The sequence below is a fragment of the Lissotriton vulgaris genome, chromosome 10 (assembly GCF_964263255.1).
Source record: "Lissotriton vulgaris chromosome 10, aLisVul1.2, whole genome shotgun sequence".
NCBI classification, from domain to species: Eukaryota; Metazoa; Chordata; class Amphibia; order Caudata; family Salamandridae; genus Lissotriton; species Lissotriton vulgaris.
Genome location: NC_141698.1, coordinates 445416880 through 445488968, shown reverse-complemented (window position 1 = coordinate 445488968; position 72089 = coordinate 445416880).

The following is a 72089-nucleotide window of genomic DNA, read 5'->3' as shown; positions in this document are numbered from 1 at the left end:
GATGTCAGCCCATCGGTGTGTCGCTTTATCGTAGGTGCGCCGGACCCTCGACTCCCTGTGCATGGCCCGGCACACTTTACCCCAACGCTGGCGACGCTCCCGGAGGCCATACCCTTGACCGGGCCTGCCCCCTGCTGCCACGGTCTTAGGGAGGTGGCGCAGAACAAAGAATATCAATGCGGCCACCCCCACAGCAGAGAAGATACCCCTGGGCGTCACATCCTCCCCCCTCAAACGGCCGCAAGGGAGCCGGCTACGGGGTGCTGGCCCCTTCCCCTTGTCCTTGCCGACTCCCTTTGCCATGGTCCTGGGCACAAGAGAAGAAGGAAAGAAATAGGTGTGAAAAAATGGAGAGAAAAAAGTAACAGAGAGGTAAACAAATAAAGTAGGTAAAAAAGTAACAAAAAGTTAACAAAAAACACAAAATATAGATGTAGGAAAATAGAAAGATAGCTAAAAAGCAAAAAAGAGCAAAAAAAGTTCAGAAAAACAAAGGATTGCAAAGATTCAAGACAGATTGAAAGTATAGCATGCCCAAAGCCATAGCAATGACTGAAAAACAAGATGGCCGCGCCCATAGAGGACCGCATGGGTAAGTTTGCGTGATATTTCCCCCGCGAGCACGCACAAACGCAAGCGTACACGTAATCGCGGAACGCGCACAACGCGACCATGCACCTCGCGCCCGGAACCGGAAATACGCAACGCGCACAAGTTGGCCGCGCCCATGTACGACCGCATGGGTAACTTCGCGGTCAGTGTGCTGCAAGCGGCTTGCGAAGATGCAAAAAACCCCGCGAACACGCAAAAAAAAATCTCCTATTTTGCACGAATTTGCGGATTGCGAGTTCGATTTAGCGCGAATTTGCGCCCCGTGAATCTCGCGAAATTGCAGAAAAATGAATTTTGCAAAACTGAAAGCACTTAGCAGGTGCAAAAGTTCAAGCTAATTTGTAACCATTCCCTGTAGTGCTTCCTGAGGGGCCCCTCCAAAGTTCAGTTGTCTACTTGCAACTATTCTCTGACCCTCAAAGCAGGGTCAGAGAATAGTTACAAGTATGGCACAATGCTCCTGTAAAAAAACATTAAACTGCAACATTAAGCACTTACAGCTAAGGAAGCAGGTGCCAGACTTGAAGCTCAAATTCAGTGACACATTAACCATCCCCAAATGAATTCATCTCAGTTGAGGCTGGGAAGGTGTGCTTTGCTTTCCCCCCATAATCTACAGTGGTGAACAAGAGGGTGGTAGTGGTGAACTAGAGGGTGCTGTGATAAACCAAAGGGGGACAGTGGCAAACCAGAGGGTGGCAGTGATGAACCAGAGGGTGGCAGGGATGAACCAGAGGATGGCAGTGATCAACCAGAGGTTGGCAGTGATGAACCAGAGGGTGCTGTGATAAACCAGAGGGGGACAATGATGATCCAGAGGGTGGCAGTGGCAAACCAGAGAGTGGCAGTGATGATCCAGAGGGTGGCAGTGGCAAACCAGAGGGAGGCACTGGTGAACCAGAGGGTGGCAGTAATGAACCAGAGGGTGGCAGTGATGAACCAGAGGGTGGCAGTGGTGAACCGTAAAGTGATGAACCAGAGGATAGCAGTGATTAACCAGAGGGTGGCAGTGGTGAACCAGAGGGTGGCAGTGATGATCCAGAGGGTGGCAGTGGCAAACCAGAGGGTGGCATTGGTGAACCAGAGGGTGGCAGTGATGAACCGGAGGGTGGCCGCGATGAACCACAGGGTAGCAAACAGGCTGGACACGTATAAACAACATGGTCGCGACCGTTGCGACCACACAAGTAAGTTTGCGTTCCCGAACTTGTACAAAACCTTCGCGAACTGGTAAAAACTGCAAATTCGCACAAATTCGTGAATTTTGCGAATTGCGAGTTCGGTTTCGCACCAATTCGCGGAACGCAAATTCGCAAATTTCGCCCATACTTAGTTAATTGGCTGGCAACACTCCAAACCAAGAAGTGTTGGCAGCCATCAAGAAATTAGGAATACAAGTGCGCAAAACGCAAAAGGGGGGTAGGGTAGAAATACCCTGACCCCCTAGGCCTGCTTATGGTGTTCCACAAGGACCCCCAGGGCCCAAACAATGTTTTTTTTAAAAGTGACAAAATCCGCTCAGGGTGTGTGGATCCTGCCAAGAAAAAACAAAAAGTGCGGGCTCCCGCGCATCGTTTATTTAAAGCCCCCTGGTGGGTCAGGTCCCGGGCGCATTTGAAAAAATTTGTAGGGGGCCCAATCCCCCCCACACTGCCCCGGGGCTTTTATTTTAAATAGGTGGGGGGCCGCCACCCAGAGGCTTAATTTACATATTCGCGGGGAGCTCACAGCCCCCCCCCCCGCAGCCCAGGGGACATCCAACCCCTGGGGCTTGTTTTTTTAAATATACACTACCAGTGTGGGGGGCTCGAGCCCTCCCACATGCCCCGGGACCGCCACCTCCCGGGGGTACAAAATATTTAAAGTAGGGGGTCCGTTACCGATCCCCTAGCCCCGGGGCTTTGTATTAAGTGGGAGGGGGGCCATGAGGCCCCCCCCCTTCTGGAGCCAATGATGGCCCTGAGGACCGCCACCCCCCAGGGCCAACTCCTGCAGTTTGCTACTTAGGATGGTGAAATCTTTGCCTTCCCAGTTCCCCTTGTGCCTGCCATTTAAAAAAGGAGACTCTTCCTGCAACGCGTCTGGTATTTGAAAGGCAAACAAACTCTGAAATCACGGGAGCAGCCGTTTTGCTGATAGCATGGTGCCAATAAAGAAACATATGAAGCACCGATCGTGAGGCTTTCCAATTTTTGGCTCTCGCATATGGATATATTTGTGGCCTGCCACGGTCACGGAAAGCCCCATCGCTATCCATGCGAGTCCTGAGCGCCGTTGAAAGTAGGTGGCGCTTAGGAGCTGCGTGTGACTATTGACACCAATACAGAAGGCTGGATGCTTACACGGCAAGTTACCTTAGATCCCACTTTGGGTGCATATCAACGGAGGAACAGAAAATGAAGGCACCTACTTAGGATGGTGAATTGTGACTTCGACAACCAGACTGCACTTAAGCCACGCCCACTGTGTAAACACTTTAAAACTACGCAGGAAGTGCAGTGAAATCTTTGCCCTCCGAGTTCCCCCTGTGCCTACCATTGAAAAAAGGAGACTCTTCCTGAAACACGTCTGGTATTTGAAAGGCAAACAAACTATGAAATCACGGGTGCTGCCGTTTTGCTGATAGCATGGTGCCAATAAAGAAACATATGAGGCACGCATCGTGAGGCTTTCCAATTTTTGGCTCTTGCATATGGATATATATATTTATATTTACATATTACGGACTGGCAGTCATCAGTAGATAGTTGTAATTAGGTCCTAGCTTCCGTAGGAAAATCGTTTTTTGTTTTGCTAATAAATTTGGCACAGTTTGACGAATCTTTAAAAAAATGTAAAAACTAGTTTGCTACTCACTTCAGCTGCTGCTCAGAAAGGTTTGAGGTAATTCAACATTCGGTGGCCAGGTAAAAGCAGGGTCCTAAAACATGTGTTCCCAATGCAATTTTCCATAGGAATTTTAGACACGAACACAGCCCAAACTGCTGAACGAAATTACAACAAATTTGGTAGAAAGAGCCCTTTTTGTAATTTGATGTAAATCCATTCAGTTGTTTGGGAGTTATTAAAGAAGATACATTTATAGAAATCTAGGGATCTGAATCCTCCACAGGTCCAACAGATCTCTTTGTGAGATCTGATTGGCTACCAACACTTTAACCAGGAAGTGTTGCCAGCCAGCTTGGTACTCTGACTTACCTGCGTCCCAAGAAAAAAGTAAAACAAAATACATATAGGGCAGGGTAGAGATACCCTGACCTTCTTGGCCTAGTGGTGGGGTCTCACAGGGACCCCGCCTGGGGCCACAACCATTTTTCTTTTTAATTTTACAATGAATAAAATGTAAAAAAGCAAGCTTGGGCCCCTGCATCTGGTCTGGGGGGGGGGGATTTATTCATGTATAATTGGAGGGAGGGAGCATGACCGGCTCTCCAGGCTGATTTTGGCCCTGGGGATCCCATCTCCCAGGCCCAGTCTTATAGTTAACTGGGAGGGAGGGGCCCTCCTGCCGGGTCAATTTCAGTCCTGGGGACTTCAAGCTCTGGGGCCCTGCTGGGCAAACAAATGGGAGAGAGGCTGCTTGGGCCCCTCCCAGAGCCATTATTGGCCCTGGGGACCCCGTTCTCGAGGGTCAGTTCCAGGTATTTACCTGGGTGCCCTGTGTTCGCTGTTGCTTGGCGGTAGCAATTTTGAAGCTCCTGCCAAGCGAGAGCAAACGCTAAGTCCACTCCTAGTGGGTGGGAGAATCAAAAATCACTGTTCCCCTGCCTGCTGTGAAGAGGGCAGGGAAACAGATGAAAATATTTGTTCCCACCTACAGAGAGCAGAATTTTCAGCTTCTGCCTGCAGGCAGGAAAAATGCCAGCTCCCACTGAGTGTAGGTAGCTGGTTGGGGATGTTGGGACATTGAGCCCTCAATAATAATGCAGTGGGATCCAGGGCACCCATCCTTAATTGTCTGAGCAGAATAAAGCAAAACACAGGGCAGAAAAATGAGTGAGCACAAAAGGCAAAACAGAGTAGAAGAGAGCAAAACAGTGAGCCAAACAATGAGCAGAAAGGGACAAACAGAGGCCAGAAAAACGAGCATAAAAGGCAAAACAGAGGGTAGAAGAACAAAAAGAAAAAGACAAAACAGAGGGCAGAAAAGTTTGCAGAAAAGGCAAAAGAGAGCAAGAAATGAGCAGAGGAGGCACAAACACAGGGCAGCAGATATACAGGCAGGAGAGGGTAGCAGACTGCATGCAAGCTGGACAGGAGAACTGTCGGAGGCGGACCTGGCACGAGGATCTGCTCAATGGGTCATGGTGGGGCATCCATTAAGTGGGGGGGCAGGAAAAGGGAAACAGCAGGAGGAGGGAATTGGCAGGAAGAGGGAAGAAACAAGCAGAAAAAAGGCAAAACAGCATGCAGACAAATTAACAGGAAGGTCAAAACAGAGAGTAGAAAAATGAGCAGGAATGGTAAAACAGATCAGGAGAGGGCAAAACAGAGGGCAGAAAAACAAGCAAAAAAGGCAAAACAGAGGACAGAAAAATTTGCAGAAATGGCAAAACACATGGCAGAAACACGAGCAAGAAAGGCAAAAACAGAGCAGAAGAGATCAAAACAGATGCCATAAAAACAAGCAGAAATGGTAAAAACAGAGTAGAAGAGGTCAAAACAGAGGACAGTAAAATGAGCAGAAATGGCAAAACAGAGGGCAGAAAAAGGTGCGGATAGGGCAAAATAGAGAGCAGAACAACAGGCAGAAAAGGCAAAACTCAGCAAGAAAGGAGCAGCGAAGGCACTTACAAAGGGCAAGCTGGACAGGAGAACTGTCGCAGTGGGAGCTGTCACAAGGACCTGCTCTCCCTTAGACTCACTCCATGCATTTGAACTTCTGCACAGAATGTGATAAATCTCATATCACTCATGTATTGAGGGCAATACCTAAGAAATTGATCTAGAACTGGGTCCTTTTATTCTGACTTTTATGGTGAGAAAAAAAATCAAATCATCACTAATAGCATCATTACATACAGACATATTATTTTTAAAAAAACAAACAAACACTATTTAAGCACATTTAAAAGCAAATAATCCCATAAAGAATGTGTTCGCATTGCCACTGTTCAGTTGTAGGGAAGACATGTTTAATAAACTGACACAAATAGGAAGAGGTTTTCGATTGTCACAGCAGCTTTGAAATATGTGCTGTGCAATTGGATACACTGACTCACTAGGAACAAATAAATTATAATTTTGGTAACATTAAGCTCTACCTTCCGGGAATATCATAACCACCTCTCAGGCACTTTCCGGCTCCCACTTACTTGGGATATAGCGGTACTGTGCCTATTTAGGTTTGGCTTAATGACATGTGTTTTAGTGGCATTTGTAAGTTATGACAGGTTAACAAACCTACCTAGGCGCGCACTGTGCACTTGGTGTGTCTTCACTTTAACCACTTCAAAAATAAATTTCTTTCATTTTCATAATCAATCTTCAGTTGTTACTTTTAATTCTTATTTTGCATTATCTCTTATACATTTGTTTAACACTATATCGATTATTGCTTCATATCGACATTTACAATAACATTATGGATTCATGTCAAATCATACATCTATTACATTTATATTTATGTTCCTTCAATCATTTTGCGATCATTGCAGTTTCCTTATTCGGCCCTATGCATTTCGGTACGCATAGGTACCTTCATCAGGGGCCAATTTCTGTGTGATCTGATTGGTGTACTCAAAATCGTTTTACATCACAGGTTAGCTTTTGAGAAACTGAACGTTGATCAATTTGTAAATGATCCTCACTTTGCTAGACAAACGATCGAATAAGGAAACTGCAATGATCGCAAAATGATTGAAGGAACATAAATATAAATGTAATAGATGTATGATTTGACATGAATCCATAATGTTATTGTAAATGCCGATATGAAGCAATAATCGATATAAAGTTAAACAAATGTACAAGAGATAATGCAAAATAAGAATTAAAAGTTACAACTGAAGATTGATTATGAAAATGAAAGAAATGTATTTTTGAAGTGGTTAAAGTGAAGACACACCAAGTGCACAGTGCGCGCCTAGGTAGGTTTGTTAACCTGCCATAACTTACCATTTGAACAAGGAGTGACTACCCTTATTAGGCGCAGCACCTTTACATTAAAGTGTTGAACAAGCTTATTAGGAGTGCTCCTCACGCACCCACATAACTCTTAGTGCCATTTGTAACACATTTTCCACATATGCGAAGAAGATGATGATGTCACCTTAGAGGCGCTGAGGCGTGTGCGTTAGAAACAGAATGTAAATATCATGCTTGAGGAGCGGAGTTTCATTTATATGCCAAGGTAACTAAGCTTTTGCGGTTTTCATCGGTGCCACGATTAAAAGCTGCTTGTTATCATCAATTGATCGAATTGGGACCCCACATCCCATGTAAAATGTACAAAATTATTCTTTTGGGGGGCACACAGGAGTCAACAGTGGGAGTCCCACAGGAGCCAATGTGGCCCCTGGCTCTCACGGGACTCCAGCGGGATCAGGATTTTTTTTTAAAAGAGTGTGGGGTGTGGGGCTGAAAATGGTTGACTGCTAATTGGGACTTGCGGCAACCTGGCACTGTGGCCAACCCCATAATGCACACAGCCACAGGCCATATGTGGTGGAGGTTCGGCCATCCTCGGCAGGTTGACTGGAGACATTCCCTAATACAACTTTACCTATAATAAAAAAGAAATTCACTTTAAAAAACCCACAAAAGGGGGCGTGGCTTGGAGCGTCAATATGGCAGTGATTTTCTGTTTCTATATAACACAATTTCCCCACTGGCCCTGTGTCCATCACACTGAAGGCAGTCAGCCCCAACTACGCATGGCCATCAGCTGTTCGCAGTAAAAATTGGCATTGGACCTGGCCTGCAGTCAGGCTGGACACCCAACCTGCTAAAGGAAGCAAACCCTTCTTTTTTATTAACCCTTTGCAGAAGCCACAAATCCCAATTCACAATTTTTCCATAACTAGGGGACAAATTCACTACTTAAATTGGTGGCTCGTACAATTACGTTTTGAGTCCTGACTCACCTGCTACCATCTGCCTCTGGGTACTCCCCAGCACTATCTTGGGGTGAGACACCTTTAATCGTGCTCTTCCTCATAGCTACAGGAAATATTTTTACACAGTGCGAAAGTCCCAAACCAGAACCAATTCATTATCTTCAAGGTGGAGGAAAAATATTTCTACAAAGCTCTTTTCCAGCCAATCACATTTCCCAAAAAATTTACATTTGATTGACAGAACTCGCAAATGAATGAATTGTAATTTCAAACAGCAGAGAAATGCAAAAGTGTTAACTATTTCAAACCAACCCAGCAACTTTTGTAAACACTTAAATCTCAAAAACTGCTTAACGAATTTACACCAACTCAATGAAAGCACTTTCCTGCCAAGCTTGGCGATATCCGGTTCTGTTGTTTTGGCTGTCGGGACAAACACAATTTCCCAAGGAAGCTAAAATGGGAAAACACATCTTCTTTCAGTCCCCCTCCCACTTACAGAGCAAAGCTGCACAACAATTAGCATTCCAGACCTTAAATGACTACTCTAAGAGATTACAAAACCTGCTAATATGTCAATTGGGTGCTTCACAGTACAAGGCATACCCTTGGATCACCATGGACCTGGAGTGTCAATCTAGTATCAAAATCAATGGTCCTTATTAAAAAAACACAATATCAATTCAGTAAAGAAATATTTCTTCAGATTTAATAATCCATCATACCAAGTGAATATCAACAAACAAAAAATAGCAAGCTGCGGCAAATATGATACATGTGGAATTTACAGAATCATATGTGTATCATAATCCTCGTAGAAGTATGGCCAGCAAAACATGAATTGAAAATAAATGGATCTGTGTTGTTAGTAGATTCTGGGATCTCAGAGGGACCCCACATCCCATGTAAAATGTAAAAGAGAATTACTTTTTGGGCCACCACGATCCTATGGGAGTCACACAGGAGCCAGCACCCCCTGAGTGCTCCTGTGGGAGTCCCACAGGAGGCAGTTTGGCCCCTGGCTCTCATGGGAATCCAGCGGGATCAGGTTTTTTTTTTAAAGAGTGTGGGGTGGGGGTCCGAAAATGGTTGACTGCTATTGGGGACTTGTGGCAGCCAGGGACTGCGGCCAACCCCACATTGCACACCGCCACAGGTCATATGTGTTGGAGGTTTGGCCATCCTCGGCAGGTTGGCTTCAGACATTCCCTAATATTACTTTACCTAAAATAACTTAGAAATTCACTTTAAAAAACCCACAAAAGGAGGAATGGCTTGGAGTGTCAAGATGGGAGTTGCACTCTAAGAATGCTCCGGGCCCTTCCATCATCCGCCCAAGTTTCATGACCCATCGGTGCAAAAACCTCAGCCCTTCAGTGAGCTACCATCCCACTGGTGCCTGTGGCGGGCTCCGGTGCAGTGCGAGATTGACTGATGACGCCCACGCCCATACTCAGCCTGCTTTGGTGTGGCGTACTCCACCAAGATGGTGGTTTGACCTGATGCCTGACGCCGCAGGGTGCCTTGGACCGGCCCTCGCCTGCGGCACCCCTGGTGTGAATGATACTTATGCCCCTGATACCCCGGTGGTCCCGGGGCACAGCTGGACAGGGGGCGAGGTCTCTGGCTCGCAAGGAGAAGGCCCGGGGTCGTGCACCACAGAGCTGAAACTCTGGGCCATACGGCCCTGGCTGGAGTCAGGTGCTGTCGGCCCGGTGCAGCGCTTTCCAGGTGGACCGGTGAGCGGCGGAGACCAAGATTCGGGGCAGGCATGACTCCATTGGCTCTGGCCCACAAACAGAGGGGCAATGCACAAAGAGGCCCCTCCCAAGGGGGAGACAGAGCCCAAATCACAGCCCGGAACGCGATAGCAGGATGCGGGCAGAACCCCCCTTGCCAGCAGCGGATCGGGGGTACTGCTTGGCTCTGATGCTTCCCCTGGGTGCGGTGCAATTCCTGCAGGCTTCCTGGCGGTCGCCCCTTGGCCGTAAGGAGAACGGGGCCTCCTGACTGCATCGGACCCTGCATAACTTATTCTCCTCCAAGATGAGACTCCTGGATCCTGATGCGTCACTGGTGTCCTCTGCAGAAAGCAGAGGCCCCGACGGACAACCGGGCAAAAGGCGAGGTCACTGGTCTGAGGAGGGCAGGCCCGGGCCGCTGAGGCATGGCGGAGGCGGTTGATGCCCTTGACCCAGCTTAGAGTAGCTGCTTCCGACCCTGCACAGCCTGGGGACCGAGAGTAGTGCATTTGCAGGGGCCTCGGCCCAAAAAGATTCATACACTCCACTCTGAGTTGGCCCCGTCCGAGGGTCAGAGAGACGGAATTGCGGTCTAAGCAGTGCACTGGGACGCGGTCTGGGGCCCGCTTCGACGGCAACGGATCCGAGTGGGTCGCTGCTGGACTTCCATGCTCCCTCTGTCGGTGGTGGCAGCTGACTCCAGTGGTGCTGTCTCCAGATGTTCTCTGGGCCTGGGGAAGTGAAATGCAAGGTGGGATGGGGGCACCCTAGTCCTGAAGTGTGCACCCTGCTGAAGGGGGACTGAAACCACTGAACTGAATCGTCACACGCCATCAGTCCCTTGCTACACACAGGCATGGGCTGGGCCTGACAACCCGATGTAGAGGGTCCCACCGGCTTCCTTGCCTCTCCTGCCGATTATAACTATAGAGTGCGTGCCCCCCCCCGGGCCCCAATCGAATGGATCGTGTGAGACCCAGAGTTGTGATTACCCCCCAGAAAGTGCTTCCGTCCCAATCACATACCAACCAACCAGCACGCGATGACACCAGCCCGGAGGCCAGTGGAACGTGCTGTCTTGACCTGGGATGCACAGGCAATGTGCCCCACCCCACAAAGGCCCCTGAATAACCTCCAAGCACCCGCCAAGGGGTTGGGCAGAGGCAGATCTAACCCCCCACAAACAAGCATCACTACCCCGGCCTGGTCCGAGCCTGAGGCGAACCCACCAATTACCACCATGGGAAGGACCGAGGGCCCTAGCTGCCCCAAACGCAATCAATCATCAATCAATCATTACCATTTGTAAAGCGCGCTACATACCCGTGAGGGTCTCAAGGCACTGGAGGTGAGGAGGGGTAGCTACTAATCGAAAAGCCAGGTCTTGAGAAGTCTTCTGAAGGCCAGCAGGTCCTGCGTCTGACGTAGGTTGGTAGGAAGGGTGTTCCAGGTCTTGGCGGCGAAGTAGGAGAAGGACCTGCCCACGGCGGTGGTTTTCTGGACGCGTGGAACAGTGGTGAGGGCGAACTTGGCAAAGTGGAGGCTGCGGTTGGGTGTGTGGAAGCTGAGTCGGTTGTTGAGGTATGATGGTCCAGCGTTGTGTAGGGCTTTGTGTGCATGGATGAGGAGTTTGAAGGTGATCCTGTTGTTGATGGTGAGCTAATGCAGGCCTCTCAGGTGCGGTGTTATATGGCTGCGTCGGGGGACATCGAGGATCAGTCGTGCCAAGGCGTTCTGGATGCGTTGCAGCCATCTCAGGAGCTTGGTTGTTGTTCCTGCATAGAGGGCGTTCCCGTAGTCCAGTCTGCTGGTGACCAGGGCCTGGGTGACGGTTCTTCTTGTGTCGGGGGGGATCCATTTGAAGATCCTGCGGAGCATTCAGAGGGTGTTGAAGCAGGTGGCGGAGACGGCGTTGACCTGCCTGGTCATGGAGAGGGTGGAGTCGAGGATGACCCCCAGGTTGCGTGCGTGGTTGGTTGGTTCTGGGGCCGTTCCTAGTGCTGTTGGCCACCAGGAGTCGTCCCAGGCTGAGAGGGTGGGGCCGAGGATGAGGACCTCTGTCTTGTCTGAGTTCAGCTTCACCCTGCTGTCCTTCATCCATTCGGTGACAGCCTTCATTCCTCTGTGGAGGTTGTCTTTGGCGGTGTGGGGGTCTTCGATGAGGGATATGATCAGCTGGGTGTCGTCGTAGGAGATGATGTTGAGGTTATGTTGTCGTGCGACGTGGGCGAGAGGTGCCATGTAGATATTGAACAGGGTCGGGCTGAGGGATGATCCCTGTGGAACGTCGCAGATGATCTTGGTGGTCTTGGAGCGGAAGGGATGTAGGCGGACGCTCTGGGTTCTGCCGGAGAGGAAGGATGTGGTCAAGGCTAGGGCCTTCTCTTGGAATCCGGTGTCATGGAGGCGTGCTGTTAGGGTGCAGTGGCAGACTGTGTCGAAGGCTGCTGATAGGTCCAGAAGCATTAGGATGGTTGTTTTTCCTTTGTCCATAAGGATCCTGATGTCGTCGGTGGCGGTGATGAGGGTGGTCTCGGTGCTGTGGTAGCTGCGGAAGCCGGACTGGGATGGGTCCAGGATGTTGTTGTCTTCGAGGTAGCGGCTCAGCTGTCTGTTGACGATCTTCTCCATGACTTTCGCCGGCAAAGGGAGCAGGGAAATGGGCCGGAAGTTCTTGAGGTCGTTGGGGTCTTTCTTGAGTTTTTTCAGTAAGGCATTGATCTCGGCGTGCTTCCAGCTCTTTGGGAAGGTTGCTGTCTCGAAGGAGATGTTGATTGTTTTCCAGAGATGGGGCGCGACGGCTGTGCTGGCTTTGTTGAAAACGTGGTGAGGGCATGGGTCAGTTGGAGATCCGGAGTGGATGGAGTTCATGGTCTTGACGGTGTCTTAGTCGCTGAAGTTGGACCAGGTGATCAGGCGGCTGGTGCGGGTGGTGGTCGCGGGGGTGGTGGTCTCGGCGGTGGATGTGGGGGTGGCGGTGTTGAAGCTGTCGTGGATGTCTTGCGGTGAAAAAAGGTGGCCAGTGAGTCGCACAGGACTTGTGATGGTGTAATGTCGTTGGAGTTGGAGCTGGGATTCGAGAGATCTTTCACGATGTTGAAGAGCTCTTTGCTGTTGTGTGCGTTGCTGTCTAGGCGGACCTTGAAGGCGGTCCTCTTGGCGGTCCTGATGAGTTGGTTGTGTCTGCGGGTGGCGTTCTTGAGGGCTGGGTGGCTGTCTGGTGTTTGGTTGCGGAGCCAGCTCTTCTCCAGCTTCCAACAGGTGTGCTTGGAGGTCTTTGGTGAACCATGTGGCTTTCTTGTTGGTGTGATTGGTAGTGGAGTTCTTGAGAGGGGCGAGGGTGTCAGCGCAGTCGCTGATCCACTGTTTGAGGTTGATGGCGGCGGTGTCGGGGTCGGTGGGGTCGGCGGGTGGTCCCAGGGCAAGGATGGCAGTCAGTTGGTCCTCGCTGACCTTGCCCCAGCATTGGCGTGGCATCTGTTGGGTGCGGTGGTGTGTGGTGGGTTTCTTGAAGGTTAAGTGTACGCATCTGTGGTCTGTCCAGTGGTGTTCGGTGGTGTGGTTGAAGGAGACATGGGGACTTGCGGAGAAGATGGGGTCCAGTGTGTGTCCGGCGGCGTGGGTGGGTGTCGTCACGAGCTGTTTGAGACTGTGGTTTGCAAGGTTGTCAATAAGGGCGGTGGAGTTGGCGTTGTTGTTGTTCTTGAGGTGGAAGTTCAAGTCCCCAAAGGAGGATGTAGTCCATGGAGGCGAGGGCGTGGGTGCTGATGAGTTCGGTGATTGAGTCGCTGAACTGTGGTCGGGATCCGGGTGGTCTGTAGACGAGTGTTCCTCTGAGGGGGGCGTTGGGGTCAGTGTGGATCTGGAAAAGCATGTGCTCGGCGGTGGTGAGGGTGTCGTCGGTGGTGGTCGAGACTCTGAGGGTGTCCTTGTGGATGATGGCGATTCCACCTCCCACTCCGATCGTACGGTCCTTGCGAGTGATCTTGTAGCCTTTTGGAATGGCTATAGCGATGTCTGGTGCCGAAGTGGCATTGAGCCAGGTCTCCATCAAGAAGGCTACGTCGGGGTAGTTGAGTCTAGGAGGTCCCAGAGTTCGATGGCGTGCTTGCGAGCAGAGCGGGTGTTGAGGAGGATGCAACAGAGGTGGTTGGGTTCTCTGGTTGATGGTTTGGCGGACCGGATGCTGGTGAAGCTGCAGTTCCGGTAGGTGAAGGGTCCTTGGGTTCGTTTCGGCTTGGCCCGGTAGCAGGTGTGATCTCTTCTGGGGTTGAGTGCGTGGAGGGTGCCGGGGTCGTAGTGGAGTCTGGTGTTGCGGGGGCTTTGGGGTCCAGGGGTTCTGGCGCTGGGCATAATCCAGGCGCGGACGGGCGCAGATGGTCTTGCCTTTGGCGCGCCGTGGTCGACATAAGAAGGGGTGATGGGAGGGAGGAGCAGCTGGGAGGGGAGGGAGCCAATGGGGGCAGGGGGCGGGGCCACAGGGACGCAGTGGCGGGAACGGGCAGGAAGGGGAAACAAGCCTGAGGCAAGGCAACAGGCAATCGGTAAAAGAGAACAGAGAGGCAGAAAAACGGTCACAAATACAGCAGAACTGGGGCACTAAACAAACAGGTGGCAACAACAATACAGGTGGACACAAGGATACTGGGGCACAAAAAGAGGTGGCAGCAACAAACCTCAGGCTCACTGGCCACCAGGGATGAGGCGCAGGTGGAAACCTGCAGGTGGAGCTGGGCCTCGAACACCCACAGAACGATTCATCAGCGGGGCACAGGAACGCAAGGTTCAGTCAGGTGGAGCTGTGCGGGTGGCGTGGGGAGCGACCTGCCTAAAGGCAGGGTCAAGGGTCGCTCTCACTGCCACGCCACAGCCGCCATAAGAAGGGGGGGTGGGAGCCAATGGGGGCGTGCCACAGGGATGCAGCAGCGGGAACTGACAGGAAGGGGAAACAAGCCTAAGGCAAGGCAACAGGCGATCGGTAAAAGAGAACACAGAGGCAGAAAAACGGTCACAAATACAGCGGAACTGGGGCTCTAAACAAACAGGTGGCAGCAACAAAACAGGTGGACACAAGGATACTGGGGCACAAAACAGGTGGCAGCAACAAACCTCAGGCCCACTGGCCACCAGGGATCAGGCGCAGGTGGAAACCTGAGAGTGGAGGCGGGCCTCGAACACCCACAGAATGATTCAGCCGCAGGGCACAGGAACGCAAGGCGCAGTCAGGTGGAGCTGTGCGGGCGGCGTGGGGAGCGACCTGCCTGAAGGCAGGGTCAAGGGGGACCAATATACCACAATATACCACAAATGAGCTGCGACAAACCACGGGGCTGGCAAGAAACCTGCTCTGGCTGGGGCTGACCTCACCACAATCCTGCAAGCCATTAATGCCTCACAAGCCTCACTTGAGAACAAGGTCGGCGAGGTCCGGGTGGACGTAGCTCTCCTTCGTCAACGGAACGCAACAGCCCACATCTCAGAAGCTGAATCCTGCATCTTCTCTATTGAAGATGATGTCACCCAACTGAAAGAGCAGGTAGCTCACTTACGGATTCACACAAGGGAGTAGTATTAAAGGGCCGAAGACGCTGAATATAGATCAATGCGAAACAATCTCCGCCTGGTGGGTTTCCTGAAGGTAACCAAACAGGGTCAGGTGGAGGCCCTTATTGAGCACTGGATTGTATCCTGGATGCCTAAAGACACTTTGTCCACATGGTTTGCAGTGGAGCGGTCCCACCTCTTACTGGCTCCCAAGCCTCCCCCGGGGGCCTCACATAGACCAATAATTGCCAGGATCCCTAATTGTAAAGACAAGGACTCCATTTTGAGAGAAGCCAGTAATCAAAAATCCCTGACCTACCACACCCATACCATAATGATTTTCCCTGACTACACCCGAGAGGTCCAGTCTCAGAGACGCTTGTTCACCGAAGTTAAGCAGAAGCAGCACGCTCCTAATCTTCAATATAGACTGGGACCATTGTCCTTCGTTCCTGTTGGATTGTTTTGTTTTGTTATTGCAGCACTCCATCCATACACCTCAACAGGCACAAACATAGTTCACACAACAGCAACCGAGGCGCTGCTCCACAGGCAAATAGTATCCCGACCAGTCCCACAACTGGAACGGGCCCTAAGGACTCTCAGGTTCACCCATGCCAAACACGAAATAGCGGAGATCCTCTCCCATAATAATGTCATGGAATGTCAATGATCTGCTCGATGGGGTCAAGCAGACCGCAGTCCTACGATATGCCCAAAGACATACATCTAACGTACTCCTGCTCTAGGAGACCCACCTTATGGGTAATCAATGTCCCTTTCTTGCAAGATGCGGGTAAAACAGGGTTTGGCACTCGGGCTTTGATCGGGGTTCATGCAGGGTGGTAATTCTTCTGAGACAGAACCTCCACTTCATACTTTCTCAGGCCACAATGACCCTCAGGAATGCTTCCTTGCCCTGACTGGAACATTAGGAAGGAATGTCCTCAACTTACTGTCCATATACACTCCTCCTACGATGCTAACGCTGACCCTGAAGCGACTAAGCAACATCATTGCTTCCCTGCCCCTGGGCGAGACAGTAATAGGGGTGACTTTAACGTGGTTATTCACCCGGAACTTGACACCACAAGTATACCTTCCGCTGGGAGGGCAACACAGGCCAAACACCTGACTAACTGGGCAAGCACCCTGGGTGTTTGCAAAGTCTAGAAGACATGGAACCCCCGTGGCAGGCAGTACACTCACACCTCCACGGTACATCACACACACGCACAAATAGACATGATCTTCATGCCGGCCCCCTATTGCCAGAGGATCAACGGGATCACTATACTCCCCTGGGCCATGCAGGATCACTCACCTCCGCTCCTGAATACAGGCGACCCCTCTGACACACTCCACCCTATGTGGAGGATGAACGCTTGGCTCCTTTAAGATAAAGATTTCAAGAAGGCACTTGAAGTGCAGCTTCGGCAATACTTCCTCACCAACCATAGCCCCTGCAACTCCTTACTCTCTGGGAAGCTGGTATCCTCATTAGCGCCACCTCAATCTCAAGCGGTACTTCCTCACCAACCATAGCCCCTGCACCTCCTAACTCTCTGGGAAGCTGGTATCATCAGTAGACGCCACCTCAATCTCAAGCGTTCGGCCAAGGATAGCTGGATCACCCTCCTCGAGGCCTGGGAAACCGGCCTCGAGAGGTGCACGCCTGAGGCACAGGATGGCCTTCTGGCACAGCATCTTGCACTATTGAGAGAAGTGATCAAACAAGTCTCTCAGGAGTCTGCTATGTTGCTCTGGAGGTCCTCAGTTGCCCTAGTCTATGGTTGAGGGGGCAAAAATGGGAAGATTTTACACAGGCTGGCCACATACCCTCAGGCCAATCGCATAATTCTGGAAATTCGAGACTTGTCCACCACACTCTCCTGACGGTGGCCCATACCTTTGCTGACTATTACTGCAGCCTCTACTTGGCTCAGCGACCCGAGATCGCTCTCTCTTAACTGATCCATCTGGAGGTTCTCCGCCTTCCCCATCTTAGCATGGTGGAGTCAGCTGGAATCAATCTCCCCATTATGCATGAAGAAATCAACAAGGCCATATCCCGATTTGCATCGGGGAAAGCACCAGGCCTGACCGCTTGCCACATGGATATACTACTCCACGTATTGAGACATACTGTTCCCTCACCTCTCTGATCTATTCACTTAGGCCGTTGATAAGGGATCATTCCCCCTAGAAACTGATGCAGCGACTATAGTTGTCATCCCCAGGACTCAGCCACCCTCGCCAAACTGGGCAGACTACTAACCAATCTCCCTCATCTACACGGAGATCAAAATATATGCCACTATCCTGGCTCAGCGTTTAAGACCTTACCTCACCAAATTGATCCATCCAGACAAGTGTGGCTTCATACCGGCATGGGGTACGAGACACTGTTTCCAACGCTTCCACTTGGCCCTAGCGAGCCACCAGTCGCTAACGCCATACCTAGCGCTCCTCCTAATTGATTTCAAAAAAGCCTTCGATTCATTCGACTGGACTACTTTGAGAATGTGCTGGTGGAAATGGGCTTGGGTCAATGTCACTGTAGTTCAGTTGAGATCTTGTATTCCAGACCCAAGGCGTGGGTGCTCATCAACGGAGCGCTCTCTGAGATGTTCCCGATTCGGAGGGGCACAAGACAGGGGTGCCACCTCTCACCCCTCCTCTTCGCCCTGGCAATGGAGCCCCTGGCTTGTCTCATTCGGTCTGATGATCAGATTTAGGGATGGAAGTGGCAAGGATTCTGCGAGGACAAGATCCCCTTATAGGCAGACGATGTCCTGCTTTTCCTCGCGGAGCCTGCTCAATCTGGTCCCAGATGCCTCCAAATGCTACGCTCCTTTGAATAGGTCTCCGGCCTACATCTAACCTCAGACAAATCAACCTTGGTCCCCCTTCACCTATCAAGGGACTGTTTCAACTGGCGGTCAACTATACCCATCAGGCGGCAATCATTTAAATATTTGGGAATCTGGGTCGCACTACTCCCCGAGTTAGCATGGCCGCTCAACATCACTCCGTTAGTGAAGAAGGCCAAAGAAGATCTCTGGAAGTGGCAGACTCTGTCGCCTAAGCGCCTAGGGAGAGTCGCCCTTCTTTAAGATGATGATTCTCTCCTGGTTTTTATACATCATCCAAAACACCCCGTTCCACCTGCCTCGGACTTGGTCCAAGGAGCTAGACAGTCTTGCTACCAATTACCTCTGGGGTGGGAGGAGACCACAAATGGCTCTAGCCCACTGCCAGATCCCACCTTTTGATGGGTGCATGGGCATGACTAGCTTATACTTATACTATCTAGTAACCCGCCTACTTACCCTACATTTGGGTTCAATGGGGGCGGTTTGACTCAGCATATAGAGGCGAGCTGGGACTTCCCAAAATTCAAACACTGTTGTACGGGGGACCAATTCCCAAGACTCTTCCTGTGGTGACACAGACAGTTCTGCTGGCTTGGCGCGCTTCCCTGCACCATACCCAGTGGACAAGCAAACAAACCCAACAAACACCTCTCTGGTGGGGGTCCTGACTTGGAGAGATAAGTGAGCCGGAGAGGTTCCGGGCATGGGACCTAATTATTATTTCACAACTAGGAGACATAAGATATACACACATTCCAAGAGCTGCAGAGACGCTATTCCCTCCGTCCATCGCAATTCTACAAGTATCTGCTATTATGCCATGCCCTCAACACACACATACCAAGTGGCATGATACTCCCAGAATACAGCCCCCCAGAAGCGCAGACCATGATGGAAGACCTGGGGAGGAGAGGAGTATTGCATATTTATCACTCCTTAGCCAATAACAGCCCAACCACCCTGGACCGGCTATAGAATCAATGGGAGATCTGGGTGGGTCCCCTTGAGGAGGAAGACTGGAGGAATGCCTTGATGGCACCCAAAACCGTCACTACCTCAGTCAGACTCTGCCTGATCCAACTGTTCTATCTCCACACTGCTTACCTCACTCCAAATTGCCTTTGCAAAGCAGGCCTGCGACCGACTTCATCCTGTACATACTTTGGCCAAGACCATGCTTACTTCTACCATATGGTGTGGACATGTCCCCACCTTGCCCCTTACTGGGAAACACTAGAAACAGAACTCACTGAGGTCTTAGGCTGGGAGGTCCCACACAACCCGCTAAATACACTCCTGGGAGTCACGGATGGGTTAGCCGGGTCCAGAGTCGATAAACTGTTCCTGGGTACGGCCTGGGTACGGCCATGATGGTGGCTAAGAGGGATATCGCTGCTGCTTGGAAAAACCCAACCCCAGAGGTGGTGCAGAGGGGTGGACTAGTGTGCAGCACAGGAGAAACCTCTTTATGAGGCCAGGGGTTGCCTGGCCAAACATCGCAAGATTTGGGCAAATTGTTGGGTCAAATAGAGTAAATGGAATTATCGCCTGATCTTCCCTAACTCATCCAAATGGGATCTTGTGGGACTATGGTTTTGTATGTGTGCGGAAACCCGGTGGACGTTATAATCAATATTGTCTAATGACATTGCAAATGTGCTGTACTGTTTCCTTTTGTTCACGTAAAATCAATAAAATTGAATATTAAAAAACCCCACAAAAGTTTAAAGTGTTATCATACATAAGAAGTAAGATATTAGCTTATGTTAAATGAACTTGAGAAATTTGTTGAAAAACCCAAAGGTTAAATTCGGGTTATACATAGGTCTTCTAAGAATAAAAATCTCACAGTTTGAAAACAGAAACAACACAGAAATTCATCAGTTATATGCAACTGACATCAGTATAACTTGCCCACATGTCTGAAATCTACAACAGTTCAAATTATACTGCAAGTTATAGTAATGTCAGTTACAAAGAACTGGTGAATGATGTTTATATGCAAATATATGAATACATATAAATATATATATATATATATATACATAGGTTAGAGCAAATGTCCCTTGCTAGAGGAGGAGCGACCGATCAGCTGGTGCCGGTGCCGAGTCAAGGACAAGACTCGTAAAACTTTCCAAAGCAAATGAAATGATACACCGCACTCTTCTAGGTTTTGATTAAGCTTCTTTAATCCATCAAGGAAAAACTTCCTCACCAATGAGGAAGTTTTTCCTTGATGGATTAAAGAAGCTTAATCAAAACCTAGAAGAGTGCGGTGTATCATTTCATTTGCTTTGGAAAATATATATACATAGATATAAATTCACTGAAAAAAACATAGGTTTCATTGGCATTATACTTAGTTGGACATTTCACTCCACAAAACCATAGAAATTCCCCTGTTATAGTTAGTTCAGCTAACTATAACTCGCGTGCCCGCAATGCACTGCTGATGACGTCACATATTATATCACTCATGACATGGTCAGTGATATCACTCATGACATCACTGATGACATCATATGGTGTCGCGAGCGAAGCTGTGCTATTATGACATCCTCGACAACGTGGGAGAGCTAGGAAAGAATTTCCCCTGGAGTGCTGGTGCAGGGGATATTCACCTAAGTGTTCAGGCTAGTCCTTTGGGAGCAACTGTTTATGTTGCCACTCCAAAAACTAAAATCAGTGATCCGAGGGCAGAAGCCCTGCAGATGGCACACGAGGTGGGGTGCCCAGTTGTGTGCACCAGCGGGGCAGCGAAGCACCACAGCCCACAAAAAATGTACCAAGGGAACTGAATAACACAGGATCTTCTCTTTGTATCTGGCAGGAACAACAAAGTTAAAATGCCCTAGTACCAGAAGGTAGAATTAATGCTACAACGGTCTTCAAGAGGACCTGCGATGCCGCTACTGCCTCCAGTTCCCTGGAGGCGGCACATGGGTCACGCGGTACGGTCATACTGCTGTGGGACGCACACTCGTTGACCTCTCATGGCACTGCTCCACACTTCAGGGAGGACGCTTTCCATTAGCTATGTTTTCTGATGACGTGTTGTGCCAGCCCCGTCCAACAACAGAAATCCTTTAGTTCCAAACAGACTCTTCCACTCTCTCACCGGAAGTGAAACCAGGCCACGCAGACACTTTTACAATACAACAGCCAGGAATGCCCTTTTCGGTAAAAAAACACATTTCTTCCTCCCAATTAATCAAATAAATGTCTCACTGAAGAACAGGGGCCAGCTTTGATCGGTAAACAGCTGTTACGACTTTTTTACTTTGCTATACCATTACAACGCATGCATTACCACGCATGCGTTGTACATCGTGAAGTCATTACTACACATTTTTTTAGAACGCATGGTCATTTACCACTCATGCCTTTACAACAAATTCTATTTTAAAGGTATGTATGGTAAATGACCATGGTTTCTAAAAAACATGTAGACGATCCACGTCGCTGTAAGGAAACAGAGGCTGTTCCGTTTCCTCACAACGACGTGTACCGCCTCTCAGAGACAACATGAAGCAGGAACCAAGAGGAGGAAAGAACCATGAGGAGTGAGAGGTAAGGGGGATTGGGCATGGGGTGGGGGTTTCTCTTCTAGGGTTTAGGGTAGTGCAGTGGTTTTTGCGTAGTGTAGTGGGTCGTGCTAGGGGTAGTGTTTTAGGGTTTATGGTAGTGCAGTTGTGTTTGGGTAGTGTAGGGGGTCATTCTGGGAGTAGTATTTTAGGGTTTAGGATAGTGCCGTAGTGTAGGGGTTGTGCTGTGGGTAGTGGTTTAGGATTTAGGGTAGTGCAGTGGTGTTTGAGTAGTGTAGGGGGTCATGCTGGTGGTAGTGATTTAGGGTTTAGGGTAGTGAAGTGGTGTTTGTGTAGTGTAGGGGGTCGTGCTGGCTGTAGTGTTTTATGGTTTAGGGTAGTGCAGTGGTGTTTGGGTAGTGTAGGGGGTCATGCTAGGGTAGAATTAGGATTTAGGGTAGTGCAGTGGTGTTTGGGTAGTGTAGGGAGTCGTGCTGGGGTAGTGTTTTAGGCTTTAGGGTAGTGCAGTGGTGTTTGTGTATTATAGGGAGTTGTGCTGGGGTAGTGTTATAGGGTTATTGTAGTGCAGTGGTGTTTGGGTAGTGCAGGGATAGTGTTTTAGGGTTTAGGGTAGTGCAGTCGTCTTTGTGTAGTGTAGGGGTGGTGCTGGGGGTACTGTTTTAGGGTTTAGGGTAGTGCAGTGGTGTTTGTCTAGTGTAGGGGATCATACTGGGGGTAGTGTTTAGGGTAGTGCAATGGTGTTTGGGTACTATAGGGGTAGTGCTGGGGTAGTGTTTTGGGTTTACAGTAGTGCAGTGGTGTTTGTGTAGTGTAGGAGGTTGTGCTGGGGTAGTGTTTTAGGGTTTAGGGTAGTGCAGTGGTGTTTGTGTAGTGTAGGGGGTTGTGTTGGGTTGTAGTGTTTTAGGGTTTAGGGTAGTGCAGTGGTGTTTGTGTAGTGTAGGGGTTGTGTTTTAGGGTTTACGGTTGTGCAGTGGTGTTTGGGTAATGTAGGGGGTCGTGCTGGGGGTAGTGTTTTCGGGTTTATGGTAGTGCAGTTGTGTTTGGGTATTGAAGGGGGTCATGCTGGGGGTAGTGTTTTAGGGTTTAGGGCAGTGCAGATGTGTTTAGGTGGTGAAGGGGGTCATGCTGGGGGTAGTGTTTTAGGGTTTAAGGTAGTGCAGTGGTGTTTGTGTAGTGTAGGTAAGTATGGGCAAAATTTGCGAATTCGCGGTGCATGAATTCGCGCGAATTCGAATTTGCGATCCGCAAAATCCGCAAATTTGTGGATTTTTTTTGCGTGTTCGGGGGGCACTTTGCGTGTTTGCGGGCCGGTTGCAGCGCACCGACCGCGAAGTTACCCATGCGGTCGTATATGGGCATGGCCATCTTGTTCCCGTTGCGTATTTCCGTTTCCGGGCGCTAGTTGCATGCTCGCGTTGTGCGCGGGGCACGATTACGTGTTCGCGTGCCTTTTTAGTGTGCTCGCGGGGGAAATATCAAGCGAACTTACCCACGCGGTCCTCAATGGGTGCAGCCATCTTGTTTTTCATTCATTGCTATGGTTCTTGGCATGCTTTTTCAATCCTCCCCTAATCTTTGCAATCCTTTGTTTCTTTGAACTTTTTTAAAATCTTTTTTACTCATTATCTATCTCTCTATTTTTCGACATCTATATTTTGTGTTTTTTTCAACTTTTCGTTACTTTAAAAACTACTTTTTTTACCTCTTTTATTTTATTTACTTTTTCTCTATTCTTTCCTATTTTTTATTTAACTTTCCTGTCCAGGACCATGGCAAAGGGAGCCGGGAAGAACACCAAGGGGAAGGGCCCCGCACCCCGTACCCGGCTACCTTGCGGGCGATTAAGGGGGGAGGATGTAGTGGCCAGGGAGATTTTCAGCGCGGTGGAGGTGGCCGCACTGATCTTTTATGTTCAGCGCCACCTCCCGAAGACCGTGGCAGCAAGGTGCAGGCCCGGTTCAGGGTATGGCCTCCGGGAGCATCGCCAGCTCTGGGATAAGGTGTGCCGGGCCATGCGTATGGAGTCGGGGGTCCGGCGCACCTATGACCAAGTGACGCACCAGTGGTCAGACGTCCTTGAACGGGAGCAGGACCTGCTCCACCTGCTAGGTGTGGAGATCCCTGGCCTTGGTGAGTAGCTATTTAATAACTACTTTGTTTTCTTCTGCTCTGTGTTATATTGCTAATATATGTTTTTCCAGAAGAGCAAGAATGCTGCTGATTCGATTACATTGCAGGTAAATTAATGTTTATATAGCTTCTGTGATGGTATATAACTGTTACAACACATCTTTTACCACGCAATACCATTACCACGCATCTTTTACAACGTAAAGACTTTTACCACGCATACTTTTAGAACGCATACTATTACAACGCAAGTACCTTTACAATGCATGTACATTTACAACGCATTATATGTATATTTTAATACTAGAGTATTATATGTAAATAATGTTTTTTAATGAATAAATATTAATACTAGAGTATTTTTTTGAAGTATTATTATTTAAATGATAAAGATTTGCAAAAAAATAAATTGGTAATTTTTTTAAAATTTAAAGGCATTTAATAAACTTTATCTTTTGGTGAAAAATTAATACTAGAGTATTATTTGTAATTATTCTTTTTATTCGAAAAAATATTAATAATAAAGTATTTTTAAAAGTATTATTTTAAATATATGAAATTTAACATAACTATAATTTTTAATGATACTAAAGATTAAAAAAATATACTTTGGAAATTTTGTAAAAAATAATGCCATGTAATATACTTTAGAATTTGCTGAAAACACTATTATTTCTTATTATTCTTTATATGTAGCTTAAATATTTATACTACAGTATTTTTTACAGTATTTACAGTATTTTTTCATAATAGAAAAAATGTTTTGAAGATCAATAAATGTATTTAATTATGTAAATTTTGTATAACTAGTTTAATTTTTGAAAAATATATATTTTCTTTTATTTGTTTTATAAATAATATATTATTTAAAATAAACTTTTATATATTACATAAGGCAATGTGCAAAATAATTAAAGAGTTATTTAAAACAGTTTTTTTAAACAAAATTTTAAAAGATAAGAATTATTATTTTATTAGTAATAATAAAGTTAACAATTTATAAAAAATATTATTTAAGGTTTATTTAAGATTTAAAAAATGGTTCGATTAAAATTTTTAAAAAGTATACCTATTTATGTAAATGGATCATAACAGTTTAAAAAAAATATAATTACATTTTTACAAAATAGAATGTTATAGATATAATTAATGAAAGATTTGGTTCCCACGTTTTAACATTGAATCCAATGGCAAACATTGTCCTTCTTTTATTTTCATGCTAGATGCTATAAGTCCCGCGGAACAAAAAAAGAATGTTGGAAAGAAGACGAAAGAAGATATAAAGAAGGGAAAAGGTAACAGAAAAGAGGTAAGGAGAAATATATATAATTTAACAAAATATATAATAAGAAAAAGAAGTAATGCATGATAAATTGAATACAATAAAAATACGATAACATAGTTTCAAAAATATTTTTTTAAACACATAGAAAATTTATTTGTATTATTATGAATTTTTTTCATATTTTTCCATATTTTTATTATAAGGGAAACATTATTAAAAAAAAAATACAATTCGTAAATCTTCCAAAATGCATTAAGAGGCGCACTCCTCCAGCCGGTGAGTAGCAACCCTTTATTTTCACAAAGTTTGCTCTGAAACGCGTAAAGCGGATGGACGGAAATGGCCAGAGTTGCATTTCGGCTTTGTGAAAATAAAGGGTTGTTACTCACCGGCTGGGGGAGTGCGCCTCCTAAGGCATGGGCATTTTGGAAGATATATATATATATATCTCCTACTGGCGGTCGCCAGTAGGCAGTTATAGTTAGGATTCATTTGTATAGGGAATTTGCAACATTCTATTGGGAATAACTTTGGCGCCGGTTGAGGAATCTGCCTGAAATTGTCCTCAAATTTGCCTCGCGGCGCTCCGCCACTTCCCTGAAAGTTTGGGGGGGATTCGTCAAGCGGAGGCCGAGATAAAAGGGGGGGGGTCCCAAAACGTGTTTTCCCCCTGTTAATTTCCATAGGGCGGTTGAACTCACTTTTAGCCCGAACGGCTGAATGGATTTCCACCAAACTTGGCAAAATTGTAGGGACTGGTAGCCCGATGTGCCTTTGCTATGTCTCAAGATATGTGCTCCAGTGGATTTTGAGTAATTTAGGGTTCAAAAGATTATATATATCTATAAGCGCGCCCCGGTACGCGCACCGGGGCGGGTACCAGCACGCTACGCGAGTTCGCGCGCGGAAAGCTGATTGGCTCTCGGGTGTCTGTCTACATTCCAAACAGTTCGGAGCGGCTACCATCTTGTGTCTCAGTAGGATCGAGACACAAGAGGTGGAAAAAACAAAGGGGGAAATGACCAAAAGGGGGCAGAGTAGACCCCCCCCCGAACCCCTAGGTTTGATGTGGAGGCCATCGATTTGCGCAGGGGGAGCGCCCAGTACGCGCACCAGGGAGCGTACCATGGGGAAAAAAGAATGACAGTTTTTTAAAAAATGTAGACTTTTTTTATAAATTGGAGGTAGTTCTAAAAAGAACTGTTTTTTTCTTCTTTTTGTTTTTGTTTATATTTTTTTATTGTTTTTTTGAACATTGTGAACTTTTTTTGGCTTTTATGAACAATTTTATATTTTTTTTGTTATTTTTATGGGGAGAAACAAAAAACAAGGAATTGTTAACGGCTCAACTGGAGCAAAAAAAAACCAGGAAAAAATTAAGGTTTTTTGGGGCAATTGTGGTTGTCACCAGCATGATTGATGAGTTTTATGCTTTGCTCACCATAGGTAATTGTTTTACCACAAAATATACAACTGATTTTGAATTGTCCAAACTGGGGTTGTATGTTTGAGACCATCTCCCTTGTCTCTGGACCCGATGGAGTGGGTTGCTTACTGTTGGAGGTGCTGAGTGAAGATTGGGGAGGGTTTCTGGTCAGTTCTCTGACCTCTGCCGCAGCATAGTTGTTAGGGTGCCGGCGTTGCATGTGGCGAATCATGGTGTTATTGCCAAAAGAGTACTTTTTGTTAGGGTTCCCCCTTGAAAGTTCAGTGCCACATATTAGGCAAGTAACCCTTGGCGCATTTACTTTTTTGAGGTCCTTTGGGATTGAAAAAAACTCCCAGATAATGTGCTGCTTTGGCCTATATGGGGTAGTATCTTCTGGCAGGAACCTCCTCCTCCTCCTCTCCTCCTCCTCCTCCTCCTCTTCTTCATCTCCACCACTGTGGTGTTGTGGTGGTCCTCTTGGTGGTGGTGGTGGTGGTGGTGGTGGTGGTGGTGGTGGCTGAGATGCTCCTGCTGCTGCTGCTACTGAAGCCATTTCTGAGTACAAATTAGTAATAGCTCTGGAAACAGGTCTTCCTCACTCAAAGGACAAAGTGAGAATGAGGAAAAAAGGTGGGGGCTTTCATCATTAGGAAAAAAAACTGTCCTGAACCAATAAAAAGTGTTATTTTTAGGTCACATGACCCAACGTGCTTACGCTACAAGCCCCGGGGCGCGACCAGGGGCGCGTCGCGTAAGCGCGTCGGATGGTTACGTAGCGCGATCGTATGCACTCGAGTGTTTCCGGGTGCGCTTACGCCGTGCGTATCACGCGGACGCAACTACGCGATACGTCACGATAATGTTTTCGTTCATGGCAATAGCGCTAACGGGACGCTCACCCGTACGCGCCCCGGGGCGCGCCGCATGACTGCGCTTACCAATGCGCTCACCGGGACGCGCACCGGGAGCGCTCCAGGGCAACAAAAAAAACCAACAACAAAAAAAATATGAACAATATACATAAAAAAAATAGTATTACATAAATATACAATATAGGATTCAATATAAAAAATATTACATTTCATAGCTATAGAAATTTGCTATTGAAAAACATTTGAAATTCACTGAAAAAACATAGATTTCACACCAGTTATAGTTAGGAATTAGCATTTAAATAACCTATTAAATTCACTGAAAAAAACATAAGTTTGACACCAGTTATAGTTAGCTGGAAATTTTACTGACATAAAACCATTGAAATTTCCACGTTATAGTTAGTTGGACTCACTATAACTTGCGCCCCTGCAATGCACTGCTGATGACGTCACATATTACATCACTCATGACATGGTCGGTGACATCACTCATGACATCACTGATGACACCATCCTTGTGACAGAGTGACAGACCTCCTTTCAGTGTAATGTAACCCTTGAAACACATATTCAAAAATAGAAACTAAAATTTTCAAAAAAATAGGGATACCCATACCAGTTACAACAACCAATTCAGTAATACCACAATCTAAATACACATCCACTCATTCAGCAACAGTTCTATATAGTCACTCATACATATATTCACTCATCATATGTAGTGAAACACCTATACATCCTGTTACACACCGACAGTCATCCAAAAGTTACTCACACACATTATCACACATGCAAATAAACTATTGAACATCTATTTATTTGCATATACAGCTATACACATACTACCACCTTACTTCTAAGGAAACTTACACATACTTAATCTCTTAAACAATCACTTATAGAAACACATACTTAATTAAACAGGAACTCTTACAATCTCTCACTCTCAAATATACTCACTTATATACATCAATACTCACATATACTAGAATAAAACATATTTAGTTACTGATAAAGACACTGGTGAGACAGTCATTCACTCACTAACACACACATATACACAGTCATCCACCCTTATAATCCAACACATATGCTGTTTTCAAAACACATACAAACAGTGAGTCAGTCATGAATGCATCTATGTGCTAAGTAATACCCCCACCAAACCATACAGACACTCATACTGATACTAAAAAAAACATCTAATAACCCATACACACACACACATGTAGCTACTCACCAACCCATGCAGCCACTTATACACAAAGTGAAACACTGATACATATATTTAAATATTTAAACATTACTCGCTAATATATGTATTCACTAAGATACACTTAATAAGCCAGTTAACCAATCTATTTTTTTTTTTAAAACATCCATTTAGACACTTATTTAAAAATGTATTCTTCCATCGACCTTTACAAATACATATGTAAAACATATTTATTTTACTGAAAGACACACATTCACTGGATGGTGTCATCAGTGATGTCATGAGTGATGTCACTGACCATGTCATGAGTGATGTAATATTTGATGTCATCAGCAGTGCATTGCAGGCGCGCAAGTTATAGTGAGTCCAACTAACTATAACATGGGAATTTCAATGGTTTTATGTCAGTAAAATTTCCAGCTAACTATAACTGGTGTCAAACCTATGGTTTTTTCAGTGAATTTAACAGGTTTTTTAAATGCTAAGTCCTAACTATAACGGGTGTGAAACCTATGGTTTTTTCAGTGAATATATATATATATATATATATATATATATCCAAGCTCCTTTTACACCGGTATCACGAGTCACTCAAAAGCGGGTGCTGTTTCGCGGCAGTGTCCCGCATAAGAAATAACAGCTCCAATTCCTCTGCAATACCCAGCCGGGTCAGAAGAAATACAGCACTCACTGGGTTTTTTCGCTTTCAGCAAAGGTTTATTCCAAGAACAAACGCGTTTCGGGAAATAATCCCTTCGTCAGTGTTCACATCCGAACGCGCTGCGCAGCACTATTATGTGTGTTCACTAGGGTCATTGAAACAGACAAAGGACATCAACAAACATTCAAGTTTGCGCGCCATCTTTAAATGTGCATTTCATTATAAAACATCTTCTGAAAATTGGTGCCTTTAAAATTTACGATATTCGTATATCTAAAGAGATGTTATAGGCCTTATAACATCAGTTTCTCAGGAAGTCGATGCTCAGGCAATTGATGCCAGTAAGACCCCATGACTGATGTAACATTAGATAGCGTACTTTCTGTGTTACATTTTTTGCCGATACACAGCGTGATACATTGGTAGAAGAACATGATGAGCGACCGGAGCCTAGGGCACGGAACGCTGTACAGACAGAAAATGTGGTTCAGTCAACCCTCAAGAGCAAATATCAACAGCTAGAGAGACTTTACGAGAGGGAAACGAGGAAGTGGTGGGAGGCCACCTCGCTGCAGCACTACGTGGATGCTAAGAGGGTCCCACGGGGTCTTCGGATCTACACGATTCCAGCCTATGAGAATCCTGACCCAGAACTATTGAGTGAATGGGCTACCTTGACAGCGCACTCTTCGGAAGGGATGCTATGCCTTCTAATTAAGTTTGCCTGGAAAGATAGGGAGAAGGCTCTACAAGATATTGAAGCGCTGGAAAAAGAGATTGTAGACCTGGCAGACCAGGGGCAACTGGATACAGAGAAGGAGTCCATAAAAAAACAAGGCTAACAAGCTATGAAAAGAAGATCCAACTAAGAAAACAACAGAAATTTGAACGCGATGCTCGTGACTATGAGCAAGGAAGAATTCTGACCTTCGCACGCAAGTACGATGCGCCTCGCCGAGATCTAAAGGCTAGACGGCAGAAACCAACAGTACAACGAGAAACTTCAGAGTCTGAGGTGACCAGTGCAGAGCAATCTGAAGACGAGGCACAGAATCGAGCGCAACAAAGTGCACAAGCAGAAGAACCGGCTTCTTTTCACGAGGAATGCGATTTAATCCGCTCCAACTGGCTAAGGGGAGGGAAGAAGCGCCCCCCGGAAATCACCAAAGACAAAAGCGGAGACGCATCACGAGACGCGGTGGGAGGAAGCGGAGAAGGAGAAATCAGGAAACAGAGGTCCCGGCAGAACAGGCCCAAGAGGAACTAATGGAAGATCTTAACATCATCAACCTCTCAGATAGAGTGCTCACTAAGGACGAAGAAAATGTCCTTAAGTTAGGACTCTCTTTCTGCCCTACTGGCCGTTACGAATATGTACAGACACGAATAGACCTATTCCTGTTTATCCGTAAACTTAAACTTTGGAAGTACTTCAAACAGAAAGCACTCAAGGAGAAGGCACAAGGTCCACCAAGGGGGTCTGCTACAACTCACATTGATCCCACGGAAATGAGTATCAATGACTTGGAGGGCCTAGCGGTGCTTGAAGACCTTTTGGAAGAAGGACTAAGTCAAACTGCTCCTCCAACTGACACCGTTGGGAGAGGCACGTCCATGGGCATAACTCAGATTGGAGAACCAAGCCACTTCAAGCCAACCTCCCGCTTTCTCCCTCAGACACCAATGGATGCTTTGGATATCTTTTCAGACGCTGTTAACCAGGACCTACAAAAGCTTTCGCAAACTGAAGAAACACGGAAGAAGAACATACACTGGAACATGTCATTTCAACAACGTAAAGCAATTACTAGTCTACAACAAGATGATTCTATAGTAATAAAGCCCTCAGATAAGGGTGGGAACGTTGTTATTCTAAGTCGTGAACAGTATTGCAAGGAAGCCCTCTGTCAATTACAAGACTGCAATAATTACATGCCTGCAACGGAACAAGAGTATCAGGAGAGTATCCGGAATTACCACTCCCTAGTTGATAAAGGGTATACTAAACAGGGAGGAATACTCATTCCTACAGAATAAACAACCGAGACTACCGAGTTTTTATCACCTCCCCAAGATTCATAAACACTCCACGCAACCACCAGGGAGGCCCATCGTGTCATCCATAGGTGGGCTAACTGAGAATATGTCGAAGTTCATCGACTCATTTTTGGCACCTTGGGTTACCGAACTGAGCTCCTATACCAAGGACTCTAAGGATTTTTTGAGGCAGATACAAGACGTGGAGTGGGAGGAGGATCTCCTGATGATTACTATGGATATCTCGAGCCTCTACACGAGCATCAGTCACCATGATGGTATTGCAGCAGTTAAGACATTTTTGAATCTGCGACCCGCCCGTTACCTGCAACATAGTCAGATGATTTTGGACTTCATATCGTTTTGTTTGAACAACAATATCTTTATTTTCCAGAATCAACGATACAGGCAAGTAAGGGGGACTGCGATGGGCTCCTGCTTCGCCCCCAGTTACGCGAATCTTTTCGTGGGCTGGTGGGAGAAGCAGGTGGCCTGGGCAGACGACAAAACCCCTTGGGTGGAGAAGGTGATATGCTGGAGAAGGTATATCGACAACCTCTTCCTTATTTGGAGGGGGTCGGAACAGTCAGCTCTTGAATATATTAAGATTCTTAACCAGAATGATCTTAACCTGCATTTCACCTGTACATTAAGCAAGAGTGAGGTAAACTATTTAGATCTCAGAGTTTTCGTTGATGCAGGCAAAATCCAGACCGCCCTCTTTAGAAATGAGACGGCGGGCAACTCTGTCCTCCACGGACGCAGCAGCCACCCGACCTCCCTGGTTAAAAGTATCCCCTACGGGGAATTGTTGAGGATCAAGCGCAACAGTTCTCTGGAGAGAGATTACACAGAGGCCGCTCAACAAAGCGTTAAACGCTTTAAATCTCGCGGCTACTCTATACCTACCCTCCATCAAGCTGAGAAAAAGGCAGAGAAAGTCAACAGAGATACCCTCTTACAGGACCAGAAGGTAAGCAGCCCAAAAGGAGGAAGTGGTATCATTAGACTTATCACTAACTACTCAGTGGCAGCTAACAAGGTTAGAGCCATCATGGCCAAGAATTGGGGGATCCTGAAATCCGATAATGTAATCGGAAAGGATCTACAACAACACCCCATGATTACCTTTAGGAGATTAAGATCTTTAAAAGACAGACTAGTCACTAGCCACCTACTGAAGGGCAAATCCAAAGGAGAACTGCAGTCAATGCATGGCTCGTACCCATGCAGGAAATGCAAAGCCTGCAGTAATAGTCAGAGGGTATTGAGCTACCAGGTGCCACACAGGGACTCAAAAATTAAAATCAACAAGTTCATCACTTGTTCGACCACATTTGTGGTATACTGTCTGAAGTGCCCCTGCGGACGGATGTACGTAGGAAGCACTACGAAAGCAGTCAAGTTGAGAATCTTGGAGCACCAACGAGCCATTGCGAATAAAGATGAAAATTATCCAATGGCCCGGCATTTTGCAAGCCACCACAATAGCGACAGGACAAAACTCAGCTTTTTCAGCCTAGACTGCATCCCTCAAGACATTAGGGGTGGAGACTTAAAGAGGCGACTTAGACGCTTGGAGTCTCGATATATTATCGACCTCCAAACAAAGCCACCAGGAGGACTTAACGCAGGGGAGGAGTTACTATCACACCTATGAACACTTTTCCTCGTTTCTGAACCACGCTACTGTCTGTAGTGAAATTTCTCTTTTACTTTACGTAAGGCGTAGTTATCACTTGGCCTACAGAAGAACAAACACCCCCCCCCTCACACCCCTTTCCTTTAGTTAGGGTTTATGTTGTGTGGTTTTGTTAACACTGGTATCTGTGTTTATGGCCATCCAGGCCTCAATTGTTACCATAGATTAAGAAATCACGGGGATTGTGTTATTTCAACTGTATACCAATACGAGTATAAGATCAGTTGAGCAATGAATTTTTTCATTGAAGTGGAAATGTGTGTTTAATTAGCCCATCCAGGGCTCAATAAGCTAATAACACGTTAATTGAATGTTTAATAATGTACAGTTTACTTTCATTGCTCACGAATGTGGAATGCGAATTGTAAATAGCGTTATTTCATCGTTACAAGATGGCGCTTTCATTTGTACTTTTGAACCTTCTTTTGTTTCAATGGATCTAGCCTTATCAATTGCTGCACTGCCGACGCCAGCTGACACTGACGAAGGCAAGTGCTGAAACGCGTCTGATTTCATTTTCTTTGCGCTAATAAACCGGACTTGGTTTATATCTGCTGTGAGTGCCGTCTTGTTGCTTTCTGCTGCCGGTCCCCGGTCGCAGAGTTGCGGAGCTTTAAATATATATATATATATATATATATATATATATATATATATATATCCAAGCTCCTTTTACACCGGTATCACGATTTTTTTCTATTTCTATTTAAAAATATTTATACAGCGCACGTACACCAGCGGTTTCATGGCGCTAAACTGACAGAGAGCTAAACATGAGGGGAGAAACTGAGGGTGTTAGTTAAGAAATTTTGCAAAAAGATGTGCCTTGAGCTGTTTCCGGAACAATAGGTACGAGGTGGAAGCTCTGAGCTCCAAAGGCAGTGAGTTCCAGAAGATCGGGGCGAGGGTCGCGAACTTGGAGCCTCCCCATTTCTTTCTCCGGAACCGTGGGACCGTAAGAAGTGATTGGGTAGAGGACCGCAGTTCCCTGGCGGGAACATAGGGAATAATTTCAGATGAAATGAAAGCCGGGGCCGTGCCCAGTCGAGCTTGAAAAGTGATAGAGGCAAGCTTGAACTGGACACGGGCACAGACCGGGAGCCAGTGTAGGGACCTCAGAAGGGGAGTGACATGATGGGATTTAGGGAGTTTAAACACCAGGCGCGCCGCCTGGTTTTGGATCTGCTGCAACCGCCGAAGACTATATGCAGGAATACCTGCATATAGGGCGTTGCCGTAATCCAGGCGGGACACGACCATGGCAAGGGTAATCAGTTTAAGTGCGTCAAATGAAAAAAAACGGGACACCTTGCGTATGGTACGCAGTGCCAGAAAGGAAGAGGAAACCACAGAGCTGACCTGGGAGTGAAGGGTGAGTTGGGAGTTGAGCTTGATGCCAAGAGTTTTTACTGAGGTCGAGGGGACAGGCGGGGGACCAAGGGAAGGGGGCCAAAAGATGGGGGACCAGGGGCTGGATGAACCACCCGTCAACACCAGCTCTGTTTTGTCTGGGTTGAGTTTGAGATGATTGTGGTTCATCCAGTCACGGATGTGAATCATGATGGTTTGAAAGTTGAGAGCAGAGTCAGGGGAGGAAGAGAGGTTAAAGACAAGCTGGAGGTCGTCCGCATAATTAAATACGGCGACCTCCATTTGTTGCAGTGAAAAAATAAGAGGGGAGATGTATAGGTTGAATAAAAGGGGAGAAAGGGAGGAGCCTTGGGGAACCCCGCACTGAACATTACGGAAGTCCGCAGTGAAGTCACCCAGGCGGACAGCCTGGGTGCGGTCCCTCAGGAAGGAGGATAACCAGACCAGAGCCGTACCCCCGATCCCCGCCGCCCTGACACGGGAGAGCAGGATGGAATGATCCACCGTGTCAAAAGCGGCTGAGAGATCGAGGAGGACTAAGGCCTGAGGTTGATTGGTGTCCATACCCTCCCTGAGGTTGTCAAGGACCGAAAGTATTACGGACTCCGTAGAGTGTGCGGGGCGAAACCCAGCCTGGCGGGGGGCGAGGACCCCATTCTTCTCCACGAAAGAGCTCAAGGCAGAAGTAACATGGCGCTCGAGAACTTTCGCCAGAAACGGCAGGAGAGAGATGGGACGGAAATTGGCTGGAACTGAGGGATCAGCGCCCGGTTTTTTCAATATGGGGACGATAACAGCAGATTTAAGTGAATTAGGTACCACGCCCTGAGAAAGAGAACTATTAAGAGCGTGGAGAGGGGGGTCAGGACAGCTAAGGAAGATGTGACGAAGAATATGGGCCGGGCAGGGATCCAGAGGGGAACCAGATTTGACGAGTGGGATTATAGCAGTCAGAGATTCTTGAGTAAGAAGTGGAAGGGCAGTGAGATGTGCCTTGGGGGGAGGGCACTGTGGGTCCACAAAAGAAAGGGAAGGGGCGGGGATGTTGGCTTTAATAATGGCGATTTAAGCGGGTGCTGTTTCGCGGCAGTGTCCCGCGTAACAAATAACAGCTCCAATTCCTCTGCAATACCCAGCCGGGTCAGAAGAAATACAGCACTCACTGGGTTTTTTCGCTTTCAGCAAAGGTTTATTCCAAGAACAAACGCGTTTCGGGAAATAATCCCTTCGTCAGTGTTCACATCCGAACGCGCTGCGCGGCACTATTATGTGTGTTCACTAGGGTCATTGAAACAGACAAAGGACATCAACAAACATTCAAGTTTGCGCGCCATCTTTAAATGTGCATTTCATTATAAAACATCTTCTGAAAATTGGTGCCTTTAAAATTTATGATATTCGTATATCTAAAGAGATGTTATAGGCCTTATAACATCAGTTTCTCAGGAAGTCGATGCTCAGGCAATTGATGCCAGTAAGACCCCATGACTGATGTAACATTAGATAGCGTACTTTCTGTGTTACATTTTTTGCCGATACACAGCGTGATACATTGGTAGAAGAACATGATTGAAACATATATTATGAAAATGTTTTATAATGAAATGCACATTTAAAGATGGCGCGCAAACTTGAATGTTTGTTGATGTCCTTTGTCTGTTTCAATGACCCTAGTGAACACACATAATGGTGCAGCGCAGCGCGCTCAGATGTGAACACTGACAAAGGGATTCTTTCCCGAAACGCGTTTGTTCTTGGAATAAACCTTTGCTGAAAGCGAAAAAACCCTGTGAGTGCTGTATTTCTTCTGACCAGGCTGGATATTGCAGAAGAATTGGAGCTGTAATATATATATATATATATATTACCTACTGGCTCTCGCCAGTAGGTATATATAGTTAGGATTTTTTCTCTATGGGACTTTTGAAAATTCTATGTCTAATAACTTTGGCGTTTGTGGACGGAATCGGCTGAAATTTTCAGGAAAATGGCACATTTTGTTTCTGAGCAGCCCCTGAAAATTTGGTGGGGTTTCGTCAAGGGGGGGCTGAGAAAAAAGGGGGGTCCCAAAACGTGTTTTTTGCATTGAGTTTTCCATAGGGCGGTTGGACTCACTTTTAGCTCGAACGGCTGAATGGATTTGCACGAAACTTGGCAAAATTGTAGGGACTGTTAGCCCGATGTGCCTTTGCTAGGTCTCAATATATGTGCTCCAGTAGTTTTTGAGAAATTAACGTTCAAACCAAGATATATATCTGTAACAGCGCTCTGGGCAGCGATCCGGTCCGCTTACTTTTCGCTTATCGGAACTTTGCGCGCAGAAAGCTGATTGGCTCTCCGGTGTCTGTCAACATTCTAAACAGTCCGGAGCGGACGCCATCTTGTCTCTCGGTAGGATCGAGAGAGAAGAAGAGGTGGAAAACGAAGGGGGAATTTAATGAAAGGGGGCAAGGTATCCCCCTCTTGACCCCCTAGGAATGTTGTTGGGGTTATTAAAGGGTCCCGTGGGGAAAATAAAAAAAAAATGATTTTTCACGGTAGAAGCGCGGCCGCGAACGTGTAGCGAAACGGGAATTCGCCATTTTGTGCTTCGTAAATTAAATTACTAGTTATAAGTGGGTGCGGGAGACGTATCCTAATCCCCTATGTTTCCTGAGGGTGGGTGAGGAGGCTGATATATGTTGATACATCTCTTCCAGCGGCTGTGCGTGAGCTTTTTTTTTTTTTTTGCTGCGTGACAGTCCGGAGCGGCCGCCATCTTGTCTCTCGGTAGGATCGAGAGAGAAGAAAAGGTGAAAAACTAAGGGGGAATTTAATGAAAGGGGGCAAGGTATCCCCCTCTTGACCCCCTAGGAATGTTGTTGGGGTTATTAAAGGGTCCCGTGGGGAAAATAAAAAAAAAATGATTTTTCACGGTAGAAGCGCTTCACGGGCCGCGAACTGGGCCGCAAACTGGTAGCGAAACGGGAATTTGCCATTTTGTGCTTCGTTAATTAAAGTACTAGGTATAAGGGGGTGCGGGAGACATATCCTAATCCCCTATGTTTCCTGAGGGTGGCTGAGGAGGCTGATATATGTTGATATATCTCTTCCAGCGGCTGCGCCATCTTGCCTTTTTTCGAATGCCACAATTTTGTCGTGCACGGCAGCCATTTTAGATGCCAGGCTGGTCCCAGGCTATCACCTACCCCTGCGGATGTAGTTTATGGCCCCAGCTGTAGAGAATTCAGACATGCCAATCCTCCTGATTCAGGCGTGTGAGTACTGATTTCAGTGCTAGTCTCCCGCCTCCCGATTTCTGCAAGCAAAAACCCGGGGGCATATTACGAACAACTAGCGATAATTTTTGTCTATAACTTGTTTAGAGACAAAAATTATCGCCGCACATCGGCGATTTTTATCGCAGATAAACCTTGCTATTATCGCAGAAAAGTCTGCGATATTCATGTATTATCGACCTAATGCTCTTAGCCATGTTATCCACCTCCCATTGGATAACATGGCTAAGAACTGCTCAGGGCAGGTGTTAGATTTTGGAGATATTCGCGCTTAGCGCGAATATCTCCAAAAGTTGGTAATAGAAGGTAGCGATGTTAGGGACTGTTTCCAGTCACTAACATCTTGGCACGCCACTTTGCATGTCATTAGTGATAAGTATCACTGACATGCAAAGCGGGGCCCAAGATGGTCGCTATCTCCTTTTAGCTGTCACTAACTGGTGTTAGCGACAGCTTGATAATAGGGAAATAATTTTATCTCCGCTTTCATGGTTTTTAAAGCTAAAAAAGCGGAGATAAACCCCCTTGATAATATGCCCCACGATTCCTTGGGGGTTTCAGCTGACAGGGCTTGGTATTGTGTTACATGGTAATTTTTCCATGAAACGTCAGAGGGTCGATGTAGGGGTTCTAGAAGAGGTGATAAACCATTTAAGCCTCATGAACAAGCGCATGGTCTTTTAAAGATTTGTGAAGTACTCGGGGCGGCGGTGTGTGTGTGCCCTCTTTCAGGAGCGGGCGGGGGGGCACTGCCAGCAACTTGCCAGGTCAGGTAGTGTTCAACACGTGCATCACCCTTTCTCTGCCTGCTATTGCGCTCCATGCTTCGGAAAGGTAAGAAAAAGAACGTGCATTTGAGTTTGAAATGTCCGATCCTGCAGCAGCACACTTCCAAAGCCCACACATGACAATAACCCGAATCAAGGCCCCATTCACCCGTTTTTAAAAAAATAGATAACACTCCAACAAAGTAAGGTTATAAAACTTTATTAACTACTAACTTTAACAAACGGAACAAAAACTAAAAACATTTAAACATTTCTCAACACAAAAAGCAACAATGGTTAGAAGCTGTCTTTTGTGCGAATAGTCCCAAGGCAGCACAACGTGCAGAGTTCTGGACGGCACCCAGGTGATGTCGCCTGGGTGCCGCACTGGTTTAGGGATCCTACAATGCTGCTCCGAAAATTGGCGTGGGGCGTCCCGGGTGGGGCGGGGGGAGGCCTCGTCAGTAGCGGTCTGTTGTGCGAATAGTCCCAAGGCAGCACAACGTGCAGAGTTCTGGACGGCACCCAGGTGATGTCGCCTGGGTGCCGCACTGGTTTAGGGATCCTACAATGCAGCACAGAAAAACAGCGTGGGGCGTCCCGGGTGGTGCGGGGGGAGGCCTCGTCAGTAGCGGTCTGTGTCCAGTGTCACATGGCTGACACAACATGTACAACAGGCACCCAGGTGATGTCCAGTAAACTGCCGCACTGGTTTTGGTATCCTACAATGCTGCTCCGAAAATTGGCGTGCGGCGGCCCGGGGGGGGCGTGGGGGAGCCGGCGTGAACGGGCCTCCCCAGGTGGCGGCCATCTAGCTGAGTTGCGCTCGCTCTTGCGGCCACAGCGTCTCGCTCACCATGTTGTTGAGTTGCTCCCACTCTTGCAGTGCAGCGATAGGCGGCTGCCACATGGCCCTTAAAATGGCGGACGGCTCCTCGGTTTTGGGCCTGGTCCACTGAAATGGCCCTGGGACACTTTGGAACTCGGACGCTTGCCTGCTAGGGCTTGGGCTCCATTCTCGAAAAGCGTCCCCTCAGCCGTGAAGATTGTATAAAAGTCTTGGGGGCCCCCGACTCCCGCAGGCTTCCGGTGGGGAGCGGCTGCCATGATTGCTCGCGGAATGACCACGACGGAGCCACGAGATGGTGGTGCTCTCATGCTGACGCCAGCTTCAGTCTGAATGATCCAGAAACAAGGTGGGGCTTTCATCGTTTGGGAAAAAAAAATGTTCTAAACCAATGAAAAGTGTTATTTTTAGGTCATATGACCAAGCCTTCCATCTTTAGGAAACCAAAAGTAAAATGAACCAATGAAAAGTTTTATAAACAAGTCACATGACCTGTTATGCGACATAGGGCTACAAAAAGCGTAGAAAATCCGTTGGCACGTGAGGCGGCGTCAGTAGCGGACCGATGTGCGAATAGGCCGAAGGCAGCACAACGCGCCGAGATCCGGATGGCACCGAGGTGGTGTCCAGCAAATTGCCGCACTGGTGTGGCCATCCTACAATGCTGCGCCGAAAGACGGCGTGTCCAGCTGAATTGCGGTCACTGTTGCGGTACAGTGACTCGAACGCGCCGAGATCCGGATGGCGCCGAGGTGGTGTCCAGCAAATTGCCGTACTGGTGTGGCCATCCTACAATGCTGCGCCGAAAGACGGCGTGTTCAGCTGAGTTCCGGTCACTCTTCCGGCACAGTGACTCGAACGCGCTGAGATCCGGATGGCACCGAGGTGGTGTCCAGCAAGTGGCTGCACTGGTGTGGCCATCCTACAATGCTGCGCCGGAAGTCGGCGTGGGGTGCCCCGTTGGCTTATGAGGTGATGTCAGTAGTGGACTGATGTGTGAATAGGTCGGAACCAGCACAAGGCGCCAAGATCCGAATGGCAAGTCCTGGATGTTGAGTGCCTCAGTTGAGATTTCTGAGCAGTGCTTGTAGGACTGTCTGAAGCTTATTTGCACCTGCTGCAGCTTCACTAGGTCCGGCGGAACTTTTTGCCTTTTCCTTTCTGCTTCTTTTCCTACAATGCGATTCTTCTGAAGACACGACCAGGTCCCTGAATGTGTGCAGGGGGACGCTATTGATTGAATGAACGCGCCGAGATCTGGATGGCACCGAGGTGGTGTCCAGCAAATTGCCGCACTGGTGTGGCCATCCTACAATGCTGCGCCGAAAGTCGGCGTGGGGTGCCCCGTTGGTTTATGAGGTGATGTCAGTAGCGGACCGATGTGTGAATAGGTCGGAACCAGCACAAGGCGCCCTGCACTGTTGAGCCTTTTTCAATGTCTGTTTTTTGTTGTTTCCCCTCCATCAAAAACAAAACAAAAATACAAGGCGCCAAGATCCGAATGGCAAGTCCTGGATGTTGAGTGCCTCAGTTGAGAGTTCTGAGCAGTGCTTGTAAGACTGTCTGAAGCTTATTTGCACCTGCTGCAGCTTCACTAGGTCCGGCGGAACTTTTTTCCTTTTCCTTTCTGCTTCTTTTCCTACAATGCGTTTCATCTGAAGACACGACCAGGTCCCTGAATGTGTGCAGGGGGACGCTATTGATTGAATGAAAATGGCGGCTTGACACAAAGCTGACTCAAGCGTTACTGTTGGTGCTATACAGACAAAAATTGGTTTTCAGTTTGTACATTCTTCAGGTTTTTTTTTCCATCCAAGTCTGATTGAGAGTTTGTAGAAAAATGGCTTCAGATTTTCCACATACTACTCTTCAACATTCTTCCTAAATGTAACAATGTGAAACTCACTAGGAGAACGGCTGTTTCTGTTTCCTTTCAAAATGCTGCCACCAATATTTTCTGAATGGAAGACACCATCTTGTAGCATAAAGGGCCGAAAGGGGTTCTGGTCTGGCCGATGGTTGGTGGAGACATTTTGACTATATCTTGGACCTGCCCGGCCTCGCCCAAAATGGCGCCGGTATAAATGGGACTCGTAACTCTTTGCCCGCAAATGTATATCTAGAAAATGCTATTGTAAGTGGCCCTGTCGTATTTTAATTACAAAATGTACGTCCACCGATTCCGCAACTGTTAGACACCTTTGTTCTTGTCACCTAATGGCCCGCTCGTTACGTTCTTCTACAGTGTAAATGTCTCCTCATCATATACGATTTCAGTTTGCTCCGTGGCCGGCCCACGTGGTTATAGGCCCGTATTTGTATACTGACATTTTCACAATAAAGGTTTTTAAAACAAAACACGGTAGTAGTATTTTCATTTGTAAAGTTTTTACTTTTAGTGACTGTTTTCGAATCAGTAAAAGGCAAGTGAAATAAAGCAGTCCAATTACATGACGGATAAAAGGTATAATATGTAGGAACGCAGTAAAGATAAATGGTCAAGGGCAGTTGTGTTTTTCATGTCTGCAACATAAAGTGATCGATAAGAATCTGATAATCAGGCGTATCGGCGACTAAGACAGCAGGCCGAATCTCTTTTACTCAACGGCTCCGTCATGGAAGGAAGAAACGCCCTTTTTCTCGAAAAAGGAATATATTTTACTTGCAAGACAGTTGTAAATTTTCCGGGAAAGTACATTAGCCTGGAATATTATAACATATGTTTGAAAAAAAAATATTGTTCGAAAATAATAAAAAGCGTAATTTTTAGGTCATATGACCAAGCTTTTCATCATTAAATTAACAAAAGTAAAATGAACCAATGAAAAGTTTTATTAACAAGTCACATGACCTGTTATGCTTACGTTACGCGCTGCGCCTCGGATCACTTCCGGGTGCGCTAACGCGGCGTGTCATAAAACGCATTACGCGACAACGTAGGTCAAGAATATAGTCTAAATGTCTCCACCAACCAGCGTTCAGAACACAACCCCTTTCAGCAGTCCAAAAAGTTCTGTTAAATGACAACAGAGGGGACAGGCAACAAGAACCAACAGTCAAAGAGGGGAGGGCAAGTTCTTCTCTTCCGGGTCATGTTGGGGCGCTACCGGAACTGATCGAATTGGTAGTCTACAGTGTTTCTGGATGTTTCAGACTAAAGCTGGCGTCAGCATGAGACCACTACCATCTCGTAGCTCCGTCGTGGCCATTCCACGAGCAATCATGGCAGCCGCTCCCCACCAGAAGCCTGCGGGAGTCGGAGGCCCCCAAGACTTTTGTAGAATCTTCACGGCTGAGGGGACGCTTTTCGAGAATGGGACCCAAGCCCTAGCAGACAAGCGTCCGAGTTCCAAGGTGTCCCAGGGCCATTTTAGTGGACCAGGCCCAAAACCGAAGAGCCGGCCGCCATTTTGAGAGTCCTGTGGCAGCCGCCTATCGCTGCACCGCAAGAGCGGGCGCATCTCAACTACATGGTGAGCGAGACGCTGTAGTCGCAAGAGCGGGCGGAAAACAGCTGAATGGCGGAAGAGGCACAGTGTAGCAAAAGCGGGCGGAATGGCAACTAAAACGATAAAGGGGCGCCCCACTACAGCTTGTCTTCAGGTCAAACGGATTGTGGGACAAGGTCCAGAATTGAAGAGTCATCAAAAGGCAAAAAGTTCCGCCGGACCCCGGGAGCCGGCCGCCTATGTCGGGGGCGATCTCAGGCTACACCAGTGCTATAAGACTTGGGGAGGGTGTCGGAGCCAAGCGTCTTCTCCGAGTCCATGGCCATCACACCGCCCCTCAGGGGCCTCCGTCAAGCTGTTTAGGAAGGTAACATATCACATTGTTTTCTAATGCAGTCAGGTCCACAAACGACACTCACTTACTTTGAGAATAGTGAAGCTGCAGTAGGTGGAAATAAGCTTCAGACAGTGTTACAAGCGCTGCTCAGAACTCTTAACTATGGCACCCAACATCCAGAACTTATGCTATTTGAGAATGGTAGTGACATCGAAGCATCTCAGGGACCAAAACCATTAACGTACTTTCACGTATGAAAATCTTACTTGGGGAGGGGGCAGGAGCGAAGCGCCCCCTCCCAGTCAGCGCCACCACACCGTATGTTGAAAATCTGAAGCCATCGTTCTACAAAGTCAACCAAACTTGGATTGAAAAATCTAGAAAAATGTACAAACTGAAAACCAGTTTTGGTCTGCATAGCATCAGTAACAACGCTTGAGTCAGCTTTGTGTCAAGCCGCAAATTTGATTCAACAAAGCACAGGCATTGAAAAAGGCTGAAATTCAGAACTCTAAACTATGGCACCCAACATCCAGGAGCTTGCTATCCGGATCTTGGAGCCTTGTGCTGTTTTCGATCTATTCACACATCGGTCCACTACTGACATCATCTTATAAACCAACGTTATGTAAATAGTTTTTTAATAAAATGTTTTACCCTGTTTCTTTGCTGGTGTGTTGTCTATATTTTTAATATTTGCATAGGGTTTGTCATTATTTTGTGCGGGATGGGTGATGGAGCCGAGCTGTCTTGCAGCCCTCATGGTGTGGAGCTCAGTTCATCTCACTATTTTCGTATTTCTCAAGAAGGGTTGTTCCTAATATTTCTATTTTAGCGAGGTCAAAAAGAGATCCAATTAGTGGCCTACTGATTTTGCTCGATTACTTTTATTTTTTTACACGATTTTTCACTATCTGCAAAGACTAAACAGAGTATTGCGACTTTGTGCTTGTTTGTAAATAGAGAATGATCCAAAGAGAACCAATTCTAAAACAGTAAATGCTTGGACAACAATCAATCAAATGGAGAGACAAGGAGGCACGACGGATTACAACGGGGGTAAAGGCCTGCGTTAACTACCCTTCAGTATCTGCAAAGAGAGAGTACTACTAAGGCAAAAGAGGGGAGGGGGGGGGCAGCGTTCAAAGCACATCAGCGTGCATAAATACGAAAATGTTTTTATCTATCACGTACTTGACATTTTAAAGCTTTTCATATTTGCTATTAAAAAACCAATGAAATTCACAGAAAAAACCATAGGTTATAGTGGATATATAGTTAGGAATTTGCATTTACAAAACCTTGAAAATTCAATGAAAAAACCATAGGTTATAGGCCATATATAGTTAGGAATTAGCATTTACAAAACCTTATTTTACTCGCATAAAACCATTGAAATTCCATATATAGTTAGCTAACTATAAGCGCTAACTATATATCGCGCACCCGCAATCCACTGCTGATGATGTCACATATTACATCATTCATGACATGGTCAGTGACATCACTGATGACATCACTGATGACATCTCAAATGACATCACTGATGACAACTCAAATGATATCAATGATGACATCTCAAATGACATCACTGATGACAACTCAAATGACATCACTGATGACATCTCATTTGTCATCACTGATCACATCACTCATGTGATAATACAATGAACCTCTTCAGACTCTAATATAACCTTACATACACTCAGTATAAACAGACACTCACAGACTGTCACTCATCCATGGAGTTACTCACACACCTAGTCAGTCATGCAAAGAATCAATCACACCTCCATTTCCTCAACTATACAGTTATACACATCTTACTTATTCAAACATATAATAACACATATTTACTCTCTTATATAATCCCTGATACAAGCTCACAGTGATCGATACAGCCACTCACACATTCACTGGCTCTTATGTTCAGTTATTTATATATCTCAACTCTCACATGTATTGTGTTTTACATACGTACTTACTTGCACATGTAGCAATGAGAAATCCATTCACTCACCAACACACCCATGCACAGTCAACCGCCCATATAGCTGTTTCCACATGCACTCTTGAACTCATACTCCTAGTGAATCAACTGCTTACACATCTATGCACAGAGTCACGCACCTCCCAGCCACCCACACACACACTCAGCCTCCCATTCAAATATTTGGGCAACCAATCAATAACCCATATGGCCACTCTTATAGCTACTGATCAACACATGCAGCAGCTTACACAACAACAAACATACTGATGCACGAATTAAGACAGTTTAGTCACTAACCCATGTACTCAGTGAGACACATTTAATCACTCACTCATACAGTCAGTCATGCACCTACTAAATTCTTCATCCAGACACTTATACATCCACTCATTCTTCAATATGTGAAACATATTTAAACTTTACAGACACATACAATCACTGGTTGTTTTGATCAGTGATGTCATCAGTGATGTCACTGACCATGTCATGAATGATGTAATATGTGACATCATCAGCAGTGGATTGCGGGTGCGCGATATATAGTTAGCGCTTATAGTTAGCTAACTATATATGGAATTTCAATGGTTTTATGCGAGTAAAATAAGGTTTTGTAAATGCTAATTCCTAACTATATATGGCCTATAACCTATGGTTTTTTCATTGAATTTTCAAGGTTTTGTAAATGCAAATTCCTAACTATATATCCACTATAACCTATGGTTTTTTCTGTGAATATATATATATATATATATATATATTACCTACTGGCGGTCGCCAGTAGGTATATATAGTTAGGATTTTTTCCCTATGGGATTTCTGAAAATTCTATGCCTAATAACTTTTGCGTTCGTGGACGGAATTGGCTGAAATTTTCAGGAAAATGGCACATTTTGTTTCTGAGCAGACCTTGAAAATTTGGGGGGGTTTTGTGGAGGGGGGGCCGAGAAAAAAGGGGGGTCCCAAAACGCCTTTTTCCCATGTTAATTTCCATAGGGCGGTTGGACTCACTTTTAGCCCGAACGGCTGAATGGATTTTCACGAAACTTGGCAAAATTGTAGGGACTGTTAGCCCGATGTGCCTTTGCTAGGTCTCAATATATGTGCTTCAGTGGATTTTGAGAAATTAACGTTTAAATCAAGATATATATCTGTAACAGCGCTCCGGGCAGCTATCCGGTTAGCGAACCTTTCGCGTAACGGAACTTTGCGATGAGAAGCTGATTGGCCCTCCGGTGTCTGTCAACATTCTAAACAGTCCGGAGCGGCCGCCATCTTGTCTCTCGGTAGGATCGAGAGACAAGAGGAGGCCAAAACAAAGGGGGAAATTACCATAAGGGGGCATAGTAGATCCTCGTTGACCCCCTAGGTTTTATGTGGAGGTTTTAAAAGGGCCTAGGAGGGTCCAAAAAAAAAAATTTTTTTTTGCGTGGTAAGCGCCAAGTTCGCGAACCGGATAGCTTTCTGGGCAGCGAACTTTATGGATAAAAGAATGAAAGACTTTTCTAATACTGTATGTTAATTGTTTGTTGTTTTTCTTGTTTTTTTTTGTTTTCTTTCTTTATTTATTTTTTTTATTATGATTGTGTTTCATACTTTATTAAATTTTCTAACATTTCATTGTCAGAAATGTCATAATTTATTATAGGGTGTAATTGTTTTTCATTTTGAAGCAAGTTGTCTACTGCTTCAACACATTGTAGAAGTTCGTGGTCTCTACTGTCATCCATAAAGTCATCAAGTTTGTCTTGGCTGCTCTCCTTCAGTTCAATCGAAAATGAAACTTGCTGCTCGCCTTCCATTTTGCCTGAAATTTGGATTAAAAAAATATATATTAGTAGAGATAGGGCACTGTTGGGATTAATTTTAGATAGGCAGTTTTTATCAGTGAATTTATCTTTTGGCAGTGTATAGTATGAGAGTGGAAATAGGACTAAAAAAAAGTGTATGTGATTTAACCAAGACACTACTACTACAGAGGGATAGTGTATATGTAGCAGAAAAAGTCTACTATATTAAGTCATAGTGCACAATATATTAAATTATAACTTACCTTCACAAAGAAGTTGAAGTTTTTTGAAGCTTTTGAAATAGGAGGTACAACAAGAAGTAGTAGTCAAAATGGCTGTGTTTCCTTCTCTCCCTTTATATATATACAGGTATATAACCAATCAAATGTCAGGTAATAAAAGTAGAAAATGAAAGTAACATTTTCATTGGTTGTCAATTCCAACAATTCAGATGTGTTTTGTGAAGTAATTTACCTCACGGTACTTGGAGAGGTCTACAGGCTAAATGGCTAAATGGAATTTCAATGAAATTTGTGAGAATGGAAGGGATTGTTATGTAGTATGAGCTAATCTATATTTGGTGAGAGTGTTTCTAGTCGTTATTCTGTAAATTACTTTCCCGCCTTTTTTTAGGACCGCTTTCCGGGAAGCTGCCCGGTTAGCGAACCTTAAGCGTCACGGGAGTCCACCATTTTGTGTTTCGTTCGCATTAAGATACAAGATGGAGGGCAAATAATGTTTAGAATGGGTAGAAGGGGTCATGGTAGACTTATCTTGACCCCCTAGGTTTTCTGAGCGTGGCTGAGGAGGCTTATATGTGCGGAAAAAAATTTTTTTTTAAAAAAATTCCGCGAGGTTAGCTTTCGGTTAGCGAACCGGGTAGCGCTCCGGGGAGCGAATTTTGTGGAAAATTAGTGAAAAAAGTTAGAGAAAAATAATAATTGTGAGTGATCAGATGTAGGGTAGCTCTGAGAAGAGCTTTTGGGTTTATGGTACATTTAGGTACTTATAAGTAGGTACCAATGCACAGTCTTAAATTCAGAATGAAAATTCTGTTGCCCTCATCTGAGAAGTGAACTCCATCTCCTCTGTAGATATCTTGCATGTAGTAACGCAAGTTATTGTTGTACAGAGAGCCCATTCCATGGTCTCTCATGTAAGCTGAAACAGATTTGTTTACATGCTTCCTCGCTTTCTCAATTTGTGGACAAAATTGGTTGGACCACCTCCATTTCTGTCTTTGGCATATATTGGAATATACCAAGGCAGTTTGAGGAAAAAGTGCCATTAATTGCTCCAAGGTGTCCTTTAAAAGCATTTCCAGACCTACCCCTGTCAAAGTGCCCAAATCATTACCTCCACAGTGCACTATTAACAGGTCAGGTTTTGGCAAATGCATAAAGGTTTTCACCAATGGTATCAATTGGTGACATTTTAATCCTCTTTGGCCCAACCACTTAATTTCCACATCTTGTAAATTGAGGTTGTGTAAATTTCTGCTCTCAGCATACCTTTGAGCCCAGTGGATGTAACTATGTCCAACAATCCAGACGTTAAACATGGTGGAAGAAGGTTGTTCTGCAGTCAGATGAAGTGTGGTAATGAAAGGGCAGTTGAAACAGTAGGAGTTTCTAAAGAAAAAAAACTGTGGATTTACAATGCTAATGATTCATTAGCAGTGATTGGTGCATTTCCATTTCTGAAAACAGAAAGTTAGGGTGCATGGATGTGTTCTTTGAAAGATGTAATTTGAATGGTCAAGGAAGAAACATTTAATGAAAGATTGCACTGGATACGCAGGTGCACTGAGAGTTCAGAGTTCAATTGAAACATTGTTGTGTGAATTTGCAAACATGAGAGGTCTTCCAGGAGGTGGTTGCTATGGAAACAAGGCAGACAGGGCAGAGGGGGGAAGGGTTTTGATTTGAAAAAAGTGAGGGAAGAGGTATGATTGGCTAATATGAGAGATATGTGAAAAGAATATCTGTATTTCTGTGCTTTCAATAGCTGCAGCCTTTGGAGTGCATCCTTTTTCTTCTGCTGAAGACAATTTGGTGTATTTCTGAGACTGTTTTCAAAACTCAAAAAATATTTGCTAAGGTGAGAAAAGATTTATTTAATTTAGATAGAGAATAGTATGATTTAAGGAGAAAATGATGAAGAAAGCTGTGTTTTTAAAATGTGGTTTTGTCTCTAGTGATATACTAATAGAATTAGTTTCAAAGAGAAATTATAATTGCATATTTGGTGTAACATTCTGGCATGCAGTTACACAAGATATTGTAATACATGGAGGCCATTTCATGGTCTGTTATGTAAGCTGAAACAGATATGTTGCTTTTAAAAACGATTTAAGAAATCAATTACATTTCTAGATATGTACTGCTAGAGCTTCATAGGTTGTTTTGGGCCATATTTATAAGGTATTTGAGTGTCTAAGATGTTGTGTTCGCCTTTTAAAATGTAAAGTGTTCCTCATGGGACAAGTGTCTTGTAAATACGCTCCCACTTGTGCTTGGCAAATTTAGATTTTGATTATGGGAGTTACCTAGCCATGTTAATAGTGTCCCAAAAATGGTGCTAGGGCATTCCAGAAAACACTTTCATGTGTCTCAAGGACATTTTTAGTCATTTCTTCATGAATGCAGGTATACAATTGATTTATATGCTGTGTTTAAAAACGAATTTTGAAATGAATTAAATTTCAGGATATGTACTGTTAGAGCTTCATAGGTTGTTTGGGGTCATATTTAGAAGGCATTTTAGTGTCTTTGAAGTTATTTTTCCCTTTTTAAATGGAAAGCGTTCCTCATGGGGCCCTGAGCAGTTCTTAGCCATGTTATTTAATAGGAAGTGGATAACATGGCTAAGAGCATTTGCTGGGAAATGCATGAATATCGCTGATTTTTCTGCTATATTCATGCATTGTGGCCGTTTTTTTTCACATTGCTTCATAGGTTGTTTGGGTTCATATTTAGAAGGCATTTTAGTGTCTTTGATGTTATTTTTCCCTTTTTAAATGGAAAGCGTTCCTCATGGGGCCCTGAGCAGTTCTTAGCCATGTTATTTAATAGGAAGTGGATCACATGGCTAAGAGCATTTGCTGGAAAATGCATGAATATCGCTGATTTTTCTGCTATATTCATGCATTGTGGCCGTTTTTTTCACATTGCTTCATAGGTTGTTTGGGTTCATATTTAGAAGGTATTTTAGTGTCTTTGATGTTATTTTTCCCTTTTTAAATGGAAAGCGTTCCTCATGGGGCCCTGAGCAGTTCTTAGCCATGTTATTTAATTGGAAGTGGATAACATGGCTAAGAGCATTTGCTGGAAAATGCATGAATATCGCTGATTTTTCTGCTATATTCATGCATTGCGGCAGTTTTTTTTCACATTGCTTCATAGGTTGTTTGGGTTCATATTTAGAAGGCATTTTAGTGTCTTTGATGTTATTTTTCCCTTTTTAAATGGAAAGCGTTCCTCATGGTGCCCTGAGCAGTTCTTAGCCATGTTATTTAATAGGAAGTGGATAACATGGCTAAGAGCATTTGTTGGAAAATGCATGAATATCGCTGATTTTTCTGCGTTATTCATGCATTGCAGGCCTTTTTTTATCACATTTGCAAGCACTTCTTAGCCATGTTATCCAATGGGAGGTGGATAACATGGCTAAGAGCATTTGCTTCAAAGGTTGTTTGGGGTTATATACCATTTTTGGGAAATTATTAACATGCCTATCTAACTCCCATAATCAAAATCTAAATTTGCCAACCGCAGGTGGGAGCGTATTTACAATAAATTTGCACCATGAAGAATGTAAAATAGCATACTAGATACTCAAATAACTTATAAATATGATCCAAAACATCTTATGAAGCACTAGTAGTGCATATTTCCAGAAATGTATTGGTTTTCATTTAATGATTTACTTCATTGGTAGGCCTTCACATGTTTTTTTACCTTGGTTTTTTTTCAGTGAAAATCTTATCTGCAACCATGTGTTGGCCTCACCTCAAATAAACAAAACAGGTGATGGACTGAATGTGGATCAATGACACACATTCACCCCAGTCCAAAGATCTGGGCCTAAACAAACCTTTAGATAGGCTACATCTTATCGTCATCCTGAATTAATGATTTAAAATATTAGGGAGTGATTTATGAGTGTTGTATGCCTGTTTTGTACCATTGAGTGTCATTTTTGTGATGCAGTGCTGGTGGAAAATATTTGCTATGTTAAATAATTAGTACAGCATTAAGTTTTAGATGACTGTTATTTATTTACTGTTTGGTAATAGTGGTTAATAACATTTTATATTATATTTTTTCACAGATTCAACTGCAGATTCTTTCATAGTTTGGAAAATGCCTTCCAGAAGTCGAATACGAAAGGCTAGAAAACGTCAAAGACAGCAGGATGATGTTTTATTGCAGCAGTCCTCTTCCCCAAATACTTGTCAAAACACCAAGAAAGGTCCAGGTAAGAGCACGAAATCATTCTTAAGAAATATTTGTAGTAAAAAAAATTTTGCTCAAAAAAATGTGTCTCTTAACAAAAAGAGAAGTAATTTAAATGGAAAGGAGAGACCCATCACAAATGTTACTGGTAGAGGAAGAGATAACTCTGTGCATGATAGTAGAAGGAAACAACAGTTTAGGGACATTCGACAACGAATGTTCCGTAATAGGATATTAGTTAATTTATTGAAAAATATTAAAAAGAAAGGCCAACAGAAAGCGGCATTTTATAGGAAGAAGAAAAATGTAGAGAAAATTATTGATCATGCTTTTGAAATCAAGCGAAAGTTGTTTATTTTGGTAATCAATAGAATTAGGAAACTAAGCAAGGTAATTTCTGATTTCAAAACAAAAAGTAGATGGAAGAGAGTAGTAAATCGTACTAACTTTTGTGAAGTTTTTTCTGGAGAATGGATGCATAGTTCAAGTTCTGAGGCATTTTTTAATGAGGAGACTTATTTTCAGGATAATGATTTGGTGCATGCAGTTGACATCAGTGGTCGAGCTTATGAAGTGAAGGATGGTTGTCCAGTTGAAAAAGAACAACTTGTGACAACAGAGACAGAAGAGGCGCTAAGTGATGAGGTTTTAGGAAGACGTCCTAAGGGTCCTGTGTACATTTGGAAGTGTAGTTCTATTTGCAGTGTGCGACAGGTTTCCATCAATTTGCTATGTGATTTTATACGGACATTTAATAAGAAAAGTTTGAAGCAGAAAATGAAGTTGTTGCAAGATTTAGATCCTTGCAGAGTGAGACAAATGACAGGTTTGCGTGGTCATTCACTGGCTTGTCTTTCCAGGAGAGTATGCCAGAGTGTTTTTCATCATTTCAGGATGCTAGCAGTGCATCATAATAAAGTGAGAAAATTAGTGAGAATGTTGTATTATGCTAAGAGTCCAGCAATTATGCTTAAACAGTTATGTGCTGCTCTTTTGCATGGTTCTGAAATAGATGTGAAGAATCTTTGTGAAGAAATTGAGTTTTGTTACTTTGGTAGTAAAGATGAGAATGTTCAAATTGACCCTGAAGTAGAGGGTAATGTGGAAGATAATGTACAGGTTTCCAGTACAGATAATTTTCAGAAGGAAATTGCCACGTTTCAGATGAAATCAAGTGAGAGGCCTAATTTCACTTGTGTATGTTGTCGACGCACTTATTATAAGAATCAGACTAAGGTAGTGGATTTATATGCAAAAAGTGAAAGGGAAAATAATAGTGAATGGAAGGATTTAGCCACATACTTGATGGTAGAAAATTATTTTGATTTGGGATCGGATCAACGTGTGTGTACTTATTGTTGTAATAAATTAAACCAAAACCAGATGCCTGCTAGGGCAGTTCATAATAATCTGGAATTGGTTGAGATTCCTTCTGAATTGAAGGATTTAAATACTTATGAATCTATTTTGATTCAAAGTATCCATCCCTTTCAGGCTATTGTAAGAATGGAGCCAAAGACAGGGAAATTGCCTCCAGCAGATTTACAGAGAGGATTAAAGGGAAGAGTTGTTTATTTGCCTCTAGATTTGAACAAAAACATTAACACAATTGGAATAGAAAAAGTGGAAGAGGAACCTCTGGTTATCTTGGTTAATGGGGTTCCGACAAAGAATAAGAAAATATGGCAAGATTTAGTGGATGTTAGGAAAGTCAAAAAGGCAACAGTGTATTTGAAGAAAAATAATAAGTACTATAAGAATGTATATGTTGCAGAAGAGGAAGTAAGTGATGAAGAGGATAGCGATTTGTGTGCTGGCCAAATTGAGAAAGTAGAGGCCTCTAAAAGTGAAGAAATATATGAACATTATAGTGTTCATCCTTTGCATTCCAAGGAAGTGATGGGGAATGCTATTGAGTTGTTTCAAATGAAACAAGCCAAAGGGAGTCCCATTAGTGTTTGGGAGGAAAGTTTGGAAGCTCGGTGTTTCCCACAGCTATTTCCCACAGGTCAAGGAGGAAGATATGATGAGCGACCTCGTGAAATTCCTGCGTCTGAATACCGGACTTTACGATTGTATGCAGAAGATCCTAGGTTTCGGCAATGCATTCCCTATTTGTTTCATCTCCTGTTTGAAAGCGATCTGTCTGGACTGTCATATGCAGTGAACCACATCTTAAAAAGTGGTATACAGATGCGAAACATCTCGGCAAGTGACTTTATGCATAAAGTCAATGTCCAAGACAGTATTTTGGATTCTCACTTAATTAATCTCATGGCGTGTCAGCGTGGTACTAATGAGTACTGGTACCGTCGTCATGGTGACTTAAAATGTATGCTGAGGAACTTAGGAACTCCGACATGGTTCCTCACTCTGAGCTGTGCCGAGTATGGCTGGGATGACTTACTTGAATTTCTACGAGAGGCAAATGGAAATATTGAAAACATTGAATTCAAGACACCTGGAGAACTGTGTTCTTTGGATCCTGTGAATGTATGCAGGTACTTCAATCATAGATTTGAAGCTATGATGTCTTTCATCACAAATAAAAAGAATCCACCTCTTGGAGAGGTGTTGGATTTCTTCTGGAGAAAGGAGTACCAAGCAAGAGGTGCCCCTCATATACATATGTTGCTGTGGATCAAGGATGCACCTAAATTTGGAACAGATCCGGATGACTTAGTGATGAATTTCATCGAACAGTATTCTACGTGTGCTGTTCCAAACGCAACGGAGAAGAAAAGTCTAAGAGAACAAGTTCTACGTTTCCAAAGCCATCGTTGTGGAAAGTACTGTCGTCGTAAATTCAGAAACAAGGACAAGTTCTACACCAAATGTCGTTTCAACTTTCCACGACCGGTGATTTCTAAAGGAAGAGTGAACAGTTTGATGTCTTCGCTGCGACATAATGTGACGAGGAAATCACCCAAGAATACATACAATTTGAAAAGGAACGAAGAGTCCAAGTACATCAATGACTACAACCCAGTGATTTTGTCCATGTGGAATGCCAACATGGATATACAGTTTGTGGCTGACAACTGTATGGCTGTGGCTCGGTATGTGACATCTTACATCACCAAAAAAGAAAAGACCGAACTGAAGGATATGTGGGAGGACATTTCCCATGAAAAGAGCCTCAGCAAGAAGTTGTACAGTTTCAGTCTGAAGATGTTGTCGCATCGAGAAATCGGAGCTTACGAATGTTCTGATCGATTGTCTTCAGCAAGTCTCTATGCCAAATCCAGGAGTCTCGTTTGGGCGAGTCTTGGTCTTGCTGCAACGCGAAATCGAGTTCTAAAACCTGTTCGGGAAATTGAGTATTTGGCAGAAAAGGAACCAAACAGTACCGACATTTTGAAGACCAACATGTTGGATACATATTATCCAAATCGAAGCAGTCACCTTGAGAATATTTGTCTATATGAGGTTCTCCAAAATTATATATTCAAGAGGAACATCAAAGAAGATATTGAGAAAGGAGTGTATGCTGTAATTGGAAGTGAGGGATGCCTGGTCAAGCAAAGAAAATGCCAATTAGTAAACCATCGAAAATTAAGTGGCGAATCTCCAGAAAAAAAGGAGTTTTTCTATTTAGCACTTTTGCAACTTTTCAAGCCTTGGCGTGCAGAAGAGGAACTGCTTGGAGATTTCCTCTGTTACGAAGACTCTTTCAATGCAGCCAAGGAGTCCATAGAATGTCCTGCTTTTTCTAAATATCAAGAAATGCTAACTTTGGAAATTGAGCAGGAAGCAACGATTGCAGCCGAGATTGCCAGAGACAGTTCTCAGGACAGTCAGAGTTCTGTTTCATTGAGTCAAGATCCACTTGGAGGACCTATTATCGAAAATGAAGCTGCCACTGCTATGAATGAAGTAGAAAGAGCCATGGCACATGCTCAGGAGGATTCAGTTAACTTACAAGACTTGGAAAAACAACTCAACGTTGAGCAGAGGAAAATATATGATGAAGTTACCAAGGAAATTGAGCACGGATTAAGTCATGAGAAGAAAGAGTGCTCGTGTACGTCGTTGAAGCCTGTCCGACTGTACGTGAGTGGAGAAGCGGGAACTGGAAAAAGTTTCCTCATTAAAGCAATCTCTTGTTATTTGCAGGAAAGGACTGAGTCATCGCTGTCTTGTGTTGTCACCGCTCCTACTGGACTGGCAGCACATAATATTAAAGGTATTACTTTGCATCGTCTATTGATGCTGCCGGTGGAGCATGACAACAAATTACAATACAACAAGTTATCTGGAGATGCTTGCTGTGAAGTTTCAAGAGTTTTGAGGAAAATGAAACTACTTATCATTGACGAAGTAAGCATGGTTTCCAATGTCATGCTTGCCTTTGTGCATTTGAGAATGCAAGAAGTACTTAAAACTGAATATGATGTCTTATTTGGTGGGAAACACATTATTGTTTTCGGAGATCTTCTACAGCTGACACCAGTAAAAGGTCAACCTGTGTTCAAAATACTCACGCATGAAGATACCAGGAAGTGCCTAGGGAGCATTGGCAACGTCAATATATGGTTAAACTTCAATTATGCAGAACTGCATCAAAATATGCGTCAGGCAAAGGATGAAGATTACAAGAATATTCTACAAGATATTAGAATTGGAAAAGTGACCGAGCATGGGAAAGAAGCTTTAAATGCACGGTTACTGTCAAATTTGTATCCCAAACAAGATATTGTGCCTGAGAATATTTTTCAGAAAATTACTGAGAAGAAATCCGGGATATGTCTCATGCCAACTCTTGCAGAATGTGCCATCTTCAACAACAAAATGTTGAATTTAGAAAAGCAAGAGATTGTGAAACTTGAAGCTATCGACAAATTAGAGCATATGGGATCAACAATTATTTTGTCAGACAATTTGAAATCAAAATTGGATTCATTAGAGAAGACTATATCTAAAACAGCGGGTTTTGAAAAGACTTTGAATGTGTGTTTAAATTGCCGAATTATTTTGAGAAGGAATTTACATGTAGAAAGAGGTCTGGTAAATGGATCAATGGGTAATGTTGTTGATTTTGAGAAATACAGAAATAGAGATGGAATAGAATTTTTAAAAATTAAATTTGATGGCATTGAGGAAGTACAGCAAATTGGTCGTTGTTCTGCTAGGTTTTTGCTTGTTAAAGATTTATATGTTCGCCGTAAACAGTTTCCTGTTTGCTTGGCATATGCGGTGACAATCCATAAATCGCAAGGTTTAAGTGTAGACTGTGCATTGGTGAATATTGGCAGTTCTGTGTTCAAGGAGGGTATGGCATATGTGGCATTGTCACGAGTTAGAACTTTATCGGGATTGTACTTGATTGACTGTGATGTCACAAACATTTGTGCGGATCTAGATTGTGTTAAGGAATACAATAGGTTAAGAAGAGAGTATGCGCCACATTTGCCTCAATATCCTTTGTTTGAGAAACGTGTGGTAGGCCGCAAACGTAGAAATAGCAGTAATAGTAGGGAGGTTGTTGCAAAAAGACTAAAAGTCAATGAACCGAAAATTGTTAGCAGAAAGAAAGTGGATTCTGTTGAAGATGTTGTCGGTTTTCAATTTGAAAACAGTTCTGGTGTCAACTGCTATGCAAATGTAGTGGTTAATGTTCTCTTTTCACTAGAGAGTTTAAAAGAACAGATTCTGTTGAATTCTGAACAAATTTTATGCTGTTTGTTGAATTCTGTTTTCGAGAAATGTAGCAGTGATCGAACAAAAGTAGAAAGTGTGTCTGAAGTTCGTTATCTGTTAGATGAATGTTCAGGTCAAACAGACTTCTCTGAAAATAATCAGCAAGATTGTCAGGAGTTTTTAATGTATATGCTTGATATATTGCAAGTTGAGGGTGTAGATGTAGATCACCTGTTTGGGCTTTCTTATCAATGGCAGCATGACTGCGAGAACTGTATGGTATCAAGTACTACTAGTGTAGACTCAGAAAGATTTATATATTTAACTTTGCCAGACAGTAAATCAGTCTCCTTTAATAAGCTAGTAAATGCAGCGGATCACAACATGGAGTGTAGCCAATGTAAATGTGATATGATGTCAACATTATTTATACGTAGATATGGCCAGTATGTCATTTTAATGATGCAACGATGTAGGCCTGATGGAACAAAATTGTCAACTTTAATAAAAAATTTTGTGGCTTCTCAGCTGTCAATATCAGGGAGGACTTTTGTTACTGTAGCAATTATCTATCACGATGGTCCATCAACAACATCAGGACATTATACAGCTTACTTAAAGTCTGGAAACGGCTGGTCATTCTGTAATGATTCTGTTGTAACGTTCAAAAAAAAATTGCCGTTTGACCTTAAAAATTCTTACCTGGTGTTTTTAAAACCAAAATTTTAAGTAGAGGGAATGTAAGTCTGCAATGCTGTCTCGATTAAAAATTCAACTATATAAACCTAATGCAAGTAAGTCTGCTTCATAGTAAGCAGTATCAGTGTCATAGGAAAAGGAGAACATGACTGACAAAGAAGAGTAAGATATTAGTAGTCCAGGATTGTGAAAATAATCTCAAATATTTTATTTTTGAAAGTTGCGAAAATAGAAAATGTCGGGATTTGATTGGAAGAATTACAAGATTTGCGAATCGCGGCAACATGATTTGGCCTAGTGGAAACATGTGATATAATGAGAGAAGTTTTTTTTCTATGTAACATATTTCACGTATCGATGGAGGTTTTCTTTCAGAAAGTGGCGGGCTGAAAATATTTAAAGCACAACAGAGTGGATGCTGTTTATAGGAGATCCTTCGACGTCATTGAAAGTAAGTTAATTTTAAGAAGTTTTGAAATCAGATTTCTTAGGTTGTATGGGTTTTTTAAACACAGTCATTTTGATTGTGTTTTTTTTTCCCCGCTGTTACATGATGAATACCTTCAAGTCACTGATTTAAGTGAAATTTGATACATTCTGAGAACAGCAAAAATAAACCATTTAACATGTATAATTAATGTTATGCTTTTTGTCCTTATGATATACATTTAGAAATGTGTGGTACATATGGGTAAGGTGAGTTCTGTAAATATCAATTTTAATGCTTAGAGTGCTGTACTTCTGGGTAGTGTTTTTTTTTTATAAAAAAAAGAGGCCTCACCTCAAAGAAAGCTCTTGAAAGCACACATCTTATTTGCATCCTAAAACAATCATTTACAATGTTAGACACAATTTTATTATGACTTTACATCTTTTTTGCGCTGCTATTGCATCACTATTGTGAGACATTAGCAGTGCAAGAAAAACATCATGTTTCAAAATAGGCCTCAGTTCAGCAATATCAAGATACAGTTTCTTTCGAATATATATCTTTAGGATTGTGTAGGGAACGTAGAGAAGCAGAGACTTCTGTAAATGTCAAAGTTGTTGAAAAACTGTTTGTTTTTGAACCTTTTCCCTTGTCTTTTCTAATTTTTAAATACATGTTTTAATATTTTTTGAAATGTTTGTTCTTTGTTTTACAGATTGAAAGTATGAAAAAATATTTAAAAAAGGTAACAAGAATTATAAGGTAAATGTTTTCCACTCTTTTTACCCGCAATGCACTGCTGATGATGTCATTGACAGTATCTCTCATTTACTCTCTCTAGCTGTCTTTCTTTTTACATTATTCTCTGTTTACTTCCCTTATACTAACTCTTCTTTTTTTTTAAAAAAATATTTTTTTTAGTTCGCTTAAAGTTCGCGAACCGGTCAGCGAACTTGAAGCGAACCAAAAGAAATAGAGCTTGCCAGAGTGATAAACATTCTAGCAATTTTGTTTGAAAGGGGAGGTAGTTCTGAAAAGAACTGTTTTTTTTTGTTTTTGTTGTTTTATGTTTTTTTTGTAATTTTTTGAACATTTTTTGATTTTTTTGTATTTTTAGAACTGTTTTATGTTTTTTTTGTGTTTTTTAAGGAGGGGAGACAACAAAAAACAGGCTTTCAAAACGGCTCAACTGGAGCAAAAAAAAAGAAAATTACTTTTTGGGTGCATTAGGGCACTTATGATTTTCATATGCAATGTTCATGAGGTTGACACTCATGTTGCCATATGACAGCATAGCACCACAGTAAATACAAGACAACTTCATGTGCTGGAAGTTAGGTTGGATGTTTGGCACAGTCTCTTGTGCCTCTCTTCCCGTCAAAGACAATGTGGATGTAGATCTTGCCACAGGAGTTGCCGTCGGATTGTCTTCAAGATCCCTCAACTCAGCCCGGCTGTAGTTCAAGGGATGCCACCTGCTCATGTGACGGTGCATTGTATAGTTCCCCATACTGTACTTCTTTTCTGTGCCTCTCGACAATCTGTAGTCACAGATGAGGCAGGTGGCATATTTTGCATTCACTTTCTTGGTTCCAGGAGGGATGGTGAAAAACTGCCAGATGAAACTGGTTTTTCGTTTAGAAACCCGGGGCAACTCATCAACAAATTGTTGTCCCTCTCTCTCCTCTTCTTCTTCTTCCTCATCTTCCTCCTCTCTGTTAGTCATAATTTGACTGGGTGGTCCTCTCTTCTTATGGGGAGGTGGAGGTGGTGGTGGGGGTGCACCAGCTGCAGCAACAATGGAAGCCATTGTGGATCTTCAGATAAATGGTCTTTCTCTCACCAAGATGAAAGTCAGAGTGAGGAAATAAGGAGGGGTTTACTTGATTTGGGGAAAACAAAAGTTCTGAGCCAATGAAAAGTGTTATTTTTAGGTCACATGACCTAGTCATACATCATTTGGAAACCAAAAGTGAAATGAACCAATGAGAAGTTTGATAAACAAGTCACATGACCTGTTCCGCTTACGTTACGCGGCGCGCGCCGCGTCCCAGATCGCTTCCGGTTCGCGGTCCGGAGCACTTCCGGGAGCGCTAACGCGGCGCGTCATTAGACGCATTACGCGATAACGTGATACGTCGCGCTTCCGCGGCGCGTCACTGTTCCGCTAACGTAACGTTGACCGGTTCGCGGACTAGATCGCGGCATCAAGATGAGCTAACGGAAAGCTTCCCGGTTCGCGAACTAGAAGCGAAGAAAAAAAATATTAAAAAAAAAATTATCAATAAACATCTAAATATATTTTGGGATTTAAAGAATAATACATTTTACAGCTACAGATGTTAGCTTTTAAAAAACCAATGAAATTCACTGAAAAAACCATAGGTTATAGACCATATATAGTTAGAAATTTGCATTTAAAAAACCATTGAAATTCAATGAAAAAACCATAGGTTATAGACCATATATAGTTAGGAATTCGCATTTACAAAACCTTATTTTACTCGCATAAAACCATTGAAATTCCATATATAGTTAGTTGCGCTAACTATATATCGCGCACCCGCAATCCACTGCTGATGATGTCACATATTACATCATTCATGACATGGTCAGTGACATCACTGATGACATCACTGATGACATCTCAAATGACATCACTGATGACAACATCCAGTGACTGTATGTTTCTGTGAAGTTAAAATATGTCTTACATATTGAAGAATGAGTGGATGTATAAGTGTCTGGATGAAGGATTTAGTAGGTGCATGACTGACTGTATGAGTGAGTGATTAAATGTGTCTCACTGAGTGCATGGGTTAGTGACTAAACTGTCTTAATTTGTGCATCATTATGTCTGTTGTTCTGTAAACTGTTGCATGTGTTGATAAGTAGCTATATGAGTAACTATATGGGTTATTGATTGGTTACCTTAGTATTTGTATGGGAGACTGAGTGTGTGTGTGGGTGGCTGGGAGGTGTATGACTCTGTGCATAGATGTGTGAGCAGTTGATTCACTAGAGGTATGGTTTCAAAAGTGCATGTGGTAACAGCTGTATGGGCGGTTGACTGTGTGCATGAGTGTATTGGTGAGTGAATGGATATCTCAGTGCTACATGTCAAAGTAAGTACATATGTAAAACACAGTACATGTGAGAGTTGACATATATAAATAACTGTGCATAAGAGCCAGTGAATGTGTGAGTGGCTGTATGGATCATTGTGAACTTGTATCAGGGATTGTATAAGAGAGTAAATATGTGTTAGTATATGTTTGAATAAGTAAAGTTTGTATAACTGTATAGTTGAGGAAATGGAGGTGTGATTGATTCTTTGCATGACTGACTAGGTGTGTGAGTAACTCCATGGATGAGTGACAGTCTGTGAGTGTCTGTTTACACTGATTGTATCTAAGGTTATATTAGAGTCTGAAGAGGTTCATCGTATTATCACATGAATGATATCATCAGTGATGTGATCAGTAATGTCAAATGAGATGTCATCAGTGATGTCATCAGTGATGTCATTTGAGATGTCATCAGTGATGTCATCAGTGATGTCACTGACCATGTCATGAATGATGTAATATGTGACATCATCAGCAGTGGATTGCGGGTGCGCGATATATAGTTAGCGCAACTAACTATATATGGAATTTCAATGGTTTTATGCGAGTAAAATAAGGTTTTGTAAATGCGAATTCCTAACTATATATGGTCTATAACCTATGGTTTTTTCATTGAATATATATATATATATATACTTAAATGAAGTGTCCCCAAGTGAAGACGCACTTGAAAAGACAGGCGAACCCTGCAACCTGAAGCAGCATTCTTCATTTTCAAAATCGGACATCACAGCGCTTGCATTAATATTTAGCCCTACGCGCTTCAGAGCTCATGCCCCTTGCTCACAGGAGATGTCAGCAGGCTGGAACAAGTGGAAAACGAGCCCATACATTTTAGATCTTTTAAGCAGAATTAAATTCAAGGTGCTAACCTTGGCGTTCATAGCGCTAAAAGGTACTTGCCCCAACTATTTAAAACTTCGACTCCCCCGTTACCACCAAAAGCGAGAGCTGCGATCTAACTCTATGCTCAAGCTTACTATCCCGCGTGTGAGGAAAGCCAGACTTGGAGGCAGGCCCTTCTCGGCTGGCACGGCGAAACTTTGGAACACCTTGCCCCCTGCCATCCAATCTGCCACGACAGAAGCTAGCTTTAGGAAGCTCCTAAAAACTTGGCTTTTTATGCAATAATACTGAATTTCCTCCTGGCTACTCGCTCGCTGCTGAAAGACTCATTAGCGCCGGGACACCTCACCCAGAGGTAGCTGTTCGCACTTTACAAGCATCTGTATTATTATTATTATTATCCTCCGGTAGAACACGCCCTCTGGTGGGTTAATTAATGAAAGCAGCATCCTGGGACTCGAAGTTTTACCACGTTGATACACAATCCTCCAGTGGATTCCGCCAGTTTAACATCCATTATCCATTATTATTATTTATTTAAATCTCTCTCTCTGAAACGCGTAGGGCTAAATATTAATACAAGCGCGGTGATGTCCGATTTTATAAATAAAGAATGCTACTTCAAGGTGCAGGGTTCACCTGTCTTTTCAAGTGTGCCTTCACTGGGTGACACCTCGTTTAAGCATTTAATTCGGCAGAGAGGACTGCACTTCCACTCAAATAAATGGTGGGCTGCAGCGCACAGACTGTCTGTTTCAGCGCATTGCAGGTCAAGACAGATAACAAAGCAAACTGGAGTCCAGGTTTGTGACTCACCAGAGAGAGAGATTTAAAAATAATAATGGATGTTAAACTTATGGAATCAACTGGAGAATTGTGTATCAAAGTGGTAAAACTACGAGTCTCGGGAAGCTGATTTCATTAATTAACCCACCAGAGGGTTGTTCCACTGGAAGATGTTTAAAAGATCTAAAATGTATGGACTCGTTTTCCAGTTGTTCCACCCTGCTGACATCGCCCGTGAGCAAGGAGCATGAGCTCTGAAACGCATACTAAATATTATTACAAGAGCTGTGATGTCCAATTTGAGAAATAAAGAATGCTGCTTAAAGGTGCAGGGTTCGCCTGTCTTTTCAAGTGCGACTTCACTGGGGGACACCTTGTTTAAGCATATATATAAGAGTTCTCTGCTTCTTTTTTGTATATATATATATATATATATATATATATATATATATATATATATATATATATATATATCTATACTACTATTATAAAGAGAGAACACAAACCTTTTGGCAAGGTAAACACGAGAACCACAGCGCCAATCCACACACCCAATACATCGTTGTAATTGTCAGGGTCTGCAGATGGACATAGGCTATATAAAAAAAATATATACACGCTCTTTAAAAAATTTACAAACAAAAAAAAAGTAGTCCCTTGGAAGTAGCGCCGGCAGGGACGTGCGTGCTGACATCAGAAGCGCAAACGCAGGACCCCTACTCGGCAGGAGAGGTGGCGCGGACCCAGGCGGTCAGGTAAGCTTTCTTTACTTTATTTTTAACACCCCCCCGGCCCCCACCCCCGTGCGACCCCCCCCCCAAAAGCATTGAGAGCAGTGTTTTTAAACTCTCTTTTCCGAAAACTGCTGGCGCAAATGCCAGGGCATAATCTGTGTAAGAGATGAGCAGAGTATAATGGCCCCTTTCTCCCGTCTGAAATAGGGGCATCTTATTCAAAGTTATTTGCATGCCTCGAGACTGGGTATCAGGCTGGATGGACAGCGAGGAACACGAGGATTAAACGTACAAAACACATTGATGTACACAAAAGAAGCGCGAGGCTTGCAGGTAGAATTAATAACACAAGAAGGGGCCAAAGCCCCTCGGGAGCCTCCGTGGGCGTGGGGCCCGCTACTCCTCGGCAAGGTGGGGGATGCTGCGTGCGCTCTGGGCAGGGGGCGAAGGAGATTCGGGTGCCAGATTGCGCGTGGCCATATCCCGGCTGGCATGGGTCTTGACTCTTGCACCTTTAAACTTTGAGTTTCACTTCAAATGGGCATGGAATGTTTTGTCCATCAGGGTGAAGGCACTGCACTGCATGTACTTAATAAGACTGCTCACATGCATCTCCATGCCTAGCCTTCTTTTAAGCATGGCTGTGTGCCGTGTGCAATCACTACTCTGGACATCTGTCGGTGCATTTTTTGTATTAGTTCAGTCTCTCTGTGTGCATTGCCTTATGTAGATACGCGCGGGTGTGTTCAGAGCCGCGTTGTTATGTCTGTGTGCATCTCCACTTGGGATCTCTGTGTCTGTACTCTGTGTGTATGTAACACACCCTTTGGCTTCACCTGATTATCTACCACTTAGTATACCTGACAGACTCACCCGAGGCCTGGGTGGCCTGCTGCAGCTTCAGAGGCAGGCAGGCACCAGCGCCAAGCGGGCAGCCGAAGAGAGGGCAAGGCCGGCTACCCTGTGTCAAGGCTCCAAGCATTACCTGGTATGTATTGTCTTGACTCTCACTTGCGCAGGAGCAGAGATGATTTCAGGCTCGGGAACTAGATGCTAATACCCGAATCCCAAGAGACGATGCCGGCAGGTCTAGTGGACCCTCCCTACATCATCCTCCGGGAAGGGGGTGTGGATAAAATAACAAACAGAGAAGAGACTGGTCCGGAAAGTTTCTTCAGACAACTTCCTTCAGGGTGTCTGCGTGTTAGAAACCTGCAATAGGAGCACACCATTAGTTTTCCCTACTCTGCTACTCTGACTCTGATATTCATGGGTTCTAATATTAACTCACTTTATCTTTTCCGGGACCTTGCTTCTCTTCTTAGGGGGTATTGCTTTTCTCGTCTAGTTAGTAGTTACTGCATAGGGAGACAATAGTGAATGGGTTAGATTCCTACTGACACTATTCTACGACCATCCTAAAACTAAATCTTTCTGAGCATACTTACTTCACTAACTAATCGATGACGCTGTATTTGGGTTTCTGTAAAGTTGCAATTAATGGAATGTCTCTAGAACGAGTCTTTACTTATAGATAGTCTTTTCCTTAGGCAATTTGCTCAAAGAAGGCAAGTTCATGTAATCTTTCTTTTCTCGTTTCACACAAAAGGTTCAAGAAATAAGTCTTTTCGCATTTGAAATTACAATTTCTGTCACTGTGGATATCTTCAGTTTGGCCAAACACTGGTTATTGTCACTTAGCTTTCCGTTCGCTGACTGACTCTCTTCAACGTTGGGGTTCTTCTTCTCAGGAAATCACCATTGCTCGCTACTTCTTCGTCAACGTTTCAGGGGTTTTCTTCACCGCTGGAAAACTCGGGCTTGGAAATGGGGAATGTTATTACGCGTTTGAATTAATACGCCGTAACAACTTTTCCTCGACACTCGCACTAACGCAAATGGAGTACTACAACCAGGATATTTTAGGACTAAGGATTCAAGGAAATCACCAGAGCTACGCACACAGGTTCGTCTTCGCTAACGGTTCAGGTGAAGTGCGTAGTTTCTAGAACTTGCGCTCCGTTCGTACTCTCCGCACCAAAACGAGGTTAAACGACTAGAGCGTCAACCTCACAGCACCACTGCACTGTGGCAGCCATTTTGTCTCTCCAGAATCGGACCCTCTCAGACCATGACGAGTATGCGGACATTCGGGCTCCATCTTGGGTTGAGATTGAACCACATATCTGCGAGTCCAATTGACGGGTTCTGACAGTACCCCCCAACAAGGTAGGCCCCTTCTGTCTGGGTTTGGAAGGGTAGCGTTGATGGAAGGAATGGATTAATCTGGGAGCGTGAACATCTTCCTCCAATTCCCACGATCGCTCTTCCGGCCCATAACCTTTCCAATCGATGAGGTAGTACAGTTTCCCTCTGGAGACCTTAGAATCCAGGATTTCTTTCACTTCAAACTCCGTTCCCGTCTCCAGGTGAATTGGCTTAGGGGGTGATTGCATTCAAAGTCCTGCAGAAGCTCTCTTAAGCAAGGAGACATGGAAGACAGGATGAATCTTCATCTTAGGAGGGAGTGTCAATTGATAGGTAACTGGATTAATTTGCTTCTCCACTGGGTAAGGACCAATAAAGCGGGGTTGAAATTTTCGATTTCCTTTTAGTCTCAGATGTCTTGTGTTCAACCACACCTTATCTCCAACTGATAGTGGAGGACTAGCACGTCTCTTCTTATCTGCATAAGTCTTATATTTCTCCTTAGCCTTTTGCAGATTGTCTGCTGCTTCTTGTTGGATTTGACTCATCTGAGAAACGAAGTCTTTGACAGCTGGGACTGCAACTTCCATTTGTCGAATTGATGCATTTGGGTGTCGTCCATAATTCAAGAAGAAGGGGGAGAAACCAGTGGAACTATTTTTTGCATTGTTATGGGCGAATTCCGCCGACCACAAGTAATCTGCCCACTGAATTTCCTCTTTCAGGAGGAATAGTCGGAGGTATTGTTCCAGCTCTTGGTTCACCCTTTCTGTTTGCCCATCAGTCTCTGGGTGATAGCTCGTAGAAAACCTAACTTCAGTACCTAGACCTTTCATAAATGCTCTCCAAAAATGGGATATAAACTGGGTACTCCTATCCGAAATGACCACCTTGGGGATGCCATGGATCCTGACTATTTGGGAGCTAAAATGATCTGCTAATTGTTTAGCTGACGGAGTTCCTTTTAAGGCTATGAAGTGGGCCATTTTAGAGAAGGCATCTACTACCACTAGAATGGTGTCAAAACCCCTGCTCAAAGGTAAATCAGTGATGAGATCAAGAGTCACTGTGTGCCAAGGATAAGGAGGGGTGGGTAGGGGTTGCAGGAACCCTTTTGGGGCTTGTCGTTCAGATTTTCCCTGAGCGCAGACCTCACAAGCCTTAACATATCTCTCAATATCAGTTGACATTCTAGGCCACCAATAGTGTCTCTTTACCAGCTCTTCGGTTTTGTTTTCTCCCTTGTGTCGGGCCAGCTTATCATCATGACATTCACGCATCACCTGTTGCTGCAGTTCCGTTGTTGGCACATACAAGGCCTCCCCATGATATGGCAACTGACGAACAATTGTCCTGTTTGGATCTTCTTTAACCCAATCCTGCATAGCCTCCGAACTCATGCTTTCTGCTATGGCCTCTTGGATATCGATCGAGACTGTGGCCCCAATAAACTTGTTCTCGGGGATGATCGGTTGAATATCTATGGCTGCTCTCTGAGACTCGGTGCCCAATCTGGAAAGCGCATCGGCCTTCCCATTTTGTGTTCCTGGACGAAAGGTAATTACAAAGTTGTAATCTGCAAAATACAAGGACCATCTAAGTTGTCTTGGCGTGAGTGTTCTGGCGGATTTCAAGAATTTCAAGTTGCGATGATCCGTAAATACTGTGACTTGATACTGTGTTCCCATCAGGTAATGCCGCCACTCCTTGAAAGCATCTTTGATAGCCAGTAGTTCTTTCTCGGTGATGGTGTAGTTGATTTCCGCCGGGGTCAGCTTCCTAGATCTGTAGGCTACTGGATGCAGTTGACCTGTGCTCTTGTGACGCTGCGATAGGACCCCCCCCAGCGCCTGGTCTGACGCATCGGTCTCTACGTAAAACGGTTCCGATGGATCAGCATGAAGCAGTACCGGTGCTGTAGTAAAGGCTTCTTTTAAGGCTTGGAAGGCCTCTTCGGATTCTTTCGACCACTCGAACCTCGTTCCTTTTCTCAATAATCTGGTAAGAGGTAAAATTTTTCCGGAGAACTCACTGATGAATCGTCTGTAGAAGTTGGCAAACCCAATGAAGCTTTGGACCTCTTTCACACTTGTTGGAGATTTCCAGGTGGTCACCGCCTCTACCTTCTTTGGATCCATTAAAATGCCAGACGGGGAAAGGACGAATCCTAGGAATTCGACCTGAGAGACATCGAAGGCACATTTCTCCAATTTTACAAACAACTTGTTCTCTTGCAATTTTATCAAGACTCCTTTCACCTGCTCATGGTGTCTCGTCACATCGGAGGAATAAATCAAGATGTCGTCAATGTACACAATGGCGCACTGGTCGATGAACTCCTTCAAGACATCATTGATAAAGTGCTGGAAGGCAGCTGGGGCATTACATAGCCCATAGGGCATCACCTGGTACTCGAACAGCCCTAATCTAGTCCGAAAGGCCGTCTTCCATTCATCTCCTTCTCGCATTCTGACTAGATGGTAGGCCCCTCGCAGATCTAATTTTGTATAGATTTGGGCTCCTTTGACCTGATCCAATAAAACCGATATCAAGGGCAGGGGGTACCTGTTCTTTTTTGTTATTCTATTGATTGCTCTGTAATCGATGCACGTTCTCAATTCTCCTTCCTTTTTTGGCACAAAAAATAAGGGCGATGAGACAGGTGACTGTGATGGTCGGATGAAACCATTCGCCAAATACTTGTCCAGGTATTCCTTCAGATGTTGGTGTTCTTTTTCCGTTAATGCATACACTCGACTGCATGGCAAATTGGCTCCAGGTTCTAAGTCTATCTTGCAGTCATAGACTCTATGTGGAGGTAAAAGTTCCGCTTCCACTTCATTGAACACGTTCTCGAACTCCTTATACACCTCTGGAATCTGGTGTGTGTCAATGGCACACACAGAATGCTCCACAAGACTCAAGGCATGAGCTGGGTTTATTCCCTCTCCGATTGTTCTTGAAACAAAACAGTTCTCGCAACAGTAATTTGAATCCATAAGAACGGTTCTGGAGTTCCAGTCAATCGTAGGGTTATGCTCCGTGAGCCATGGCAATCCGAGAATTAACTGAAACTGTAGGGCGTCGATTAAATTAAATTGAATCTGTTCACGATGGCCATCTGCGGTAATCAGTTCCATCACCTCCGTGTGGCTCACGATGGGTCCCGATGATAAATTAGTTCCATCTACGGCGCGGACTGGTTCGCTCTTCTCTTTCTTTATTGCTTGGATTCCCACCTTGTCCGCAAAACGCAAGTCACAGAAATTTCCCGTCGCTCCTGAGTCTATCATTACTGAGACTTCGGTTAGGACCGTTGATCGGAACATCACTCTCATAGACAGAATCAAATGTGGAGCCGCCGCTTGCAAGGTGTTCGCCACGTGGTGTTCATTTGGAGTCTCTTCTGTAATCGCACCCACCCGTTCAACTCCAGCCACGGGTGGTGCCGCTAGTTTTCCTTCGGCTTGAATGTTCCTTTGGGCTTCCTCGGACAGTTTCGGACAAAATGCCCACTCGAACCACAATACATGCACAGGTTATTAGTCTTCTCTTTTCTTTTTCTTCCTTCGTTAGTGGTCCTCTGATGGTTCCGATTTGCATTGGTTCAATTCCTGATGTCGCTTCAGAGGTTCTTGTTCCTTCGGTACGTGCCCTGTCGAACCTAGGAATGGCGGCTCGGAAATCCTTTTTCTTTTCTCCTCTTCGCTCCCCTTGACGAAAATCTATTTCTAGAACTAAATCGATGAGGGCCGATATCTCCGTTGGGCGATTCGGAATTTGGGCTAACGCGTCCTTCAGCTCGTCTCTTAAACCACGATAAAAAACTGCTGCTCGCTTACCTTCCGGCCAATCCGTCTCCACCACTAACTTGTTGAACTGCGCCAGATATGCTATTAAATCTCGATTACCTTGTCGTAAATCAAGTAATTCATTGTCCACAACCTGGGAGATTCTCCTACGATCAAATATTCGAAGAAATTCTTGTTTGAAATTTTCGAAGTTCCTCAGCAGCGGGTCTTCTCTCGTGACTAGAGGCATGGACCAGGCCGCTGCATCCCCACTCAGATATGAGAGAATGAAGGCCACTTTAGACTGTGCGTCAGGGAAAATGGACGGACGACATAGGAAATGTAAGGAGCATTGTGAGAGGAATATCTGTGCCTTCTGTGGATCCCCGTTAAACCTTTCAGGGGCGGCTAGAGGGATAACTGGAGACAGGGAGTGAATGACTTGTGTTGTTGACCTATTTGTTGCTTCTAACACTGGGTTCATGGCTTCTCGCTCTAAACTACTAGTTCGGTGTAATCTCAGGGCTAACTCGGCTGTCTCTTTTCGGGCGTTAACTACTTCTTGTTTTAAATTTTGGTTCTCCTCTCTTACTGCTCCCAGTTCCTTGTGGATTGCGTCTAGGATTGTCCCTAACGATTGAACATCTATTCCTTCTGCCATCTCTGCTCAGGCGCAAAAGATACTTGGGCACTTCACTCTGTCAAGGCTCCAAGCATTACCTGGTATGTATTGTCTTGACTCTCACTTGCGCAGGAGCAGAGATGATTTCAGGCTCGGGAACTAGATGCTAATACCCGAATCCCAAGAGACGATGCCGGCAGGTCTAGTGGAACCTCCCTAAATCATCCTCCGGGAAGGGGGTGTGGATAAAATAACAAACAGAGAAGAGACTGGTCCGGAAAGTTTCTTCAGACAACTTCCTTCAGGGTGTCTGCGTGTTAGAAACCTGCAATAGGAGCACACCATTAGTTTTCCCTACTCTGCTACTCTGACTCTGATATTCACGGGTTCTAATATTAACTCACTTTATCTTTTCCGGGACCTTGCTTCTCTTCTTAGGGGGTATTGCTTTTCTCGTCTAGTTAGTAGTTACTGCATAGGGAGACAATAGCGAATGGGTTAGATTCCTACTGACACTATTCTACGACCATCCTAAAACTAAATCTTTCTGAGCATACTTACTTCACTAACTAATCGATGACGCTGTATTTGGGTTTCTGTAAAGTTGCAATTAATGGAATGTCTCTAGAACGAGTCTTTACTTATAGATAGTCTTTTCCTTAGGCAATTTGCTCAAAGAAGGCAAGTTCATGTAATCTTTCTTTTCTCGTTTCACACAAAAGGTTCAAGAAATAAGTCTTTTCGCATTTGAAATTACAATTTCTGTCACTGTGGATATCTTCAGTTTGGCCAAACACTGGTTATTGTCACTTAGCTTTCCGTTCGCTGACTGACTCTCTTCAACGTTGGGGTTCTTCTTCTCAGGAAATCACCATTGCTCGCTACTTCTTCGTCGACGTTTCAGGGGTTTTCTTCACCGCTGGAAAACTCGGGCTTGGAAATGGGGAATGTTATTACGCGTTTGAATTAATACGCCGTAACAACTTTTCCTCGACACTCGCACTAACGCAAATGGAGTACTACAACCAGGATATTTTAGGACTAAGGATTCAAGGAAATCACCAGAGCTACGCACACAGGTTCGTCTTCGCTAACGGTTCAGGTGAAGTGCGTAGTTTCTAGAACTTGTGCTCCGTTCGTACTATCCGCACCAAAACGAGGTTAAACGACTAGAGCGTCAACCTCACAGCACCACGGCACTGTGGCAGCCATTTTGTCTCTCCAGAATCGGACCCTCTCAGACCATGACGAGTATGCGGACATTCGGGCTCCATCTTGGGTTGAGATTGAACCACATATCTGCGAGTCCAATTGACCGGTTCTGACACCCTGGCAGCGCGGCAATAATTAAATTATGGCCTGGGGTGCTGCACTGTGACCGTGACGGTCTCTTTCTGTAGAAACTGTGGCTGGTGGCTGGGGCCTGGGTGGGATGCCAACCTCACAAGCCTGACGCGCACTTTTAATTGCGCTTCTGCGCATGACAATGGTCACCAGCCCCACCCTGAAGACGAGCACTTGCACAGACATCTGCGCGCGCGCCGGGCGCGCCAAGCACCATCTATACTACTAAATTAAAGAGAGAACTTTGAACCTTTGAGGCGGGTAAACTCTGGAACCACAGCGCCAATCCAAGGGTCTGCAGATGGGCATAGGCTATATAAACAAAAAATATACCGTACGTACTTTAAAACATTTCCGAAAAAAAAGTAGTCCCTTGGAAGTAGCGCCGGCCGCAACGTGCCTGTTGACATCAGGAGCGCGGGGAGGAGCGGCGTACAGGAGTGCGAAGAGGAGCGGCAGACATGAGCGCGGGGAGGAGCGGTGGACAGGCGGGGAGGAGCGGTGGACAGGTGGGGAGGAGCAGTGGACAGGCAGGGAGGAACGGTGGACAGGTGGGGAGGAGCGGTGAGGAGCGGCGGACAGGCGGTGAACTCAGGAGCGCGGGAGGAGCGGCGGCTGAGGTAGGTGAAACGGCCGCGGGTGCGCTCCGGGGGGCACCCACGGACAATGTCGGGGCGGGCGGGGGCCCTAAAGCCTGATTGCTCCCGAGCAACGTCGGGACGGGCTGCTAGTGTATATATATATATATATATATATATATATATATATATATATATATATATATATATATATATATCCAGAATACCGCATCTCTACCCAGCGCGCCGAACTCTCGCACAGGAAGGGATAGCACGGACACAGAC